Source organism: Neltuma alba, unplaced genomic scaffold (genome assembly GCF_004799145.2).
Source record: "Neltuma alba isolate B1F8T4 unplaced genomic scaffold, ASM479914v2 tig00000884_pilon, whole genome shotgun sequence".
In the NCBI taxonomy this organism is placed as follows: domain Eukaryota; kingdom Viridiplantae; phylum Streptophyta; class Magnoliopsida; order Fabales; family Fabaceae; genus Neltuma; species Neltuma alba.
The window spans coordinates 78,658-150,746 of NW_021632241.1; the positions used below are offsets into that span (position 1 = coordinate 78,658).

Consider the following 72,089-nt stretch of genomic DNA (forward strand, 5'->3'; position numbering starts at 1 on the left):
TTGTTCAGAGAGGAAGAGGCAGGAAGACCACAGTTTTCTAGTCCGGTAGACTGAATAATTTCCTTAACATGGGGCCTTCGGGTGGAGATCAGGTTTCTAACATTTCTGGTGACACGATTGGTACGGTGATAAAGACTATAAGGGCTGAGAAGAGATAGATCTGTTTCCTGAACTCTAGCATCTTCAGGAAGATTATCTATCTCAACAAGGTTCTCTATTTTTCTAGAAAAAGTTCTCCGAACAGAGGAGGGAAGTCTTTGTGGGATGAAAGGAAGAAGAAAGACGAACAAGTTCAAAAGGCTATTTGAGGTTTCACTCATGATAAGATGATATCTTCTTACTCACCTTCACAAATAATATCTCACTTCTGTGAAGATTGTGCTGACTCTGATACCACTCGAGGTGTTAGCTCAACCGGACCAAGCTAACATAGTCTGATATCCAAGGCTAAAGTTCAGGTAAGGCCACTCATTCTCAACTCATCAACGGGCCACATTAGGACTCTCAGCTTTGAATACCAGATCTAGGATAACTGGAAAGATTGTCACACTAAACACTCCTTCATGGATCGTGGTCAGATTCTATTTTCTAATGCACAGGATCCTCTTAAAGAGGCAAGTGTAGAGCAAATAAATAAACAAATCAATCAGTAGTTATAAAAATAATAAATAATTACTTTGATCATATAGATCAGCTATAATCTTTCGTAAGAATGCAACCACCTTTTTATAGTAAGTAAATCGGTCATAGATGTAGTGATTTTGTGCCGAGTGCCGAATTAACAACACTCGACGCAAACGACCGGTCAAACAACATGGCAACTGTTTCAAACATGAAGACCAATGAGTGTGAGTGCCTAACTTTTTATTAAAGTAAGTATAGGACTAGGGCTATTCAAAGGAGAGAGAAAGTTCTTCGGCTGTCAAAATAAATTATGCTAATAGAAAAAGACAAAAGAAAAAAATGTATATTAATGGACCAAGAAAAACAAAATGAAAAATAATAAATGAAAAAAGTCAATAAACCCGCATACTAGTTTGAATAGATGAAAAATAGCAATGCATTACATGGAATAGATGATAAGAAAACTAATGTTTGACAAATAAAAGGACATGAAAGAAGAAAGTGTGGAGGAACCCAAAAAACAAGGGATATCTTTTAAACTAATTCGAAAAAGAAATATGATCTTCCTCTTTCAAAGGATTTACAAAATTCCTACCTCACAAAACAGGAAGTTACCTCCCACAAGTGGTTTAAACTTACATATTTCACTAGTAGACATATGTTAACAACAGTTGCTTACCTCAAAACTCAAATTCTAATGATGCTACAATACAAAACATAATTTCCACAATGTGTCAACACATGACAAATTTGAGTTTCAAGGTTATTAAGTGACAAAATCTGCACACACCAATATCATTTGTTTCCAAAATAGCCTTACATAAGCAAATTTGAGTTTCAAGGTTATTGTAATGACAATATAAATAAAGGGTATTGTTATTAAAAAAAAAATTTGTAAGCAAAGGGTATAAATTAACCACTTAGGCCCCCACTACATTTTCACTTTATATCAACCCCTAATTCAACCAACATACACAAGCATAATTTTCCATCAGTAACAAACACATAAATTATTAGATCATAAATTCATCACAACTTCATAACAAAAATCAGAGAATAAAAATTATCACCTCCCATGGAGGCTTTTTCCCCTCCCCCCCCCTATGAATCTTTCATCCCATATTGACGAGCTAGTAGCCACCACGGAACAAAATTGAATAGCATACAACTCAAAACCATAAAATTATATATATTGAATAGCATACAACTCAAAACCATAAAATTATATATATATATATATATATATATATATGCGTGCGTGTGTGTGTGACAAAATAAACAAGTTAACAAGAAGTCAAGAACTAAGGCTGAATATGGACCAGTCTGGGTCAGACTTGTCATAAGCCCAAGGTCCAGTCCAATTTGATTGCTAAGCTTCTGTTTTTCACCCATTATTTTACCCAATTGGTCCAACCCCTAGTCCATCTCTGTTTTCCTTTGTACTCTTTTTTAATGGGCTGACACTAAAGTCTAAAGGTTGAACCTAATTATTTTACCCATTGTGTTTTTAGGCCTAATAACAGCAAAACCATACAATATTAACATGAGTACACACCCTACCTCTTGTCATTAATAAGAGACTTAGTTGATTAATTTGGAAAGATAAAAAAAAATTGAATAAATTACTTTATTGTTTTTCTTCAAACTAATTTGTCTGATATATAATACTACCTCAAGTCCTTAATATAAGAGCTTGTTTTACTTTTATTTTGGTCCTAAATATAAGACCCTAATCTATTTTGTCTCTAATATACATTTACTTTTTTCTAAGATAGTTCTAGTAGTAATGGTAGTTTTAACTAATACATTTGATCAGCAAGAGTATTGTAAGGAAAACAAAACCTATTTATTACAAATAACTATTTTAACAAACTTTCTTAATCTACTCAAATTAGTCAACTAGCTCTCATATTAAGAATCGAAAGTAGTATAATGATTCACATAAATATTTCAAACACATCATGTAACATGTTGTACAATTAAGTGATTTTTCAGCTCCTTAATTTTCTTTAGTTAATGGATTGGGTCTTGTATTGAAGATCGAGGGTATTATATATAAAACAAAATTAATAGAAAAGGGACCAAATGGCTTACCTGTAAAGTAACAGTCGGGCAAGCTTGAAATGCAGCCATGGGAATTGAACCAAGTCTTACACAAGTTCAACATTAGTATAGCAAACTAAGCTGTCAATTCTTCCTTCTTAATATGTTATAACGGGTGCAGTTGCAATAGAAAGTTCAAAACTGTTGACGCTCAGATTTCCTTCCTAACATGATAGGAGCTCCTGACCATTCTCAAGAAACCTGAAAATCTGTAAATGCTTAATACTGGGAGGTAAGAGATTCACTTTTTTCATTGGCATGAAGAATAGGCCGATCCCATCATGTACCTAAAAGGATCAGTTCCTGAGGGATAATATGAGATTATTTCAGAACACTTGAATTTCACTAGACACAATAAACAACAAACAAAGACTAATACAAATTGATGGTGAAACTTGTGCAATGGCTGTACCTGTGCAATGGCTATACTGGATCCAAAATGATATTTTAGAATATCCCAAACCATATCAAAACAAACAAGTTAGAGAAAATATTGGTTAGTTTCTTTTCGGTTAACATTGTTAAAATGCTAGTTGGGATGTCAAACCAAATCAAACAAGTTAAATGAACTAATTCTCAAGTTTAGACTTATTGTGACAACGAGTAGCAGCATCTATTAGTTGCTAAAAGTAGTGACTGCATCATTTTCTGAAAGCTTTCCCTGCTGAACCTAAACATCCAGAAACACGAAATATATAGACATATATCTGTATATATAATATATACATATATATATATATATAAACCATGAATACACCTAATCTTTATCAGAATCAGAAAGTCATCACTTCAATGTTACTAACTTAAAATGGTCAGACTTAGATTATAATCAAAGAAGAATCAACCTAGAATAATCTATGGCATAAGAAGTGAAAAAATAGTCTTACAATTTTATCATTTAGTTCTCCTCCCATGACAAACTCAAGAATTATGTATATCTTAGTTTGGCTAGCTAAAACCTGAAATTAAAAGACAATGTAAATGAATAAAATTAAGGTAATCCAAAAAATGAATAAAATTGAGGGAAAAAAAATGAAAACGGGGAAAAAAGGAAATAGCTTATGTATATGTCACAATGTGCCACCACATACCTCATGAGATTCATCAAAGCAACATTATCAAATAATATAATTCTCAACAAGCCTTACAGCATCAGTGCGTTAAATATAAAAGCTCAGACACTAAAGCATGTCTATTTGCATTAAGAGACTTTCATTTCCGAAATAAGCCACATATGCGATTCTAACAAATCACAAGGCATGCGGGAATAATTACAACAGCCTTGCATGCCTTTGAACCAATATCAAGTTTCTCACATTCGCAAATCATTCCTTATGGGCATTGCAGGCTTACAATTCTATTCACCACTTAAGAACTAAGATTTAGTTACATAAGGTGAGGCAGATCTAAAAAGGAAAGCCTACAACCATCTGATCTACCCTATTTCATTGCCAGCGTCTCTTTTTTTGCAATCCATACAAAGATCAAGCTCTATTTTAGTAGTATTTTTCTTGTCATATCAAATATAGATATAGATTTATTGCCTCATATAATAAAACCGCTAGACCTGGCAAAAGAACCTCTAGAACTTTTATATTAATTGAAGGATGTTTTTCCCTTGTCACAAAGATTATTAAAATAAAAAATAAAAAACAAAACAAAACAAATAAAATCGCTCCCAACCGACCAATGAAGCATAGGAGAAGAAATCTGTGGTTTTCCATTTTTTGAAAAAACAAAAAGTTTCCTCACACCGATCAATCTTAGCACACTGACAGGCTCATAGCACAGGAAAACAATCGATTCAATAACAAAACAGCAAAACAATCAAGAATAAATATCATAAGGTTGCAGGGATAAGTAATTTGCGACTTAGAAGTAGACAGCTTCCAAGCATCAATAAGATGGAGAGTATCATATCAAACTAACATATCAAGAAACATAACTAGAAAAGTACTAGAGATTAGCGAGGGTTGGGGGACGAATAGTAAATAAAAGAGGTCCTTTGATTTCAGAGAGAAGGGATGTGTCGGAAACATACATCCAATATACATATATATATCAGGAAAAGTCGAACAAAGAAAAAAGTGGCAAAAAAGAAACCAAATGCGAAATATGTTTACCGTTCAGTCTGGAGATTCGAATCCGTCAACTTTAGTGCCATCGTCGTCCACCAAGCCCAGTCCAGTCAACCACCCGCTGTTTCACCATCGTTGTTTGTTTCGAACAGCTCCTTCAAAGAACATCCCACAGGCAAACATCAAATAATTTGTAAAGTAAGTTCCGTCCAACAAAAGAAAAGGGAAAGGTGGGGCTTTCTGGTTCCTCTTTAGCAATTCGAAGAAGAAGAAGAAGAAGCATCACCTGTAACAGAGGAGAAGCATGAAGAAACGCAGAGTCATTAACGTTGGCCGTCAATCAAATGGCCGTCGCTGGCTCGAAGTTCATCGCCCCTTCATCGATTGCGACCCCCTACTTCACTCTAGCATTGATCTCTTTGTCGGTTAACCCATCTCTTTTGAAGTGAAGAGGTGCTCCGCAATCAAGTTAAATCCCCCAAATGCAACGGATACTTTTTTCCAACGGTGAAATTTCAATAAAAACCATCTTCAATTTAAATCTTTATAATTAATAGAGTACCAAAATAAATTTCATCTTTAAATTTGAAACTCAAGCTTTACGGCGGAAAATAAAATATTATACTCAAAGATTATTTTTTCAATTTTTTATCTGATTTTATTAATTTATTAATGATAACAGTTAATTACTCCATATTAAATGAATGACTAAATATTATATGTCTTAATTTGATAATTTGGATTATTAATTTATTTTTATTATATAAAACTTGTAAAATTAAGTTTTTTTTAAAATCAAATTCAGAGTTCAATTGGTAACTAAGAATATAATCGATTTTTGAGTTTTAAATTAAAAAATATGTTAAGAGCTTGGTTAATAATAGAGCAAGTAACTATATTTAGAAATTTTTTAAATAAAAAATTAATTGACAAAAAGGTCACAGTTCACTAATCCATTAAACTTTTATCTTAAAAGTTGGTGAGAGAGCGATTGAGGTCATATGGACAATTTTCTATTTGGATGAAATATAATATTGATGAAATTTTAGACAATTGAAATTGGGGGGTGTGATAATGGGACCATTTTAAGAATTTTTATCACACGTATTTATTATATTGTTTATTAAAATTATGTTTTCAATTTTTGTATTTAGAATACAATAATAATTTAACTTTTTGGGCGTTTTTTTAAAATAGGATGATGAATTTGTGATATTTTTAGCTAAAATATAATAGTAGAATTATAATTATAAACAATTGTAAGGCAGTGCTTTTGACCAACTATAAAGTAGATAAGATAATTAATATACACACATATCAAGTTTTATACTCTTCTTATTCTTAATATAAGAACTAATTAATATTTGTATCATGACCTTTCCAACCTTACGCATATATCACTACCTATGCAATTCAACCAACCAAAACTCCCACCTTGTTACTCTTTTTGAATTCTTTACTCCTCTATCTTGTTGGAGAAAAAAATTCTATAACATTCTCAATAAGTTCAATGTTTGGAGTATGCCATCCTCAAAACAAAAAAAGTTTTTCTGCTTATTCACTCTCTACAGGAATTATGAAAGAGATGCAGATGAAAGTCTCTATACAGATAACCATCTAGATTACTTCTCCTTTATGGCCAAAAAAGGGGAAAAAATAATAATAGAAAAACTTGAAAAAACATTGTCAACACATTCAAGCCACATACAAGAGAAGATTCTACAGATCTTCCCCTTGGACCTTTTCCTCCAAGTCCTCCCAGTTCACAACATGTAGCTAATTCCTCAACTCCTGAAGAATTCCAAAGAAAGTTTATCTTACATGCTGTTACACCTCCAGTTCCTACATAAGAATCACAATTATCTCCAGTTCTCGTAGGGGAATTCCAAAATCCCTATCAGGGTGGTTCACATATCCAGCTCAACCAGTCTAAAGGACTCCAATTTTCTCAGCCAAAACTTCCATCATCTTCTCATCTCCATTATACATCAAGAATCTATGATTCTAATTCAAAAGATTACATGAATTTAGCTCCAAGTCATGAACCTATCTTTAAGGATTAAGGACAAGGATAACCCATCAGGAATTTACTATAAGTGTGACTCATGTATTTTATGTCAGAGAGTGCTTGTCCTGTTTAATAGTTAAAGGAATCTTTGCCTTTATGTCATGCGTTTGTCTGAAATCTTTACTTTTGTATCTGTACAATTATTTAGTCTACTTCTTGTATTGTAATCCCAGAGTTTACATAAACTAATCTCTGCCAAGTGATAAGGGCATACGGAGTTATATGAACTCTCTTATGTAATATAAGTGTGTTTTCATGAATTCTCTCTAAACTTCTTTTTTCTTTTGAAAGCCTAACCTATAATACCTTTCTTTTTGTCTCTAGAAATTCCAAGTATGCTCTGTATTTATCTTTTTAAAAGGATCATGTGCATCAGAAATAGAATCTAACTACGATTTATTAAGAACTGGTTAGTAATAAGTCTCTGAATTTTCTTAGTTTTGATATTTCAAAAAAAAAAAAAAAAAAAAGTCCTCACATGACCCCTCTGAAGAATTGATATGTGTGGCCTTACCTGAATTAAGATTTTGAATATCAAGCTACATCACCTTAGTTTATTGAAAGCTGAACCTCCCACACAAGATAAAAAGATTACCATTAACGGAGCTCAAATCATAAATGAATTTGCACCAAACAATAATCATATTCTAACTTCCAACAAAGCCCAAAACAACCTCAAAGCTTACACTTTGATGTAAACAAGAGAAAGAATTTCGACATAAAACTGAAAATTGAATCAAATAAGCATAGACGCACACATATGACAAATTTTAGTTTCAAATAAAAAGTGACAAAATTTGCACATTCCAATTACATTTGTCTCTAAAACAGCCTTACATGATCAAGTTAAATTAACAACAACAAAAAGATTATATATAGTAATGATAATGTAAATTAAGGGTATTCTTACAAAAAAAAAAACATAAACGAAGGGTATATAAATTAACCACTTGGACCCCCACAGCAACATTTTGACTTCATATCAACCTTTATTTCAGTCAACATATACAAGCATAATTTTCAATCAACAACGTACAAACACATGTATTCAATCAACTACAAACACACAAGTCAGATCATAAATTCATGATAACTTCCTAACAAAATCCAAATTCAGACAATAAAAATTATCATCTCCAGTGGAAGCATTTTTTGTGAACCTGTCATCCTATACTGACTATCTAGCAGTCACCAAAGAACAAAATTGAATAGCATGTGGTTAAAAACTATAAAATTATATGTATGACCAAATATATATCTCAACAGAAATGGACAGGACAGACAGGTCATGAGCCCATGGTCTGGTCCCATGTGCCTCTCAGGATAGTGGTCCTTCCCGGCGGGAAATCTAGTTATCATTGGGCTAGACAAACTCAACTAGATAGAAGCAGGTAGCGTGTCTAGTTGCTCCAAGGGGTTTTATCCATTATCTTTTTAGGCCTAATAACAGCAAAACTAAACATCTTTCTGTTTTACTCAAAAAATTTACTCAAAAAAAAAAAAAAACAAAACAAACACCAACATGAATATATGTACACACAGAAAACAAAATTAGTAGAAAAAAGAATAAATGGCTTACCTGTAAAGAAACAGCACGTGAAGGCAAGTTTAAATGCAGCCATGGGAATTGAATCATGTCTTGCTGCCAATGAGGCTGCCCCACCCTTGCTAACAACAGCCTTACTATGTCCAACCATACACAAGTTCAACATTAGTATAGTAAACTAAGTTGTCAATTCATCTTTCTTATCATATCATAACAGTGCAATAGAAGAAAAATGAAGGCCATGAATACTAAAAGATTCAAAAAAGTACTCAGATTTCACTTATGACAAAAACCCACAACGAGATATGATCTCTTGACTACTTTTAAGAAGCATGAAAATCTGCAAATTCTTAATACTAGTAGATAAGAGATTCACTTTCTTCATTGGCATTAAGAGGTCACTCCTATGATGTACCTAAAAAAATTAGCGCAGAAGTTGAGGGACAATATGAGATTATTTGAGAACGCCTAAATTTCAAAAGATACAAACAAACAAATAAAATTTATATAAATTGATGGTAAAATTTGGAGGGATAGAACGTGTAATGGCTACACCTGAGTTTCAACTTACACCTAAATATAATTATTGGATCTAAAATGAGATTTGTAGCATATTCCAAAACTACATTAAAACCAAATAGGAACAAACCAAGTTAGAGAATGTATTGGCTAGTTTCTTTTTGCTTAACACTATTAAAATGCTAATTGGTGTGTCAAACCAAGTCAAACAAGTTAAATGAACTAATTCTTAAATTTAGACTTACTGTGACAATGAGTAGAAGCATCTATAAGTTGTTGAAAGTAAAGGCTGGATCCATTTTCCGAAGGCTTCCCTTGCTGAACCTAAACATCCAGTAAAGGTACAGAAACATGAAAAATGAATATGTGTGTGTGTGTGTGTGAGCGCATAACCCATGAATGCATCTAATCTTTGTCATAATCAGAAAGTCGTCACTTCATCGTTACTAACTTAAAATAGTCAGGTTTGATTATAGTGAAAGAAGAATCAACCTAGAATAATCTATGGCATGAGAAGTGAACAAAAACGTCTTCCAGTTTTATCATATAGTTCTCCTACCATGACAAACTCAAGAATTATGTACATCTTAGTCTGGCTAGCTAAAACCTAAAATTCAAAAACAATGTAAATGAATAAAATTAAGGCAATCCAAAGAATGAATAAAATTAAGAAGAATAATGAAAATGGAGAAAAGGAAATGGCTTGTGTATATAAAACCATATGGGGATGCTTGATGATTGTCATGATGGATAATAGCAACCAAGTTTTAATTTGTAATAGCAACCAAGTTTTACTAGCTAATATGAAGAGCAGAATCAAATTCAACACTGGCATGCATCAGTGTTCTGTGTTACATGTGTTGTTAAGCGCATACAGCAAGCCTTTGGTTGCAGATACCTCATGAATCCATTAAAGCAACATTATCACAGGGAAAGAATGTTTCTGAGTTAGCGGCACGGATGCAAGAAAATCAATACGCTCAGTCATATGCCACAAGGTGAGAACAGAGTGAATGGAATAAATGTGTATGTGTTAAGGGAGGTTTCCAAAATCAAATGAATGATAAATTCACACAGGTCCGCTCAAATGTACAAAAATATCTGAGTACACACACCATGATATATATATATATATATATATATATATATAACCCTGGAAAGTTTATTTCTCATGGGTTGAGTTCATTGGTGTATTTATTTGGTCTACTAAACCAGGGATGATTGGAGTTAAAAACGCACAACTAAGTTAAAGCTCCTTCGCTGCATATTAGAGTATATCAAGCCTAACTTATATCAAGCCTAACGTCTATTGTGAGTGATGGACCCAGCACATCGTGGGCCAAGCCAAACATATAAAAGGAGACAGCCCAAAGACATGAGGAAGACATAGAACAAGAGAGGGGACCACAAGATGAGAGGCAAACCTGAGAAAGGGCTCACTAGTGGCCTGGGTAGTGGTGAGACAGTTATCTAGGGCTGTGTGCCTTAGTGGAGAGGCAGGCAGAATCATGGAGGCTGCGGAGAGCTCCTGACCCCTCAAGTGTTAGGGAGAATTGTTTGCTGAACTTTGTTTTTTTGCTCTTTCTTTCATTGTGATCATTGGAACTGTTCTTAATAGCCATATTCTATCCATTTTCCTCTTCCATTCCCTATAGAAGAGGTTGTAGCTGACTAGTTTGACATTAACGAGCAATAAAACTATCAATTCCATCAGAGTAGTCCAGTTGCTTCTTAAGCGAAAAACGATGATTTAACATTCAATTAAAAAGTCAAGTAAAAATGTTGAACAAAGTATAAATATTCAATTAACAAATAGGTGACACGAGGTAGGCCCTAAGTTCTTGACTTAGAGGATACTCAGTCAGCAAAATGGGCGGCAAGAGTTGAGGACCTTTCTAAGGTATTAAAGAGAACGCTAACTTGGATGGTGTCTACAATCTAAGCGGGAAAAAAAGTCTCGCAAGATGGATATAACAATACTTTGACTCCTGATGAATCATGTATAAAGTCAAACTAACTGGGAAAAAACATCAAGTTCCGCCAGACAACATTAAGAAATCTATTAACAACAAGGAAATTTTGTAAAACGAAAACAAAAAAGATAAAGTCACACACTTTTCTTACCTCAACAGAAAATATCAGTGGCTTGCTTATGACAGCGAAATATTTATTAAATTAATGTCTTCTTGGTAATTAGACATCCATAAGTAATTTTAATAGATAAAAATTAAAACATAATCACAATTCTTAAAGTCACTTATAAAATAAACATATCCAAACAGAAATCACAATTAACCAACATCACTTATAGCCAGTACCACTTATAAAATTTACGACTATCTAAAATTATAGTTGTTCACTATTAATCCAAACCGGTACTAAGGATATTCAAACAAATCCTTATGTTAATTATTTGTCACTCTTGCGATATGAGAATTCTTAATATTGTCAAAAATTATATTTTGTCTGCTAAAAATCTTAGCCCTCTGTTCCACAATAATAAATCTGGTTTTGTTTTTTGCCATCCATAATAATAAATCTAGTTGACACATTTTTTTTGGCCAAATATATATTTTTTTAATGCACTGACACATCGACACATATTAATTAAATATGCATTTTCACATTTCTTCTACTCAAGTATAGGCTTTTATTTCCTGGTCAAAAAAAAAATTATGGGAGGCTCATCACATTTTTTCCAAGGTCTGAAAATCCAATGTGGATGAACCGACTTTTAGCAAATTCAAAAGACATTTCATTTGATCTCAAATCTCAAGTAACAGATTTAATGAAAGTATTTCAGCTTGAGAAAGACGCATCTCTACAACGGCTATATTGTGCAACTGCTTCACTGGGCCTTCTATTAACTCAATTCGCTTATTTCGGCTTCCTTGCCTCAATTCTCTGATCGTTTTCTTTTCAGTAAGAAGGAATTGCGTTCAGATCCAGTGACGATACCGTATGTCCTCTATGATTCAACCTCTACTTCAACCTCGGACGCAACCTCCTAAATTCTTGGTGGGCAACATTTCTCGCCTCTAATTCTTTCGGTATGTCATTTGATTTCCCCCTTTTCTCTTTCAATTTGTTTGAATAAAACCTATCATAGCTTCCACTTGTTTGATTGGATTCTGATAGGTAGTGATTCTTATGCTCGTACTGGAATTTGTCTTCTTTTAATCTATGATGTGCCGTATTGCATTTCGCTGTGCTTCATAAATTGGTGAATCGGTGGGTGTATATAAAATTTTCCATTTTAAAATCATTTTCTACTGGTCTTTCCTATCAGTTTATGAGGGAAAAGCCATACAGACTGTGCTGCTATCACGCCATTGTGATGTCGATTAAGATGGGGCAGATCTACGCACAGTTAACACTGATTGCAACATTTACTGGCGCATGAAGTTGAAATGGCTTCCTTGCTTTTCTATATTTTTTTTAATCAGGGAAACGAAGGAATGTTGACACCCAACCAAAAAAGGAAAAAAAGTTATGAAGGAATGTTTTATTAACAAGCATCAATTTGATCTGGGCTCGTGCTTAATTTCTTGATCTATTCCTACTGTACGTAAGATCTGTGCACGTGATAACAGTTAGTAGGTGCTTCCCTGGTTTTGTTTAAATCCCACCGATAGATATTGAAGCTAAAGATCCTAGTAGTTGCACACTAATTTAACCGGTGGAATGGCATGTACTTTGTCGGCTTAAATGTGCAATGGCAAGTTGTCCAACCTAAAAATATTGCATTACTGTCAAAAGTATCCTATTGCTTTCTATATTGAATTTGTAGACACATGCACACTGTTTGTACTGGTTTAATGTAGCCATTTGTTGCGTGGAAAAGATTGATCATAGAAATTCATGTGTTGATGATAGCACTCAATTTCATGATCCTTTTGTATCTGTACAAAAGATTCAACATTTGTAAGTTTCATAAACATAATTAAGGTTATTTACATTATCTCATTTGATGGTTATTATGGCTGCTTTAACAGAATGTTCTGTCAATGAGAGAGTACCAGATGCTGACAGAGTTAAGTGATAGCCATTGAGGTTGACCCAAAAAAAAAAAAAAAGGTAATACTACCCATCGAGACATAATTGGATTGTTATGGTATTATTTATGGCATTATCATATGCTAACCTCTAGAAAGGTTTGCAAAACATTAATTTGCTCCATATATGGGTAAATTTCTTTGTTCTTTCACTAGACTCCAATCACAGAAAATTAAAATTCCCTCTCTGGTGTGCTAATAGTACAAATTTTCATGTGTTGATAAGCAGAGATCTGGGCCACAATGATCTCATGAGATTGTAAGTAGATTTTTGGGTCCTAAACACTTTGAGATAAATATTAAATGATCTGAAACACACACTCCAGGAGGCAAAACTGACAGAAGTTCTTTATCTTACCAAACTATCATTCTTGCAAGAATTTGACGTATCAACTACTTGCCAGGTGCAACTTTCACTAACCCTTCTTTTTATAACATAATTGTTGTTTGATGCCAGGGGTTTTATATGGAATCCTGTCGAGAAGATCTTCTTGGCCACCTAATTTGAACTTTCCTAGGAAAAAATTTTTAGCTTAATTTGGATGTTTTATTATTAAAAAAATATTTTTTGGATGATTTTCAAGGCTCTATGTTTCAGGAGGTACCAAGTCTTGACAGGTTTAGGTTTTTGGAGTAAGTTGGGTAATCAACAATTTGATTTATTGTTTGTTTTTCAAATTCTCAGTTGGTATAGAGAAATTAGTCCACTATATAGGTCATTTTCTTCTACTATGTTTAGTAGATGAGTCCACTGGGAAGGCATACGATTGGCTCTCAAGTTTCCCTTAATAGAAAGGCTTGAGAATTTTCGGGTTTATGAACCCGTTGCTAGATAGACAACTTGGGTTCACGGTTATTAGAGTGGCTACATTATTTTTTTCGTCTTTGATATCCTTCTTTTAGGCGGCATTATTTTACCCAGCAAAAATTCTCTAATGAGGTAATCAAGAAGAGTTTGTGGAGAGCCTCATATGCATTCAATGCCAAAATTAAAAAACACTTATATGGTTTGTCATCTTACAACTTTTTTTTATGCAATACTTTTCACATCCTTCTATAAAACACTTAGTGGTATTTTGCCATTGATCTTATTTCTTTGCAATAGTACAATTTTACCTGTGATTTTTTTATGCAATTTAGTTCCTTAACCAAGAGACCAAACCTTAACCAAATCTTGTACCCAAAGGAACTAAGTCAGACCAATCCTTAACCGAAAGAGCCAACCTAGTTGGTTTGGTATTGGGTTAAGCTTGGGTCAGACCAGACAACAGGCTTGTTTGGCTCTAACTCGATCCGATTCAGATATATTCAGCCTTAGGTTGTTTCTTAATAGGCTCATCAAAAATTCCCACTCCTACTCAATTAGCAAAGTCATTCATCCTTCCATTAGCCTTGCTTTCTCCAAAATGTACTCAATTACTATATGAATGAGAGACATTGTTGTTCAGTAGTTAGTGGCTTCTTTTGCCAACTTTTATATGTCATGTGCTTACCATCTTTCCCCACTTAAGAGCAGAACTTAAGAAAAAGTAAATACATAACGAAACAAAGAAACAAGGGGGAAAAAAGGGAAAGTATATATATATATAATGCTTGTATATTGTCATGAACACTATATTCAATGGCATAATAGAAGCATAATAGGCTCATCAAGATTAAAACTTGACTTTAATACCAAGTTAAAAAGTCCTTTACTCACAACAATGAAACTTAACTATTTTATAACAACCTACATGATAGATAAGGAAAGAGATTAATTAAACACTATCATAGTAGAAAAGAAAGCAACCCGACTCATTAAATTAACCATAATAAAAAAGGTTAAAACTAGTACAAAAGAGTTTTTATTAAGCTTTTTTTCCCTTACCAAAACATAACCAGAAGGTACTATTGAAAAACTTAAGAGGGCAAATAATGATTGCTCACAATGCACCACTGATCAAAGTGACATAGTGGAAGCATGATGAACCCATAATCTATATAGGTTCCAAGATCGGAACCTGACTTTGATACCAAATTAAAAAGTCCTTTACTCACAACAATAAAAATTAACTATTTTATAATAACCTGCATGATAGAATAGGAAAGAGATAATTAAATATTACTATAATAGAAAAGAAATCAACCTTACTTAATATGTTAACCATGATATTAATGCAAAAAAGTTCTCATTAAACTTTTTTAGCCCCTTACATAACCATAAGGTACTATTAAAAAACTTGGGAGGGCAAACTCTTCCAATCTAAATACAAAATTGGTTCTAGGCATAATTTCTACCCACAAACCCATGAGTTTAGTGACACACTTAAGAGCTAAGCTTAGCTCCTTTGAATCTTGTACCCTAAGCCTTATTGTTGTGAATACGTGTAATGGAACAGCACACAATTTAAAATCATCTAAACAATAACAATGTAAATGACCCTCGGCAGCAATATACATAAATCATTAGAGCAAAAACATAAGAAGCCGTACAAGCTACAAGTTTAGCTTCTAGTTGATTCCTTTTGCCTCTCTTAAAAAGCAGTGAGAAATGAAAAGGTAAGATAATAAAGTCCTTGTAATCAATGATCAATTTAAGATATTATAAATAGGACAACAAGTTGGAAAAGTAGTACATTAGAACAAATAAAACCCATGAGTTTAGTAAGTGACTTACTTGAGGGTCAGGCTTAGTTCCTGGTAAGTACCCTCAGTGGAAAACTGGAAAAAGATATAGAAGGAAAAAGAGAGAGGAATGGGAGCACTCTAATCTCTCACTCACAACAAGTATCTCGCTCAAAATACGAGAATAGCCCAAGAGAATCTCTGAAACAATTCACTGAAATATTATTCTACTCACACTTGCTAAACAGGGGAGCAACATATATATAGTGGTTCTGCTAACAAGAAAATCAACAGACTCCCTACATTATCAGGATAACAATGAAATGGGAAATATGGAAATATACTTACTGACTCAGGACTAACTAACGTGTCCACTTATTCAGCTAACCAATAAACATAAAATCAGAATTTAAAATAATCAAATAAGACCAGGTCAACTTGTTAAATTGAACCCCTTCTATGTCGCCTTTGATAAGTCATGCCCCACTTATTAGGAGTCTTATCATTACTGCCCCCTTGAAAACTTGACTTGTCCTCAAAGTGAAAAGAAGGAAATTGCTATTGTAACAGATCATAATCTTCCCACAAGCAGTTCCAAATGGGGTCCCTTCCAACAATGATTTAGAATAGATTCTGGTTCTAACTACCACTTAAGATCCGCAGAAAGTGGTAATTCAGCAGGTGGATCTAAAGGTAGCTATCCATGAGCAGGACACAATAAAGATACATGGAAAACAGGATCAATTCTTGTTGTAGCCAGTAGCTCTAGCTCATATGCAACAGAGCGGGCTCTTCTGATGATTTTATAAGGGTCGAAGAAATGTGGTGATAATTTGGTGTATTTTTTATGATAGGGAATGCTGTCTGAAAGGCTGAATGCGCAAGAAGACTGCATCGCCTACTTTAAAGTTGAGTTCACGATGGTGCTGATCTGCATAGGACTTCATTCTATCTTGCGCCTTCCTCAAATTGTCATGGCAAATGAAGCATGTGATCTGTAGTTTCTAACTGTTCTGCAAGTTGCTCAACATGAGTCTCTCCTTTAATAAATGGATGAAGTGGAGGAGGGTCCCTACCATAGACCACTTTGAAGGGAGTGATATTGGCAGCAGTATGAAAACTAGTGTTGAAGGAGTATTTTGCCCAGCACAATAATTTATTCCAAGCACGAGGTTGATCATGTGCAAAACACCGCAAATACGCCTCAAGGCATCTATTAACCACTTCAGTTTGGCCGTCCGTTTGGAGGTGATAAGATGTGCTCATTTTTAAGCGAGTTTGGCTAAGTTTGAACAGTTCTTGCCAAAAAGCACTTAGAAAGAGAGGGTCTCTATCTGAGATAATAGAACAAGGCATTCTTGTAAGAATGGCTGATCACCCAAGAGGGGGTGAATTGGGTGTTAATTAAAATTAAAAACTTTTTCATGATGTAATAAAATTCATAAGAAATTTTCGGTATAAAAATAATGAATTTAGCTGGAAATTCATAAGCATAATCGCAGTAGTAAAATAATTTAGCTGGAAATATAAAGAGGTAAAAGAAGAGAAGATGCAAACTGTGATTTATTCTGGTTCGGTCCTTACTGACCTATGTTCAGTCCCAAGGCTCCCCCTGAGATTTTCAATCCACTATCTTCCTCAAGTTTAACACAGGTACTTGAGAACTACTACAACCACAAGTTTGATCCGGACACTTGTTACGCCACTTACAATCCTTAGACTAACCAATCTATTCAACAGCAACCTCTCACTGAGATAAATACTCCCCCTTATACACCGTAAGGATACAATCTAATAATAATAATGAAAATTGAATATTTCTTCTCTAAAAAAGAAGTGATATGTTTTAGTCTATGAAGTACCCGTGTTAAGCACATTTAGGAAACTCTCCTATCTATCTTACGAATACATATGTTTTAGTCTATGAAGTACAAAGACAGGGAGTTTTCTCTCGGAGCTCTAAATGAGAATATGTTGATTCGGTATTTTAGCATTTAATGTTGTAAGCTTAGACTCTTCTGCTTTTTCTTGTTTTGAATGCTCTTCTATTTATAGATGATGTTGGGTACTTGATCGTGGAGCATTTTCTTCCCGTTATGCTTGAAGGATATAACCGTTGAAACTAGCCATTGGAAGCTTCTGACAAAAGCCGATTCTTCACATCATAAATTCATTGTGGCTCTTTACCTAAAATAATCTTCCTCAAATCAAGTGATAAGTATCTAATAATCTTAGAAACAATAAGTTGGAAAACATGGAATCAATCATCAGATATTCAGATATTAAGAAAGTAAGATGAATTTACTTAATCGGCCTTGATCGATAATCCTTTGATCGATCATATTATCGACTAATTATATGAAGAAAAGACACATATATATTCAATTATCGAATAGATTATGGATCATATGATGATCGAACAAATAATCAATATCTGATGAAACATGAATGTAGTTAGCTTTAAATGGATTATGCAAGGATAATCTTTTTCAAGTTATGTTTGCCTTTGTATCCTTTCAATAGAGAGTTATATATGTAAAAAAAAGGAAGGCTGAGAAAAGCTTAAAGATAAAAATATAAAAGGTTTCGAAATCATCGTGAAATGCTGTTATGAAATAAACTGGTACAATGATCGAACAAGTGATCGAAAACTGTTTGATCAATCATATTATCTATAAACCTAAGTATAAGAGAAATATATTTTCAAAGTGTTTTAATCGAATACTTTATCGATAAACGGTTGATAGGAGAAATGATCGATAAAAAGTTTCAGATTTTCACAGTGAAGTCACCGAATATAAGATGATCGAGTAAATAATCGATTAATCATTAATCGATTAAGTGATCGATAAAATATCATTGAAAACTTATTTCAGAAATACTAGGAAAAATCTTGATAGATCACGTTATGTGAAAACAGAAGTTTCAGAAGATTGGATGATCGATCATTTTATCGATAAATGAATGATCGATCAAGTGATCTGAAAATGGCTTTTAAACAAGTAAGTACAGTGAGAGTGTTGATCGATCATTTGATCGATAAGCGGTTGATCGATTAATGACCCTGAATAAATATATTGACAAAATACATTATCTATTAACCATAAGTGAATTGACATACAATATTCAAACAAGTTATCGATAAAAATTTGATTGATTACCTGAGTCAATGAAGCTTACCAATTTATCTGAGTCATTATCGATTACCTCCTAATCGATCAGGTGATCGATAAACCTTTTGTTATGAGACAGAGGAAGTTAAACCTTTTTCTGACAGCTTATCGATCAACCAATTATCGATTAAATGATCAATAATTTCCTTTTCCTTTGTTGCTCGATCATCAACTCGAATCATTAGTTTACTCGATAACTAGCTCAAGTAATATCTGATAATGGCTTTTCATTTTCACATTTCTTCTAGTGCTTTTACTCAACAACATGTTTGAGTAGCATGTTGCTTGAGAGCTTAATCGATCAGTGTAAAACTTCTGGTCTTTACCTCAATAAATTCAAATTCTGATTCAAGCAAAACAAAGGTCAACTTTGAGTGATCATAAATCTTCTAATTCAACTCCAAATTTTGCAAATTTTCCAAATTTCCAATGCAAGAAGAATCATCCCGAAATTCATCGTAGTTGCAAAGTTATCTTCATCGCAGTGACTGAAGGTCAGAATAAAGGCTTTAATCCTTACTGCAATGTTTCGAACAACATATCTCCCTCATATGAAACTCTTTGGAGCTGATCTTGGTGTCCATGAACCGTGTTCTGAGTCTAGTTTCATATGAATTGTTTCACCTCAAACGGATTTGTGGTTTAAGAGATATTAGAGAAATATCGAACCTATGTCAGAGCTGAACAAAGAACAGAGCATAACAGAGTATGTGTTTTATCACTAAATTGATCGATAAGTAGATGATCGATCAATTGATCGATAAATGCCCATGAAAATCACCTCTGAAGCTTATTTTCAATGTTTATATGAAGGGTGACTCAATATATGATTATATAACTTCCGATTTGTGCATTTTAGCTTTCGATTGAGCCATTCAAACTTCTGATTGAGCATAGCAACCTTTAACATCAAATCTATGAACTTGAATCTTGATATTTCCATTTGGTCTTGCAAGTTCTTCTTTTCTCAATCTCTCTTCTTCTTCTTCCTCTTGATCATTCTCCATAACTCAAAGTTCAACATAATAACTCCTTTCTTTTCTTCAGAAAACTACACAAGATATTAAGTATGATGATAGTTAGTCAAAATATAAAATAAATAATTTATGCAAACTTTTTGCTCTATTATTTAACATCATCAAAACTAATCATATTTAACAATCCCATGTAGGCGAACAATATCTTCACAGAAATTGGTGGCCACAAATTTAGCAGTGTATGGATGACTTAAAGGAATTAAATGACAGTACTTGCTTAACCGATCCACCACCACTAGTATAGTATCATAGCTACCATATTTGGGCAGCCCAACAATGAAACCAATCGAAATATCTTCCCAAATTTGTGTAGGAGTCGATATTTGCTCTTTTGGCATGTGAAGTATTGCTGAATGAATGATTTAACATCAAATTTCATCTGAGGCCAATAAACAGTACTAGAGAGTTGCTTTGATGTCTTCAAAAATCCACCGTGACCTCCAGAAGGTGTAATGTGCGCTTCTTCAAGTAACTTGGCACGCAGTGGAGAACTTCTAGCTCCTATTGAAATAGCCTCTACTCCACTAAGGAATAGTTTTGCATGAGGGTTTTCTCTCAAGGCAACAATGATAGATGCTGAAATTTGATCTTCCAGCAGCGCTTCTTCCAAACCCAAAAAGTCCAAGGGCCTTGGCACAACCAGATGAAGAAAGTTAGCATGTTGGGGCCTCCTAGGTAATGCATCAGCTCCAATATTCTCCTTACCAACTTTATAGACAATGGAAAAATCAAAAGGAAGCAGCTTGAGAATGAGGCGTTGCTAGTTGTTGGTGAGAGTTCGTTGCTCTAGGAGACTCTTAAGACTGGTATGATTTGTTTGGACTGTAAAATGGCGACTCAGCAGGTAATGGCGCCACTTCTATAATGCTAGCACCATGGCTAACAGCTCGCGATCAAGGCAGATTTATATCTATTAGAAAAGGCAAAACCCTTGTTATAGAAGGCAACCGGATGATTCTGTTGCAAAAGAATAGCACCAACACCCTCCATAGAGGCGTCACACTCCACGATAAAATCAGAATTAAAATCAAGCAACTTTAAAACAGGTGCAGAAATCAAAGCTAGCTTAAGCCTCTCAAAGGCTTTCTGAGCCCTAGAAAGCCACGTAATTCTGTTACATTTGTAAGTATCGGCCATTCCCTCAGGGGGACCAACAAAAAGCATAGTCTTTACACAGTGACCGAAGAAAAAGACATATAATTGTCCCAAAAAACATATTTTGAAATTGGCAAAATAAGAGTGTTGCTGCAATGTTTGAAAAACCATTCTAAGACGTTTTTCATGCTGTTGCGGATCATAACTGTACACCAAAATGTCATCAAAGAATACAAGCACAAATTTACGAAGGAAAGGTCTAAAAATCATTCATGGCAGCTTGGAAAGTGGCAGGGGTGTTGGTGAGACCAAAAGGCATGACAAGATATTCACAATGCCCACTATGTGTTCGAAAAGCTATCTTAGGAATATCAGCTACCAAGACTTTAATTTGGTGATACTCGGAATGCAAGTCAATTTTATAGAAATAAGCAGCACCATGCAATTCATTAAAAAGCCCTATAGTCTACACACATGCGCCAAGAATCATCCTTCTTCTTAACAAGAAACACTGGGCTTGCAAAGGGACTTGAGCTGGGCCGAATAAACCCCTTCTCAAGAAGTTCATCTACCTATCACTCAATCTCATTCTTTTGATAGTACGGATACCGATATGGCCGCAAGTTGGGGGATTGTGAATTTGGAAGGAGGGGTATGGAGTGGAAGTGCTCTCCAAATGGAGGTAAGACCTTCGGTTCCTGAAAAACAGCATCAAACTCAACATACAAATGATCTAAGTCCAACACACCAGCACTGTTTGACCCCAATCTGAGTTCAATAGAGACCATAGAGTGTAAGCCTACGTCAGAATTTTCAGCACATGGGACCCCCTGCAACTTATATTTCTTTCCATTAACCTAGTAGATTAAAAGCATGTCATTCCAGTTTGCTTAAATGGTGTTCAAAGATGCAAGCCATTTAATACCTAGGACCATAACGGATAAAAATCTTGTTTAATGGTCAAACCGGGTAATTTGATTTTAAGATCTTTGCAGATGTAGTTGCAGCGAACTACTCTCCCATCATCGATTTGAACCCCGAGAGTAGGAATAGTACTGGTAGTCAGCTGTAGTTCATTGACCAACGTAGCAGAAATAAAATTGTGGGTAGACCCACTATTAAATAAGGAGCTGCACCTCTTTGTTATGAATTTTCCCACTAAGTTTCATAGTGGCAAAGGTCCGTCGACCCAGTATAGCGTTGAATGAAATTTCAGTAGTGGTAGTTTCATCGTCTTCGACCTCTTCTATAGGTTTTAAGGAGTCGGCCACGGGGTTCCCGTCTTCATCAACCTCCATTAGGGAGAGTGACCCGGAACAGCAATGCCTGGACAGAAGGGAGCTCCACACCTGAAACACAATCCCTTATCTCCTTCGTTGCCTCTCATCGTCCAATGCAGTCGATCAGGACGACGTGGTTTGATTTGGCCGAGAAGAGGAGTTCATTATAGCCGCACGAAAGGTTAAGGAAGAAGCAGCGTTCTGGTCACGTGGGGAATTTAGGTAGTAACCGGACTGGGTTGAGTGACTTTGGGTTAAGAGATTAGTGGGCTTGGGCCCACGAGTGGCCCCTAACTTCTTCTCAAATTCCACCGCTAGACTGGCTGCTCGGTAGACTATTCATGGCTTCTACACCCGCACATCTGCTCATAGTTCTTCTTTGAATCTATTAAGGAACACACTGAGAAGGCAATGCTCTGGCCAGTCCTTCACATGAGTAGCACGGCGAGCAAACTCCTAGTAGTAGTCATGCACAGATTCGGTTTGCTTGATGGCGCATAGATATTCATCGGGGTTCTGAAATTCTGGTGGACCATAGTGTTCTTGTAATGCCTTGACCAGTTCGTCCCAGTACAGGAAGGTCCTTTCTGAATTGATCCACGAAAATAGATCTAAAGCTTCACCCTCTAGGTACATTGATGCTATATCAACTTCGAGTCTTCAGGAGTGTCATAGTACCTGAAATATTTCTCTACTTGGAGCACCCAACCCCTATGATCACCCCTACTTAATTTTGGGAATTCAATTTTCGTATGGGGCAGTCTGTGTCCTTGTCTATATGATTCAGACTCATCGTCATTGTCATCAACCCATCTCCTCCTTCCTGTACCTCGGTCTCAGTTGTTCCTAGCTGAAACTGCTTCAAGAGTTGCAACTCTTTTTGCAATCATATCCAAAGAACGAGTTTCAACCATGGCTCTGATGCCAAAATGGTAAGTACCCTCACTGGAAAACTGGAAAAAGATATAGAAGGAAAAAAAGAGAGGAACGAGAGCACTCTAATCTCTCACTCACAGCAAGTATCTCGCTCAAAATAAGAGAATAGCCCAAGAGAATCTCTGAAACAATTCACTGAAATATTATTCTACGGACTCTCCCTACATTCTTAAGATAACAATAAAATGGGAAATATGGAAATATACTTACTGACTCAGGACTAACTAACTTGTCCACTTATTCAGCTAACCGATAAACATAAAAATACAATTTAAAATAATCAAATAAGACCAGGTCAACTTGTTAAATTGAACCCCTTCTATGTCGCCTCTGATAAGTCATGCCCCATTTATTCGGGGTCTTATCAGTTCCTTTGAATCTTGTACCTTAAGCGTTTTTGTGAATATGTGTAATGAAATAACACATAATTTAAAAGCATCGACATATAAATTTCCTAAACAATAATAACATTGTGGATCCACGTATAAGTCATATGCTAAATGTCCTATGACCTCTGCCCAAACTAACAACACTCTACCATACACTTATCCAAAAAATCCAAAAACTGATAAATATAACATTAGTTTCATGATAAAAGATGTAATGATCTTAGATGACAATATACATAAATCATTATAACAAATACATAAGAAGTCTTTCAAGCAACAAGTATTCTACTTGCTTCCTTTTGCCTCTTTTGAAAAAGAGTGAGAAATGATGGGCAAGATAATAAAGTTCTTGTAATCAAAGATGAATTTAAAACATGTACAAATAGGATAACAAGCTAGAAAAATAGTACATTATAACAAATAAAATGATAACATAACCTGTAATTCTCTATACTGAGTCTCAGAGATTTGAGAAGACTCCTCCTCATGGTATCAGAGCCATAACTCTCAACAATATAAATCAAGTGAGTAAGAAAGAACTCTAAATCATGAGTGAATCCACCTCCACTGAACCTATCCGTCTCTCGTCATATACATCACATGACATATTATGCCTTCCATCCATCCCACTCCTCTTTATGGCTCCTTGATGTTGACCATGATTATTCATGTTATAACTCGACCAAAAATCACTCTGCTTTCTTCAAATCAACTCCTATATTTGCATTGCCCAAGATTAGGTTATGGTTCAAGAAATGTCTACCCAAAAGTTCCAATGCTATAACTAGTAACGTGGCGTGCCACGTAGGCTTTTAAACAAGTTACACTTCCCTTAAAAGATTCCTAATTTCTTTCATGACTCTAATGCAAAAATGTAATATAAATTCGAAAGCAAACACTTAATTTCCATAATCACAACTCATCCCAACTCCACTTTATAACGCAATATAATGATTAATCAATTACAGGCCCACACATGCATACCAAAATATATTATGCTTCACTAAATTTTATTATATAAGATCATTCAAAAAAAAAAATTTTTATATTTGAAAATAAGTATTTGATTCCCAAGTTAGGAAAAAGAGTTATCTCAAATCCAAACTGGGAAAAGAGAGAACTATAAGAACCTAATAAGGTGCCAACACTATAATTCGTAGTGTGGCACCACATAAGATTCCTAATCTCCTTCTTGATTCCAATGCATAAATTTAATATAAATTCAAACGCAGTGTGAGAAGACATAATTTCAAATATCAACACAACTTCACTTCATAACTTAGTACAATAATTATTTGAACTATATTACATGCACTAGGTTGAACCATAAGATTCCGCTTCATAAGAACACCAGTCACTCGATCTAATATAGCTCCTCAATTCAAAGCTATAATTATTTTTTTTTTCAACTCCAAAATTCCAAAGAATACATCAATCAACCTCAAAGCATCCATTAATTGCCAAAAAAAAAAATCATATGCATCAATATGAAAAATTTTTATATGTAAATTCATGATTTGATTGTTTTTGTTTAGTTTTATATAGATATATCATATCTTATAGAAATAATATACCCTATCTAAATAATATTCTATAAATAATAAAGTAAATTGATCTTTTCTTGTGTTCTGAAAGATATTGACAATGCAAAATTATTTGTATGGTGGGGATTAGAATAAACATTTCTCTGTGGAGGAAGGGAATACCTAATTTTTCCTATAGAACTTCTAGCCAAGAAGATTTAATCAAAAATATTGACATATTCTTGCGGAGTCCAAATCAAAAAAATATAAAAAATGAAATAAAAATTCCAACAATATACCATGGAGAAAATTTAATCAGCAACAATCTAAACCAATTAAAACTCTTACCTAACTCAAATAAATATAATCCAATCATTAAACTACCATTTAAATCATCACCCATATATAAAGTAAATATCTTATCTACGTATAAGCTGAAAAGATTAGGTTAAAACACTACCCATTTCAAGAACCCTAGATCACACTCCCAAACCCTCAAATCAGAAAATTCTCAAGGAAAAGAAGCAAATTAAGTCAGAAGGGCTTACCCGAGAATTTTTAAACTCCAAAACGCTATTATAGTCTCCCAAGGCTAGATTTAATCAAAGCTACTTCCACTCCCTCCCCCCTTCTCTTGGTTTTCTAATTGCTAGAATCCAAATTCTAACATGTTCACTTTGACAACTAACATAACGGCTCAAAACCCATTTTTATGTTGTTTGCGGTGCAATTCGCCACATTGAAAGACAGAATCAGAAAACACTTTTTCAAAACAAAATTCTAACAAAATCGTAACATCCACAAAAACTCCATAAGATCAAATTCCAACATGTTTGCTTCGATGAACAACAAAGGCTCGACGCCCATTTTTGTATCGTTTGCTATACAATTCACTGTGGCGAAAGACACAGAATCAACAAACACTTTCCAAAACAAAATCTAACTCAACCTTAACATCCACAAAAACAGCATAAGATATTACTCCTTCGATCCTAAATATAAAACCCTTTTTATAGTGTATATAAGGGTCTTAAGTTTAGGACCAGAAGAGTAATTTAATTTTCAATACCTCTAAATCCTTTTATTAAAATTAGGATGTTATAAAAAGGTATAGTTTTATAAATATATATACACATATTAATTATCAATTAATTATATAAATAATAAATTAGTTTTACATATGTATATATATTATTTATTTGTTGCTTATAAGATAAAAAACAGATGAACTTTCAACAAAACCCAAGAACCTCAAAGCTTCGACACAAAACTGAAAATTGAATCAAATAACTAATAATACATTGAATAAAAACAAATAAGCATAGATGCACAGTTGAAGGAAAATGACCATTGAACCACAATTAAAAAAAAAAAAAAAGTTGCCAACACATGACAAATTTTAGTTTCAAGGTTGTTAAGTGACAAAATCTGCACACACCAATATCATTTCTTTTCCAAAATAACCTTACATAAGAAAAAGATTATATATATATATATATATATATATATAGTAATGACAATATAAATAAAGGGTATTGTTATAAAAAAAATTGTAAGCAAAGGGTATAAATTAAGCACTTAGGACCCCACTACATTATTTTCACTTCATATGAGCCCCTAATTCAACCAACATACACAAGCATAATTTCCCATCAATAACAAACACATAAATTAGATCACAAATTCATCACAACTTCATAACAAAATCAGAGAATAAAAATTATCACCTCCATTGGAGGCATTTTTTTCCCCTTATGAATCTTTCATCCCACACCGATGAGCTAGTAGCCACCACGGAACAAAATTGAATAGCATATAATTCAAAACTATAAAATTATATATATATATATATATATTTATATAAATATCTGTGTGTGTGTGACAAAAGAAACAAGTTAACAAGAACTAAGGCTGAATATGGACCAGTCTGGGTCAGATTTGTCATAAGCCCATGATCCAGTCCAATTTGACTGTTAAGCTTCTGTGTTTTACCCATCATTTTACCCAATTGGTTCAACGCTTAGGTCCATCTCTGTTTTCTTTGTACTCTTTGTTAATGGGCTGACACTAAAGTCCAAAAGGTGAACCTAATTATTTTACCCATTATGTTTTTAGGCCTAATAACGGCAAAACTAAACAATGTCAACATGAATACACACGCTACCTCTTGTCATTAATATGAGACTCAGTTGATTAATTTAGAAAGATCAAAAAAATTGAATAAATTGCTTTAAAATGTTATATTTATCATTTTTTTCCAAACTAATTTGTCTCATATATAATACTACTTCCGGTCCTTAACATAAGACCTCGTTTGATTTTTATTTTGGTCCTAAATACAAAACCCCAATCCATTTTGTCTCTAACATTTATCTACTTTTTTTCAAGATAGTCCTTGTAGTAATAGCAGTTTTAGCTGATATATGTAATTAGCTAATAGTAGTTTTAGCTAATATACGTGATTAGCAAGGGTATTCTAGGAAAAACAATATCTATTTATTACAAATAACTAACTTAACAAACTTTCTTAATCTACTCAATTTAGTCAGCTAGCTCTTATATTAAGGATCAAAGGTAGTATAATGATCCACATAAATATTTCAAATACATCATGTAACATGTTTTATAATTAAGTGATTTTTCAGCTTCCTTAATTTTCTCTAGTTAATCGATTGGGTCTTGTATTGAGAACCAAGGGTATTATATATATAACAAAATTAATAGAAAAAGGACCAAATGGCTTACCTGTAAAGCAACAGCAGGGCAAGCTTGAAATGCAGCCATGGGAATTGAACCAAGTCTTGTACCAGTGACGCTGCCAAAATGACACAGAATGTTACTGCCACCACTTTTGCTAACAATAGCCCTCCTATCTCCATACACAAGTTCAACATCAGTATAGCAAACTAAGTTGTTAATTCTTCCTCCTTAATATGTTGTAACAGTGAAGGTTCAAAACAGTTGACACTCAAGATTTCATTTATGACAAAAACCTCTAACATGATACGAGCTCCTGACCATTCTTAAGAAACCTGGAAATCTGCAAATTCTTAATACTGGGAGGCAAGAGATTCACTTTTTTCATGGGCATTAAGAATAGGCCAATCCCATCATGTACCTAAAAGGATCAGTTACTGAGGGATAATATGAGATTATTTCAGAACACTTGAATTTCACTGGACAAAATAAACAAATAAAAACTAATATAAATTGATGGTGAGACATACAGCGATAGAACATGTGCAATGGCCGTACCTGAGCCCCAACTTACACCTAAATATAAGTACTGAATCCAAAATGATATTTTAGAATATCCCAAAACCATATCAAAACAAACAAGTTAGAGAAAATATTGTTTAGTTTCTTTTCGCTTAACAATGTTAAGATGCTAGTTGGGATGTCAAACCAAATCAAACAAGTTAAATGAACTAATTCTCAAGTTTAGACTTATTGTGACAATGAGTAGCAGCATCTATTAGTTGCTAAAAGTAGTGACTGCATCATTTTCTGAAAGCTTCCACTGCTGAACCTAAACATCCAGAAACACGAAATATACATACATATATATATATATAACACACAGACACACAGACACACACATATATATAAAACCATGAATACACCTAATATTTATCAGAATCAGAAAGTCATCACTTCAATGTCACTCACTTAAAATGGTCAGACGCAGATTATAATCAAAGAAGAATCAACCTAGAATAATCTATGGCATAAGAAGTGAAAAAATAGTCTTCCAATTTTATCATTTAGTTCTCCTCCCATGACAAACTCAAGAATTATGTATATCTTAGTCTGGCTAGCTAAAGTCTGAAATTAAAAAACAACGTAAATGAATAAAATTAAGGGAAAAAAATGAAAACGGGGAAAAGGAAATAGCTTATGTATATAGCACAATGTGCCACCACATACCTCATGCAACCTTATACCTCATGAGATTCATTAAAGCAACATTATCAAATGATCTAATTCTCAATGAGCCTTATAGCATCATTGCGTTAAATATAAAAGCTCAGGTACTAAAGCATGTCTATTTGCATTAAAAAACTTTCATTTCCGAAATAAGCCAGGCGGGAATAATTACAACAGCTTTGCATGGCTTTGAACCAATATCAACTTTCCCACATTCGCAAATCATTCCTTATGGGCATCGCGGGCTTACAATTCTATTTACCACTTGAGAAATAAGAGTTAGTTACATACGGTGAGGCAGATCTAAAATGAAGGCCTACAGCCATCTGATCTACCCCATTTCATTGCCAGCGTCTCTTCTTTTACAACCCATACAAAGATCAGGCTCTATTTTAGTAGTATTTTTCTTGCCATATCAAATACAGATGTAGATTTACTGCCTCATATAATAAAACCGCTAGACCTGGCCAAAAAAAAAAAACTCTAGAACATTTAAATTAATTGAAAGGATGTTTTGCCCTTGTTACAAAGATTATTAAAAAAATAAAATAAGAAAAAAAGTAAGAACCCTCCCAACCAACCAATGAACCGCAGGAGAAGAAATCTGTTGTTTTCTCTTCCTTTTTTTTCTTTTTTTTTTTTGGAAAAAAAAAAAGTTTCCTCAGATCGATCAATCTTGGTACGCTGACAGGCTCATAGCACAGGAAAACAATCCATTCAATCACAAAACAGCAAAACAATCAAGAACAAATATAATAAGATGGAGAGTATCATATCAAACTAACATATCAAGAAACATACCTAGAAAAGTAATAGAGATTAGCGAGGGTTGGGAGATGAATAGTAAATAAAAATGGTTCCTTTGATTTCAGAGAGAAGGGATGTGTCGGAAACATATATCCAAGATATATATATATATATATATATATCGGGAAAAGTCGAACATGGAGAAAAGTGGCAAAAAAGAAACCAAAAGCGAAATATGTTTACTGTTCAGTTCGGAGACTCCAATCCGTCAAAGAACATCCCGCAGGAAAACATCAAATAATTTGTAAAGTAACTTTCGTTCAACAAAAGAAAAAGGAAAGGTGGGGTTTTCCGGTTCCTCTTTTGCAATTCGAAGAAGAAGAAGCATCACCTGCAGCAGAGAAGCACGAAGAAACGCAGAGGCATTAACGCTGGCCACCAATCAAATCGCCGTCGCTGGCTCGGAGTTCATCGCCTCGTCATCGATTGCGGCTCCCTACTTCACTCTATCACTGATCTCTTTGTCGGTTAACCCATCTGTTTTGGAGTGAAGAGTTGCTTCGCGATCAAGTTAAATCCCCCAAATGCAACGGATACTTTTTTCCAACGGTGAAGTTTCAATAAAAATCATCTTCAGTTTGAATCTTTATAATTAATACCAAAATAAATTTCATCTTTAAATATGAAACTCAAGATTTACGGCCGAAAAGAAAATATTATTCTCAAAGTCTTAAAGGTTATATTTTCGATTTTTTACGTGATTTATTAATTTATTAATGATAACAGTTAATTACTCCACATTAAATTGATGACTAAATATTATATATCTTAATTTGATAATTTAAATTATTAATTTAATTTTATTATATAAAACTTATAAATCTCAGTTATTTAATTTTTTTTAAATGAAATTCAGAGTTCCATTGGTAACTAAGAATACAATCGATTTTTGAGTTTTAAATTAAAAAACATGTTAAGAGTTTGGTTAATAACAGTGTAGGTAGCTATATGTAGAAATTTTTTTAAATAATTAATTAATTGAGAAAAAAGTCTCTCCTTACTAATCCATTAAACTTTTATCTTAAAGGTTGATGAGAGAGCGATTGAGGTCACATGTGTAATTAAACTTTTCCTAAGAGTAGTAATACAAGCCATCCCACAGATTGTTAGTTAGCTCGTAATGGGTTAAAATTTAAACAGTGTGGGTTAACAGGGCCCTGTAAAGGAAACCCCTAACTATTATTTTTTAAAAATATTTTTTATATAATATAAACAAATTATAATGAAATTTTTGTTTTTCTCTCGTACTTGATTGAAAATACCAAATAAATGATGATATAGGAATTTTTTTAATCTTTTAAATATAATACAAAATATAATAATATAATTATAATAATGTTATTTTTATAGGTGTTTTTTCCTCAAATACTTCATTCAATTCATGCTGATGTTATTTTATACAGTTCATTTTCTTGGGGTCTATGTTTCATGTTAAGCCAATATTTTTCGGTTGGGAATATGTTACCTAATTTATACTTCTCTTCCACTACCAAAAAAATAGGAAATTAGCTAATCCGTCACACATTTCATCACTAAAATTAGTGATGGAATTTAGTGACGGAAAATTTCTGTCGCTAGATTAGTGAAGGAATAAAATTCCATCACTAAATTGGCAACGGATTAGTAATGAAATTTATTCTGTCACTAAATTTCATCATAAATCTGTTGTTGATTCTGTTGAAAAGGATTATAATGAAAATTAATGATGAAAAAATTCTGTCTCTAAATTATCGACGAATTAATAATAAAATTTTATTCCGTCACTGAACTAGCAACGGATTTCCGTCACAAATCCATTGTTAATTCTATTGTAAAGGATTAGTAACAAAAAAATTCTGTCACTAATTTCTGTCACTAACTCCAATCACAAAACATTCTGTGATGAAACTAGTGATAAAATTTTTCAGTCACCAATTTCCATTGCAATTCCATCAATGAGCTGTCACAAAAAATATAATATAAATATATAATAATTATTTTTAATATGTACTAATAAAATAAAAATATAATATATCATAATTTTTGAATAATATATTATATGAAAATAAAAAATAAAAATATTATAAAAGAAAATAAAAATAAAAATATATAATATACTTATTATTTCATTAAATATTTAAATAACAATATAAATTATAGGAAATTTTTTACTAAATACAAAAATTAAATTAAAATAAATAATAATATATTAAATTATATAATATATATTAAGTTATATATAATATTTATCATATATATTTGTATTTGTTATTAGAAATATTATATATATTTATTTTTGCATAAAACTTTCATCAGTGTTTCTCAGTTCAACTGGCAAAGACTTCAGCACGCATAGTAATGATGTGGATAATGTGATGACATGGCTGTACAGGAGAGATAAGGAGTTGAGGTGGCGGTCGATGATGACATGGTGGCTCACAATGATGGACACGTGGCAATGACATGGATGAAGGGATGACGTGGCAATATGGAAGAGAGACGAGGTTGTGAGGTGGCGTTCATTAATGATGTAGTAGCTTACAATGATGGACATGTGGCGATAGTGTAAATGAAGGGATGATGTGATGGCATGGGAAAAAGAGGAGAATGTGAGGTGGCGATCACAAACATGACACGACAATCAATGGTTGCCACATGATATTTTAAATTTACAAGATAAAAAAATTGAGCGACAGATTAGTGACGAAATTTCTGTCACCTATTTGTAACAAAATTTTCTGTTACAAATCTGTCACTGTTTTATGACAAAATTTATGTGGGATATCCGTCACTAATTAGCGATGGATTAGTGACCAAAAATTTTTGTCACTAATTTTCATAGCTAATCTGCCAGTAGTTAGCAACCGAATTTTGAATTTCATCACTAAATAATTAGTTACAGAAAAAAATTTTATTGGTAGTATCTTTGCTAATTAAATTTGGTTACTAATCTATCGCTGATTTTGATTAGTGACAAAAATTTTGTTACTAAATTCCTTCGTTAATTTAATATTTTTTGTAGTGTTTCTATTTATGCATTTTTATTTATATGTAAAAAATTTTCTCGGGCATCAAATGGAGCATTGGAAACGGATGCCAAACTCGATTCTGGACAAATAACTGGATTGGTAATCATGGTCTGCTAAAGCGCCTTGCCTTTGTACCTCTTGAAGAATATGAATTACAGGAAACAATATCCTAGTTTATAACCCCAAATGGCCAGTGGGACCGGAACAAGTTCAAGAATAAACTCCCCCAGGAGACTACAAAAGAGATCATTGCAACGCCAGTGCCCCTATGCACTGATCCGCCAGCAAGGTGCTATTGGCACCTAGAGAGAAGTGGTGAAGTTTCAGTTAAATCGGCCTACAATCTACTCACTCAGAATGATTTAAATGAAGAAGAAAGCAAATGGATGCTAGCATGGAGATGGCCAAGACCGAATAGAATCAAAACTTTCCTCTGGCTAGCCATATGAGGGAGGCTGCTAACTAACAGTGAGAGAACCAGACGGCACATGACGAGTAACGCCTTCTGCGGGATTTGCAACTCAGGCATAGAAGATGTGGATCATGTACTAAGACGATGCAGGCTAGCGGTCGAGTGCTAGAAACTAATCACACCATCCTCACACCTGACACGCTTCAGCTTGATTAGCCTTTCAGATTGGTTTCAGGAAAACCTCAGCTGTAGGAAGACCAATCCTCAATGGTGTGTCTTATTTGGAGTTATATGTTGGAGGTTATGGCACGCTCGCAACACTCTTATTTTCAGCAATGAGAGGACTTACAGTTTCCGCCTGGTCAATGAGGCCATTTCTTTCACTGATCACATTATTACAGCCAAGGACTTCTATAGCCAACTGAACTGACTCTGAAGTCTAGTGCTCTGTCTTTCTTTTATTTTGTTTGTTGTTTCTCTTGCCTTTCGAGTTGTAGGCACCCTGTACATATCTTTGTTTAATGAATTCCTTTTCTACTCAAAAAAAAAAAAAGAAGAGCAAGCAACATTTTCTTGTTAATTATGCGTCACTAGGGCAAATCAATTGCCTCTCTTAGACATACCAATCTAACATGCTGCATTTGCTTCACCAAGGAACAAGTATTGCCGCAACACACCAACCTAATCGTTGCATGTGAAATGATGCCTCTATATTGGAAGTTGTGGGAGTGAAGTGATTCAAGTGCTTCCACATACTAGACATGATAAAAGTGGCCTGTGGCTCTTGTGGACACTCAAGCTGGTTTGATTATTTTTTCCCCTCATAGGGGTTCATGCTTAGTAGATTGAATCCTTATTAAGCTTGCTAACCTAACATGTTGCATTCACCAAGAAAGAAGTATTGTCGCAACTTCCTAAACTCATGTCACAACTTTCTCACCTAATCATTGCAAGTGACATGATGCCTCTATAGGTTCCAAACTACCATTGAAAGTTAGGGGATTGAAGCGATTCAAATGGTACTAATTCATCAACATGATAGAAGTGGCCTATGACTCTTGTGGTCACTCAGACTGATTTGACCCTTCTCGCTTAGAAATGATGGGTTGATACTTCACAGGTTTATCAAAAATCCCTATGCTTCCACTTTCGTAAGAGCAATGTTTTAAAAGTCAGATCGGATATCGAGCCGAATAGACTAGCAATCCACTGTTCTTATGGTCAGACCAGTTGGACCGATAGTCGAACAGGTAATATAGTAATTAAATAAAAAATAATATTATGTATATAATAATATAAATATTGAAATAAATATCAAAATATTACATGACTTAAGAATGAATATAGCCAAATTGACACGTAATAATATCAGTCCCAACTCTCAACACTTAAAACAATGAAATTATTAAAATAAATTTTAATACCATAACTGTAACCAAAGCGAAAAGAAATATGGTAATTAAAGAATTTCCTTTTTTTGGAAAGTTATTAGTACTGTTAAAAATAATAGTATAACACGTATATATACACATGTCATTAACTAGGACATCTAAGCTTAACTAAATACTAACAAGGTCTAACAGAATGTTAACAAAATAAATTAATTTACAGCTGTCAATACCCTTTAAATATATTATTATAATAGTATAAAATTTTTATTTTCGCACATTTTAGCATAAAATAGTTAATTTTTTTAAAAAAACATTTTACTACAATCGATGCGTGTCAAGGGTTTTTAACCCTCACAAGCAAGGAGCTGGTTCTTTTCAAGTTCCACTTCCCAAGGGTGCATTGGATGCTACTCAAAAATCAGAACAGAGACAACTCTTCTTGAAAACCCTATCTTTCTTCTGCTTTTCTTTGTGTCAACGAGCATGTCTTTCCAGAGTTAAGTTCTAATTTTGATGAAATTTTTTCTCTCATTCTCTTTGATAATATAAGTTTTGTTCCTGTTGTTAGATTTTCTTTTGTTTTTTTTCCTTCTAATAAGTTCTTCATCATCTTCTTTTCTCTTCTCTGGTGTTCTTCTCTTCCGCATCTCAAACACAAATCTTGAGTGGGCGTGATGAGTTAGATATTATGAATGATTATTGTTTTTCAAACATCAGTGTGAGACAGTTGGCCTGTGTGTCTATGTTATATGCTTGGACCGGCCGGTTATTGAAAAGCCACTCTAGTTTTTGGTTAAACTCCGGCTCGTGGTCCAATGGCTGGAAGCAGCCCAACCCGGTCCAACTAGCCAAATGGTTAGACCACACAAAACGAGCCGTGTATAGCTCCAGTCACCGGTCTAACCGGTCCTATCGTCTGGTTCGGTCCGGTTTTTAAACCATTGATTCTAAGGCATCTGCAAGTAGGCATCTTACCCAATGATCTTAGGTGGGGAAAATGGAAGAAGACAAAGTAAATAAGGCAACTGCAATCATGATAGGGAATGACCTTCCTAATGGAGTAGAGGACTCTTAGGCAATGGTTTAAAAACCGGACCGAACCGGACGATCGGACCGGTTAGACCGGTGACTGGAGATATACACGGCTCGTTTTGTGTGGTCTAACCGTTTGGCTAGTTGGACCGAGTTGGGTCGCTTCTAGCCGGCCATTGGACCGCAAACTGGAGTTCAACCGGAAATCGAAGCGGCTTTTCAATAATCAGTCAGTCCAAGCATATAACGTAGACACACGGGCCAATTGTCTCACATTGATGTTTGAAAAACAATAATCATCCATAATATCTAACTCATCATGCCCACTCAAGATTTGTGTCTGAGATGCAGAAGAGAAGAACACCGGAGAAGAGAAAAGAAGACAACAAAGAACTTATCAGAAGGGGGAAAAAAAAAGAAAATCTAACAATAGGAACAAAACTTACATTATCAAAGAGAATGAGAGAAAAAATTTCATCAAAATTAGAACTTAACTCTGGAAAGACATGCTCATCGACGCAAAGAAAAGCAGAAGAAAGATTGGGTTTTCAAGAAGAGTTGTCGAAACCATCGTTCTACAGAAGCCATCTCTGTTCTGATTTTTGAGTAGCACCCAATGCACCCTTGGGAAGTGGAACTTGAAAAGAACCAGCTCCTTGCTTGTGAGGGTTAAAAACCCCTGACACGCATCGATTGCAGTAAAATGTTTTTTAAAAAATTAACTATTTTATGCTAAATTGTACGAAAATGAAAATTTTACACTATTATAATAATATATTTAAAGGGTATTGAAAGCTGTAAATTAATTTATTTTGTTAACATTCTGTTAGACCTTGTTAGTATTTAGTTAAGCTTAGATGTCCTAGTTAATGACACGTGTATATACACGTGTCATTAACTAGGACATCTAAGCTTAACTAAATACTAATATACGTGTCATACTATTATTTTTAATAGTAATAGTAACTTTCTGAAAAAAGGAGATTCTTTAATTACCTTTTTTTTTTTGGTTTTGGTTACAGTTATGGTATTAAAATTTATTTTAATAATTTCATTATTTTAAGTGTTGAGAGTTGGGACTGATATTGTTACGTGTCAGTTTGGCTATATTCATTCTTAAGTCATGTAATATTTTGATATTTATTTCAATATTTATATTATTATATACATAATATTATTTTTTATTTAATTACTATATTATCGGTTCAACTATTAGTCCAACCGGTCCAGCCATAAGAATCGTGGACCGCTAGTCTCTTCGGCTCGATATCCAATTCGGCTTTTAAAACATTGCTTAGAATGTCCTCATCAGTATGGGGGCAAGGAACACTATTGTTTGGTGGCTGGCAGCTTCCTTCACCAACTTTTATATGTTACCACTCCCGAGGTTTTAAGAGCCAAGTCGGACATCAAACTGAAAAGGCAAGCAATTCACAATTCTCATAGTTGAATCAGTTGTAACATAATAATTAAATAAAAATAATATTATACTCCCTCAAATATTATATATAAGAAATTTTTTAAGGATAACTTATGTGTATTTGTTAAGTTAGAGATACTAATACCCTATTTAAAACTTTTAGTAAAATTTTTAGTATAATTTTTCATTTTTTCTGGTTAGTTGCTTATTTAGGAGCAGGCTCCTCTTTAGTACCTTTCTCGTTTTGGGTGTAAAATTGGGGGAGCTGATTGCCTTTTTTTTAAAAAAAAAAAGTATCATCAATATCTTGAAGTATTTTTTTCAGTAGTATCTAGTATCTTAAAATAATATTTGGTACACTTACCAAACTAAAATATTTTTTCAGGAATACCCACTATCCTAAAATAATTTTTGGGACACTCAACACCCTAAAAATTATTGTCAAGAGTACCAATCCTACAATAATTTACCTATCCTACAATAATTTTTGCTACACTAGCACCATAAAATATTTTTTAGTAACATCCAACATCCTAAAATAGCACCCTAAATTTAGGACAGTAAGTGCTACTCTAAAAATACTTTTAAGGTAAAAGTTATTTTAGAATATTAAGTGCTATTGAAAAATATTTTATAGTACTAAATGTATCAAAAATTATTTTATGATATTGGCACTGTTGGAAAATATATTCTAGTATGGCGAGTGTACCAAAAATTATTTTAGAATACCCAATGCTGCTTAACAAAATATTTCAAAATACTAAATATCACTTAAAAAAATTGCATCCCCTCTAAATACAATGTGATGAGCAAAGGAGGGTAGCGGATGGGAGTAGGTAGCGGAGAAAAGCCTGCTTCGCTTATTTTGGATGTACCCATCTTCTATATATACATTAATAATAATACAAGGATTTTTTAGAGGATGAATTATATATTTTAGGATACTACGCACTCATGAAAAATATATTATAGTATGATGAGCGTATCAAAAATTATTTTAGAACACTAAGTGCTACTAGAAAAAAATACTTCAAAATGCTAGATGTTACTTAAAAAAAAAAAACAATCACAAACTCTCAAAATACGATGCTATTTTGGGTAAAGGAGGGCAGTGAATGGGAGTAGGTGGCAGAGAGAAACCTACTTCGCTTATTTTTGGGTGTACTGATTCTCTATGTGTATTAATAATATAATGATGTTTTTAGAAGATGAATTACATATTTTATATATTATAAACATATAATAATCATTAATTCCAGTGCTATGCCATACATATTTTTATAGCCTTTTTAATATATAATATATTAAGGGGGTGTTTGGATGATGATCCAAACCATGGTTTGGGGACTCAAACCATGGTTTGGGGAAAAATCACCCAAATACCATAAGAAAAACCAAAACCATGGTTTTGGCAGAAGCAAAAATTTTCTGGTTTTGGGGAAAAAAGAGAGAGTATAAGAGTCTATGGGATATGTGCCTTATTGTTTTTTTTGGCCTAAACGGATATACCCTTTCCAATTATTCATCTCTTTCTCATTGTTTTAGATGTAGTACGAGGGATAGCCTGAGAGTATATCTCAATAATAATATGACTTTAACACCCATCAATTATTTTTTTATAAACATATTTAATCTTATATCTTATAAATATTTATACACATATTAATTAGTTATTAATTATATTATCTTATGTATTATTAATTATGTTGATAAAAAATATATTATTAACAATTTTATTCTTTCAAATTAAAATATATCATAAAATCTATTTTTTATATAATTATCATATTAACTTATGCCTTTTTTAGTAATTTGTATATATAAAAAGTATTTCTGATAACAACTATCTAAACACTTTCATTTCTCAGAATCACTTTTTCACAAAATCTATTCTTCACAAAATCTATTTTCCCCAGAATCTATTCTTCAGAAGGTATTCTCTAAACCATGGTTTGGTGTTATCAAAACACCCTCTAAATCTTTTTGGTATATCACAAATTCTAATTATATATCATTGATCCAGACTTTCATATTGTTTAGTCTAATTACATATATGTTATTATTTACATAAACAAACTCCCATGTATGGTAGTCACAAACAAATTCTTACATATAAATTAACATTATAGAATTTGCACATTAAGGAAGGTGATTTGCACATTGTGGGAAGGTATTTACATATTAAGGAAGGAGATTTGCACATTATGGGAAGGTATTTACATACTAAGGAAGGAGATTTGCATATTGTGATATAGATCCCATATACAATAATATAAAATAATTGGTAAGTAGAGCATCAAGTATGAATTTTATTCCTATTTCCTATGTTTAACTTGAGTTTTATGATGAATTATTTTGGGGTGTTTTTCCTTTTTATTTTTGAAAGCGCTTCTTTGTTTTTTAAATCTCTATCGTGTAAGGTTTTCAGAACCTTTGTAGGTATCTAGATTTATTAGTAAACTGTGTGAGATTATGAGAGTCTTTACAGGAATACTAATATGGTTGCATAAATTTTCTTTTTGAAATAAAAAGAGAAAATAATTTTGACCCCATGTTTGTAAATAAATAATAAAATAGAAAGTCTTTTTTAAATATGTATATATAATCTCAAAATGTTTTTAGGATTGTATGAGATTTTTAGAACCTCCATAGGCTAAAACAATTATTTTTCCATGTGAGGTTGTGGGAATCTCTACAGGGAGGGTAATCCAAAATTTATTTGAAAAAATATTTTCTAAATAAAAACACACAATTGTTTTCATATATTAAAAAATACCAACCTAGAAAAAAAATCTTTATTTCATTCAGTAAATATTTTCTACAAAAAAAATATATCAAGCAAACGACACGTATTTTGACCCCAAACTATGTCGGCTTTGATCCCTCTAAAGGGTACATAGGCATTAGGTATTTATTCTAGATCAAGTCTAACTTTGTAAATAATTTTTTTTCTTGTTGTAAATAAAAAAGTTTTCTTTGTTTCTTTTTTTTTTTTTAGGATAATTGAAACATAATAAAAAGGTCTAAAACTCATTTTGAATTAAATCAAATAATTTATTTAAAAAATTAACCATACTAGAAAAGAAGAGATCTTACAATTGTAAAACCACAATCATGGTTAAAATAAATAAATTTATATCACTACATTATCAATCATTAATTTGAGCCTCAGACTTCTAAAGTCCAGAAACTCCATTCAAACATTAGTCTAAACAAAATTCATACTTTCCAAATATATGAATTGATAAATCATTTTAAAATAAGTTATGAAATCCATTAATCAAAAGTCAATAATTTTGAAAGAGTGTTACATGCAAAGTCTTAGAGGCCTCTTGCCTTCTACTGGTACTCCTACCAAATAGCAGTAATCAAAAGTATTAGTTTACAATATTAGAGTAGATGAGTCATATGTGGCAATATATAATAAATCAACATATAAAACAAACAAAAAAAGAAGCTATACAAGCTATAACAGCATACTAAGCCTCCAGAGCCTTTCCCAATGGACCACTACCTGAACTATCACATGAAAATAGTAGAAACCACAGGACGAGACAAAAGCTTCGGTAACTATCTTTCCAACTCATCATACATGCTAACATGTGTTCGTGAAGTATCAAGTAAGACAATTATTAAATCTCAAAAAATATAGATATATCAATAAAAATATAAAATACATATATTCAGATAATCTTAATCATCCAAACCCTCACTATGAGGTTAACACACAAACCACGTAAGTCTGTCCCTCACTATGGGGATCAATCAGATATATATATATGCCTATCCCTCACTTTAAGAGATGAATAAGAAGTCACAAAGGCTTATCCCTTACTCTAGATGACGAATAAGAAGCCAACCAATGTGCATTAATGACGGCCTTACCATGTGGTAGAGCATGACTCAACTCAATTTTTTCTTAACATATATCTATAAGATATAGATTATATATATGTGTGTGTGTGTGTGTGTGTTTTTTTTTTTTTTTTTTCCCCAAACAGCTCAATCATAACTTCAAAAGTCCCACAAGACAAATTTTTATAGCCCAAAAAAATAACATATCTCCTAGACTTTCAAATAGCACATCATTATTCCAAAATAGCAAAATATTCATAAACAACATATTAGCATATATAACAAGTGGAAAGTGGTTATCTCTCGTCAAAATAATAAAAAGATTACCACAAGGTAATCATTTGCTCAACCAATAATTAATCTACAAAATTAATATAACTACATATTAATATAAACTAATTAATTAATTAATTAATTAAGCTTCTACATTAGTCAAAATTTTAATTTAATTTAATTTTTATTCTAAATTTCTGTAACTCTCATAACTCAAAATTAAATATTTTGGAACTAAGAATTATTTACTTTAATAAAAAGGAATTTTCAAAATTTCTAAATATGGAATTATTATGTTCTAAATTCTAAAAATCTCATTTGAAATTTAAACCTCAAAATCAAACCATCAAAAATTTCATAGTACCCCAAATATTTATAAATAAATAATCCAATCAAAATTTTAATGGTATAACTATCATATACATATATATATATATATATTCCATAAATAATAAAATTTTTAGCTAAAATAATTATTTTAAAACCTTCAGTCATCCAATAAATAAAACTAAACTGATTAAAATCTCAATAATATGTCAAATAACCCAAATAAATTATTTAACTTAATTTTAATTGGTAAAAATATGAGATATATCATAAATAATAGATTTTTTGAATAAAAAAAGTTAATTTAAATATTAAACCCACAAATAGGAAAATCTAAACTGATTAAAAATTAACTACTCATTTACCTCTAAATTTCTATGATAATCAATTATTAAAACTCAGTACTTACTCTATACATAAAACTCAAAATTTTCTCTAATCACTATAATAATACTGCCATTAGAAAGTTTAAAATATATAAGAAATATTTACGAAGAAAGTTTAAAATATATAGGAAATATTTATGAAGAAAGTTTAATGAAAAGAAGTAATTTTATGTACCTAAATTATCTCTAAAACTTGTATTACTCTTCAAAATGCCAAAACTTTTCTGCTTCTCTCTCGTTCTCTCTTTCTGCACCTTCGCTACTTCTACCTTCTGCTTTCTCTTGCTCTTTTGTGCTCTTTTATATTTTTTTCTCCCTCCGTCTTCTAACTAATCTTTCTTCTTCTTCTTCTTTTTTCCCCTTCCTTCATTAAATACTATTCTTCCTTCTTAATTCAGTGCCTCAGCTTTCCATGGAATTCAATGGAAAGCTGTTTCCTTTTTTTTATAATATTAATATATTATTATTTTATTATAATAATAAAATATTATCATTTTATTTTTTTTAATTTTTTTACTAAATCCTAAAATAAAATTTAGGGTATTACAAGTTGACTTAGAATAATCATTCCCCTAAACAGGTGTTATGGGATGTCTAACACCTTTTCTACATACCATCGACTCTTGAACCCTATCTACTTTTTGTAAACCATATTTTTTTTAGATTTTCAAAATTAACCTTTTAAAATTTTGGTGATTATTCCTCTTTTTTTTTCTTTTTATGGGATGATTAGAATTTGGGCGCAACACTTATTATTTCAAGACAAAATAAATAAAAATTTCATTTACAAATAAATAATGAACAAAATTAATAGTATGGAAGTTATTCATATATATTTAAAAGTTTGGGAAATTTTGTTGTAAAATTGCCAAGATTGAAAAAATTATTCACAATTTTAAAGAGAAATTTTGTACAGTTTAGCTTTTTTTTTTAAATAAAAATGGATGACTATTATGCAAAGAAAGGCAATTACATCAATATGGCCTTTGTAAGTACCATCCAATCATTACATACAAGCGTAATTCACAGAGGAGGATAATGATTTTAACCCAAGAGAAGATCCATGCCTAGATCAGGTTATGATGCAACGAAGTTCTGAATTTTAATTCTCTCTCTATTCAACTATTTTTTTTCTTTTAATTTAATTTTTTTACCACTAATTTAAAAATAAACTTTATATTTAAATTTTAAATGCAAGATTTATGATGCAAAAAGAAAATATCGAACTTACAGCTAGATTAGTGTATGAATTTGTCTCACATTTAGTATCTGGCAATGTTTTGAATAAGATTATTTCCAATAAGAGGATATTTGTACATATAAAAAAAGACTATGAATTTTTCATTAATTTTATCAAGTTATTAATATTAATTGTTAATTATTAATTATTAATATTAAGTTATTAAACAGTGTGATATAACTTAATTATTTAGTTATTTCATCAGGTTAGAAAAAGTGGGCTTTATGCTTTAGAGCCTGTTTGGTTAAGTAGTGAGATTTCATATAAGCCCGTTTAAATACAAATAAGTAATTATGAAACATGTTTGTCTTGTTTGGATAATTTTTATAAAATCCCGATAAATCGTGACTGTATCCTTCTATCACACTTTTAGGATAAGCGACAAGAAGTAGCTTATGGGTTTGAAAAATCCTGATCAATCTTCAGCAACTAAATTTTCTTCAATTTACCCTCCTACACTCTTCCAAAAATCTTTTTCCAAATATTAACTTTATGCCCTTTTTAGTAATTATACATCTATAAGCGATTTTAATAAATGAAAACTAAACGTAATCACAATTCTTAAAATCACTTATAAGGAAAAAAAAATATTCAAACAAAAATCATCATTAACTAATATCATTTATAAAATTCATGATTATCTAAAATTATAGTTGTTCACTGCTAATCCAAATGGGCACTTAAATTGAAAAATAAGCCATCAAGAGTTCTATTAAGCATATTTAGGATAAATGTTAAGAAAAATGTTGATAAAGGGTAATTTTTAATGCAACAAAAACCTTATAAATATGACCAAAAATAATAAATGAAATGCTATAACATGGTTAAGTTAACATTTATATCTTAAGCTTAACAATCATTATTATATATTATTTTTAAAAAAGTACATACCCCTCCATTAGCCTCAAGTCATAGTACAAGGGGAGCGGTCAAAACATGGAAACAATGTCAAGTGAGTTAAAATAGTCAACTCTTTATAAGTTGCAAGTTAAACAAGTTAGCTCATTGGACTGAAAGAGTCAAACTTAAAGTAGACAAATAGCCATATTTCTTGTGAAAAAAAAAAGAAAAAAAAATTCCCTCCATTATTCGTCGCTAGAGTTTTGGCCACTAACTATGGGTGTGTTTGGATTATCAGTGACAAAAATGATTTTAATTTCATCTGATTTTTTCAAATGTAAATTAGAGTAAAAGTAAGTTAGAGTATTGCAATTCATATTTGGATTGACTTTTACAAAAAACTAATTTGATAAGTTGAAATTTATTTAGATGATTAATAAAAAACGTAATTTAGATGTAAAGTAACTACAAATGAAATGGTTTGGATGATTAAAAGAATTAATGTATTATTAAAAAATTATAAATAGAAAAGCATATATATAATAAATAAAATATAATTATATATAAATATAAAATGTATAAAATAATACAAAAAACACATTTAAAAAGTTATTCTGCCTTTTTTTAATGAATTAAAAATATAAATATATGTCAATATGTAATGTAGAAAATAATAGTAAAAATTATAAACATTATTAAAAAAATTAAAAAGTTGTTTTTACGTTTTTACAATATGTGATTCAAACATACCATGCGGCTAAAAGCACCCAAGAGTTGCATTGGAGAAAAAAAATTAGTTTTGGGTAAAAACTCATTCATGCAAAACACCAATCCAAATACATGTTTCTCCTCAAAGACCACTTCACTTTAAAAAATAAGAATTTTAGTTACATAAAATAACAATAAAACGATCATTATAAGCACTTAAAGCCTGGACCTAACTTTCCAAAATAGTAATTGTTAATGCTGAAATTTTTATTGTTATTTCCTATAATTAATGTTGTTATTTCCTAAAGGGGATAATTAATCTCCAGGTCCTTATAGTTTCATCTGATTTTTAATTAGCTCTTTATAAAATTTTTTCTTTTTATCAGATCCTTTTACTTTCGTGTGTTTTTAATTAGGTCTTTCTATTTTTTTTCTTTTTATCAGGTCCTTATAGTTTCGCTTATTTTTTAATTAGGTGCTTTGTAGTTTTTGAAAAATTATTTATTAACTTTATTCTTTAAAATTAATTTCATTTTTAAATTAATAATTATATAATTGGACAAAATAATTAATATAATAATTTAATAATTAATAAATAATCAGAATAATAATTATACCTAAATATAAATTATTTATAATCATATTTTAATTTTAGATAAATTTATTATTATAATTTGAATTTTATAATTATAAAAATTCGAATTGAAAATAAATAATATATTTGTTTAACTAAAAATTTAAAAGAATATTAACATAAGATTGTTACAATAATTTATTATTTTTAAAATGTTATTATTTGTAAAATAAAGAATAAAAATTACAAGGACCTAATTAAAAACAAAATAAAACAATAAGGACTTGATAAAAAGAAAAAAAATTATAAGGACTTGATTAAAAATATCTAAAAATATAAGGATCTGATAAAAAGAAAAAAAATTATAAAGATCTGATTAAAAACCAGTTGAAACTATAAGGATTTGTATATTAATTATCCCTTTCCTAAAGTGAGGCAGTCATTGATCTCCAAGTCACCATCAACATTTAAAACCCAAACTTATCTTTTCAAAATATTACTTGCCATTAGCTAAGTATTTGTTGACACTTGACTTGATATCAATATTGATGGAGCTTGTTCTCCTAAGGACGACACGGTGGGATGTGGAGATGCTGTCAAAGACCATAAAAAAAAAAAAATCCGATTAAAGTTTTCGTGTTTAATATTCAAAATGGAAGTTCTTTAGCAATGTAAATTAATGGACGTTTGTCTTATTGGTCTTAAAAGGGTATGGGAAGAGAATCATAGGTGTGTATATTTGAGAGATTCTTTTGATGCAATTAAGCTTATCAAGAATGGAACTAGAATTTAATCCTAAACAAATAAACAATCATACAATGTTCCAACACGATTATTTTGTTGATATTCAACGCATTCAAAGAGACAATAATTCTAAAGTCGATATGTTGGCCAAGCATACTTTAACAACGCCACGTAGATTTCATTTACTTCCTTTAGACCATTTTTATTTTTATTTTTATTTTTAATAACTTACAGTAATATTTACAGTCTTTTTCTTTATTCAAAAGAAAAAAATGTCTTCCAGCCTCATCTTGTCCGATTATCACTACAATACTAAAGTCAGGTTGGATCGGAAAAAATACCTCTCCCTATTTTCTTATGTTAAATTTATCAGAATGAGTTTAGCTTTATTCTTTTCTGAGAAGAAAACAGTCCAGTTTCCTTTCCTGCTACAAACTTATGATTTCTATTATCATTTTTTTATCGGAAAAAAATTAAATCTAAATTTTCAAAATACTAATTTGGCCAAAAAAAAACTCTTCAAAGTGCTGTTGTTATCTAAGTTTTTTTATCAGAAGTTCCAACCCCAGCACTGGCGGCCAAAGCTCCTACCCTATGTTTAGATGGGAAGAAAATTAGGAAAAGAGAATACTTATTAAAAAAAAAAGCCCTTCAAAAATACTCCTCCAGTAGGATCTAATTAATGAGTTGGTATTAGTCTATAAGATCTATTTTATATATTTATAAATTTTTTTCAAATGAATTTCATTGATCTTCCTTCAACAATAATCAAATAGGAGAGGGAAGAAAAAAAATTAAGGAAAATACTTGGAGTGTTTTAGAAGAAATATATCATATTGACCAATTTAATTAACATCTTTAATCTACTCAAAGTAGTTAATTGGGTCTTATACTAAGAATTTGAATATTAATAACTTTTAGAAGTTTCTTTTTTTTTTTTTATGAAATTTAGAAGTTTCTTTTTCCCTAATAATTTTTCCCTCCATCTAAACACACGCATATATGTATACCACTTCGGTCCTAAGTGTAAATTATTTGTTGCATATTTAATGTTAGTTTTTTAATTCTTCCTTATTTAATTCTCACTGAAAAGATAGATAGAAAAAAAAAGGTGAATAATTTGTAAATGTAAAAAGAGAATAAGGATAAAATTAACAACTTTTATTAATTTAATGTACTCTTTAATATGCGTAAATAACAAATGACTTATATATATATTTGTTATGAAATTAACCAACAATAAACTTTTCAATATAATATATGATTGATGATATCCATTTATAAAAAATATATCTAATATCAACTCATACTTATATTCTAACAGTTTTCTCCTTCAAGATTGAGTCATTCAAACATGATTCCTTTATTTATATATTTCATAAACAGCTACTAGAATATAATAGGTTGAAGCTAATAACCTATATTTTGCTTGGACGCCCAAGTACTTCCTAGTTCATATATAGTTATGGACTTTGATCCACTTATACTATAACATTTACACTCTTTGGAGAACCAAAGCTGTGATATAGATCTATGAGTCATATTTTTCACTATCAACACTTTGTCTGCTCATAAAGAAAAATCAGTATTAGTTCTTCTGGAACTATGTTAATACTAATTACATCTAGTTCTTCAGGAACTATATAATTTAAGAGGAATATGAAAGACAACTTTATTTCAATATATCATTAACATAATAACAAATAATTATGAGTATCACAGATTTAACTTGCAATACATATAGAGAATACACAAAAATGATGAAGAACATTTAAAAATGAACTTTCAAAAATAAAAAATAAAGTACAAATAATACCTAACGTTCAAAATTTCTCAATATTGATCAAGGTACTATAGACATTTAAAATGTTCAAAACTAATATTAAATCAGATCACATAAATAAGATATAAATAAATAAAATATAACTAGTAACTCTTGAGTCTATTTAATCTATTTAGTTTTATATCACACACTTATCAATATCACAATATCAAATTCTTATAACAATTGTTTCTCACAAATCACAATAAATTTAAAGACTGATAAAAATTAAATACTCTACATATGGCTAGGGATATACTTATATGTTTTTTATTTTTATATATACTTTGGGCATCTATCTTTTTTCACAACTTATTGTCTTCAAGCATCAGAATTAGCCTCTATTTTTTACATAATATCACATGGTCTTTTTGATTCCACGACCATTTTTTCTTAACATTTGCTTTTCAATGAATTGATACATATTTGTCTATATGACTTCTGGTCATATTATAACAGTTGTTCATAATTTTGTCATACCAAATATATATTGTTGGTAATGAAACATGGTACGGTAAACCAGAAGTTTACTGATATAATTAGATTTATTGTTGGCATGACTTGTTTGATCATCTTAAACTATATGATGCAACAAATTATTGAAGATTATGTATTGATATCCATTGAAGAACCAGAAGATTCTTCTGAATAGCTAACATTTTTAAGAATTCGTATGTGCTGCTTGTTCTCAAAGAAAATTGATTATAAAATATCACTAGTTATGTTTTGTTTTCGAATGGATCAATATATTTCTGGAAATATATATGGGCCCATTTAGAAGCACATAAGCCATACAAGTATTCAATTTGAGAGATACATCTATATAAAATGGTAAGATGTGTGATTGATATCAATTTGCAACCTGAAGTTTGCAGGATTATTTAGATAAATATTTCCGGACTATGTGATTCCCAAAACTTGACTTTAAAGATGCTAGTGAATTTATATATCAGGCTTTTAATGTTGATCAGCCTGCTTAACAGATTGATCTAGCAAAATCATTTGTTAATGCCTCCGTGAATAGCTTGATCAATATTTATGAGAACAAATTTTTCCATTTTAGTGTTGGCATATTTGACTTAATATATTGCAGCACTTATAGACATCAAGGCAACAAAATTCTCTCAATAAAATTGGCTTTTGGTCAAGAGCAGATATTTTTCATTTTAAAAAATTGAAATATGCAATATTTATTCCTACCATTCCACTACAATACACATAGATGAATATCAAAAGAAAGTTGAGACATATGTTGGGTAAGAACCTCCTTCTTCTTATTTGTCTCTAAATGGAACAAAACAATGTTCCTAAAAGAAACAAATGATTTAGGAGACTTGTATTGCATAATTAGTTGACTGCTATTCAACAAAATTTTCCTAACATGAGGGGGAGAAATTGAGTAGCTGGAAAAGAGAATGCATGAAATGCATCATTACTATCAAATACAGATCCTCATATATATCAGTATGAACCAGAAGTTCATCAGAATTGCATTCATGAAATACTACAACATATTTTATTGACTTGAGTGAAAATTTTTAAATCTCTTATTCCAGCTGAAAATGCTCCAATTATTTTAAATATTAAGACATGCCAGAAGCATGAGAGGTTAATCGGTTCCAATATAAATATCTTAAATAAAGAGGAGCATACAACTCAGAAGTTGTATTGAGGAGGCATGTGCTCTAGAAGAGTGTCAAGACATAACTAATTATAAAACCCCAGAAGAGGTTCAGGTACCTGAAAATGAAGAAAGAGATCTCAACAAGTTATGTCACAAAAGAAAAAAATGGAACTAAAAAGGTAAAGTTGTCGACAATGATTTTCATAAGAATATCACGTGATAAAAGGAGGATCTTACACATAGATCTATCATACAAAGTACATATAAATTTGGTCAAGAAGAAAAAGAAAAGGGAAAAGACGTGATGAAAATATTATTTCGATATGTGAAAATGGGCCTGTAGTCCCAACACATATAAAGTTTCTATAGAATATATAGACGTTTATATGAAAATATAGATTTTCACAAATAATGAGACATATTACTTTGTGGTGGATATACTTTTACATATTTGAATAGTTTGACATTATGAAATGTGCCAATTAGATAACCCATGGATAAGGATCATTAAATAGTGAAAATTACATGATAATCCTTGAATGATCCTAAATATGCCAGGAGCATATATAAGAAAAATCTTTCAGTATATGAAATATTATGAAGATTAAAATAATTTCAATATGTATCATCATTTTATAGTTCTAGATCAAAATATATGAAATTCCCTGAAGGATTTCACTTGCCAGAAGCATAAAATTCAAGTCCTTGAGAACAATAATTAATTAAGCTAAATGAGTTCTATATGAATTGAAGCGATCAGGACGTATGTGGTATAACCGACTAAGTAAATATCGGTTTAGAAGTGATATAAAAATGATCCAATTTGCCCATGTATTTTTATGAAAAGATCTGAAAGTGAGTTTGCTATAATTATTTATGTTGATGACATAAATATTATTAGAACTCCTGAAGAGCTTACAAAAGTTATGGATTGCTTAAAGAAAGAATTTGACATGAAGGAACTTGGGAAGAACAAAGTTTTGCCTTGAATTGCAAATTGAATACTTGATAAATGAAGATTTTTGCGTATCAAATAATTGATACAAGAAAGGCCTTAAAGTGTTTTTATATGGATAAATCACATCTATTATATACTTTGATGGTTGTGAGATTTGTGGAGGTGAATAAAGAACCTTATATATTTTGAGAAGGTGATGAAGAACTACTTGGTCCAGAAGTACCAAATCATAGGTCCAGAAGTACCATATCATATCTTATCAGTTATGCATGACGTCACATATCATTTGCTGTTAACTTACTGGTAAGATATAGTTCTTCACCAAAAACATTGGAATAGAATTATAGATTCTTTTCTAATTCACATGCTGGTAATTTCAAATAGAGTATTTATCTCACAATAGACAGTAAAATATATATCTAGCAAATTTGTTCAAATAAAAATCTAGCAGATTTGTTCACCAAGTCACTTCCTATTACAATATTTGAAAAGTTTGTTCATGATATCAAATGTCACAGACTCAAGGATATCAATTGATATTATCAAGAGGGGGAGTTAATACACGCTGTACTCTTTTTCCCTTGTCTATGGTTTTTTCCCACTGGGTTTTCCTAGCAAGGTTTTTAATAAGGCAGCATCGAATAGTGTATTAGTGAATGTGTACTCTTTTTCTTCTACTAGGTTTTTATCCCACAGGGTTTTTCCTAATTGAAGTTTTTTTAATGAGGCACATATCTTATATAATGGACATTTAAGGGGGAGTGTTATGAATATTATAACATGTGGATGTCCATCTCCTCTTCTTCCTCTTCCTCTTCCTCTCAACTTCATCATCAACTCCTACTATTTCCACTAGGCATTAATCTTCCACTACTCCATTACCTTTCCACTATGCCTTTAATCTTGTAACTCCCCCCACTCATATTCATGTAGTTGATTGTCTACTATCTATCATTTAAGTATCAATGTAACTTATGTGTAAGACTATGCCTATAAATAAGGCATGCTATTGTATTATGATGCAAGTGAAGCAAGTGAAGGAATACAATATCATTCTCTCATTTTCTTGTCTACTTCTCTTCTCCAATCTACTTTCATTGTTGGTTAATTTCATAACAATATTCAGTATTAGAGTGGTATATAAAAAAGAGTTTTTATTTTTATACAAGAGCAATATAGTTATTTCGCAACAAAAGTTAATGCTAAAGATGTTCTCTAGAAGGCTGCAAGAATTTTTTCATTTTATGCTCCTATTGTAACCTGTACATACTATTTGTTAATCATCATCAACTGTCATCAATTAATCATTACTAATCAATTATCAATTATCAATCAGTCATTAACTATCATTATCAACTATCAACTATCAATCAGTCATTAACTATCATTATCAACTATCAACTATACTCTTAAAGTTTTATATATACTCGATTCGTTTAAAAATGATCTGACTATAATATTACGAGATTCGAATATATTCAATTTACGATATTTGAATGATATTTTGATTGAGATTTGAATATACTGAATTAAATAGGAAGCATTATACTTAAAAGGGATTTTATTTGGAGGCTTAAATGAAAAAATTAATAATTAATTTCAGATTTGAATATATTGAATTAAACGAGGAACATTATTGGGAAAATGACCTAAAAATACTTTTTGAAATTTAAAAAGACAAATAGTTATGCAAATAAGTGAAAAGACAAAATGGGCATGAGGTAGAAATCTGGGATTTGCAAAGTTTGGTAGAAAGATTAAAATGCCACTAAAGTGAGATGAAAAGGATCAAAAGGTTTTTCCTTTAGGTGTTATTATAATCAAGCAAGCTTCTGACAACAGGGGATAATACAAATTTTGGTCTTTTAAGTTAACCCTCATTTTGGTGTTAATCCCTCAAGTTTCGAACCACAGGTTTTGGTCCCTCAAGTTTCTTTTTATTTAAAGTATTGGTCCTTATAACCCAATAAAAACTTGGACCATTTTGCTCCTTCAGGGACCAAGATTTATGGTTTGAAACTTAAGGGACTAAAACTAAAATGAGAGCAAACTTGAAAGACTAAAGATTATATTAGCCCTAACAACATTTATAAAGTGACTGACAACTTTTGAATTGAATTTGATCATTTTCATAATGCGTTTTACAGCCTGTTGCCATTTACAGACATGGTGAAACTCGGAGGATAGAGTCAAAAGTTACTAAACAAGTAATATGGTTAACAACTTGCAAAATAAAATTAACCATTTTTATAATATATTTTGCCACATGTCATTAGTCATTTTCAAACTATTTTATTAAACACGTAATGTGATTGACAACTTGCAAAATGGATCTGATTATTTCGATAACGCATTTTACAACTTGTTATTAACTATTTTTAAACAATTTTACTAAACATATAACGTAATTGATAGCTTACGAAATGAATTTGATCATTACCATAACCCACTTTGCTACATATTATTAGCCATTTCCAAACAATTTTATTAAACACGTAATGTGATTCATAACTTGCGAAATGAAATTGACTATCTTCATAATGCATTTTATAACTTGTTATTAACCATTTCTAAACAATTTTACTAAATATGTAATGTGATTGATAACTTCGAAATGCGTGTTATCATTTTCATAACGCGTTTTACAATATCTTATTAGTCATTTCTAGATTTGGTGCAATATGGGAGGAAATTGAGTTAAACAAATTAACTACATGTAGTGTGATTGAGAACCTAAAGAATGCTGATGCAGTGATTGACAACCTCTTAGGGAAATTAAAGAAGAGGGTAAATATTTTGAGAAATTATTAGATACTAGACTAGTATAACTAAAGCACATCATAATAAACATGTTTATTGTAACTTTCATGATTTATTACACTTATAATAGAATTGACCACTAAGGTAATGGAATTGACTAAAAACCAATTATCGTATGATAGTAACTACATTACATATATTCAAATAATAAGTCAATATTAAGATTAATCTAAGATCAAATGTCTTCTTGTTATTGAAGCCACAAAACATATCTCATAACATTAAGAGAGGGATTTAACGAGGGTAGGAAACGTGGTATTTGTTCTAGTTTTAAATTTACTAGGAAAACTTGTAGTTAATGATATTACTTAAGTTATTAATAATGTTACTGAACTTGTCAATCTCATTAAAAATGTAGAAAATCTCCCATGAAATTAAAAAAGCCACCAAATATCATTGAATCAGTATAAAACACACATTCAATTGACATACAAAAATTGATGTTTGATGATGAATAATTAAATCTTCATTTGTGTCACTCGAAAGTTACTTCCAAAGCCATTATAAGGCCTGCTTGGGAGAACTTAAGAAATCCCCTATAAGCACGTTTCATGTAAGTTGAGACAAAACTTCTTTCACATACTTGTCTTGTATTCTGTAAATCACTATAGAAAAACTAGTTATAAGCTACTTATAAGTTGTTTCAAACGGGCCAATAATCCACTTGATTTAGTGACTTAAAACCTCTAATAGCTTATAGATTTAATGATTACATCCAAAATATTAACCAATAATAAGGAGGATCGAAATAGTAGCATCTTGTAATGTCCGAAAACCGGCACATTCTTCCAACTTGGACACTGTTTGAGTGACAGATCCATGGAGTCGTGTTGCTTGGACATAAAACATTGACCGCAACACAAAGCAGAGAATGATGATGATGTGTTTTACACTAAGACCATGAGGCGGATTCTGCAATTGTAGCTAAAGACGAGCAAGATAATGTGGGATTCCTCAGAGAAACCAAACAGGATCTGAGGCGATAGAGAAGGAGATGGAGTGACAAGCGAGCGAGTAAAAAAGACGAGACAATCTTCCTGCCTTGTAGAAGGGAACTTAAAGATGAAGGAGAAGTCTAATGGTGTGATTATACTGTGACAGTGAGCTGATCGGAGAAGGAAAGTAGCGCCGGAGAAAGGGACCTAAAAGGAGAGAAAAGAATGCTCGCTTATTCCGCAACTTGAAGAGAGAGAAGACAAAAAGAAAATAAGAGAAAATATATGGAGATAATTTGTTAAAATTTGTAAATCCCAATTTAATACATAGAAACTTTTTGTCCTTTGTAAAATTTGACATGCTAATTTAAATTTGGGAGAATTGTAATAAAAGACCTTGAAATATATAAAATTGTAATTTGAGTTCTTCAATTTATAAAATTGCTACTAAAGACCAGGTTTTAAATATGAATTATGAAATGTTGAGGAAAAGATAAAAATGCCTTCTCATTCTCTTTCTTTCGTCTCATCCTCTCCTTACGTTTCCTTCTTCCCTTCCTCTCTCCCTCTCATCCTTCTCTTTCAACTAGGCATTTGAGGCTATATATCGAATGCATTTTATTTGTGTCAGTGCTGCATTGTGGGTGGGTATGAATTTTTTTTTTTAGCTCTCTTTCAACTGAGCAAGCAGAACACCCGCCTGGCTACCAACGTTTTGTTATCTTTGAAGTTAGAAAGGGATGAACAAATAATCAATCAGCCCAACGAGACGCGCAAAAGCTGAAATCCAAGCCTTTCGAGTATAAGCTAACAATTCATCCTTGTTGCAGGGTTTGAAGAGTGAAGGATTTCGGGCATACCTGGAGTCTGCAATAAAATCAGGTTGCCACGCGGAGGTCCGATCACGGTGACGGAGTCGGATCTGGGAGACACAGTAAATGCACCGGAGGGAGAGTTTGGAGAGACGGAGAGGAGAGTCTAATGGTGGAGGAAAAAACACAATCCACAACTACACAAACTAATACCTTTTTGATCAATTATGTAACTCCCTGTTTTTTCAAATAAAAAACCGTCTCCTCTTACCCAACCGTTCCCGCCTTTGGAAAATTATGAAAGGGTGAAAATTACAGTTAAAGACCCATGAGTTTTGCTATTTACACTAGAGTCCCAAATGACATTGGGCTTGGGTCCAATCCACCAAGGGTGGACTGGCCCATTTTCCTACATCTCCCACTCACACTTGGTGGATTAGATGTCGCGGGTCTAGTCTCTTCACCTTCCCTCAATTTCATACTTAGTGCTTTGCCGTGACCGCGTGGGCATGACGTCTTCGCTTGGGTCCCTGTACTAGAAATCCCTTTTATAGGATCAGCACAAGTCACCCTCTCCTTTGTGTAGCTTGAATTTTAAAATTATGCCTCAGATGTCCTAGATTTACTTATATACACTTTTTCATGGTAAATCTAATCCCTCTCGAGTCAATGGTTGACTCAGATTACCTTTCTCTTATGTCTAGTATCCACACTTACGACCACAAAATGTCATAAGGGACATGTCACAGACACTAGCATAGGTGTGTATATCACAGTCAATCTTCCTTTCGCCCAAATATCACTTTGAAATGAATCAGTCGCTTTCTTAGCATACTACCTTAGATCGCATCAATCATGACCATAGGACATATGCCAAAGTAGCAGTCACTGAAACATATCTTCATGATATTGTCAAAGTCAAAGGACACCAACAGGAGGATAATTCCTCCCTGGGACTCACACAGCAATGAAGCAGGGATCTTTCACTTGCTTCCCTTTTGCGGTTCTCCCAGCACATGTGGTATGAAACACATGCTATGGTGTTACTCTTTTACTATAAGAGCGTATGTCGATTTGGATTTATTATTAACACCGTACAGACTTAGGTCCAGACACACTCAGTATCTAAACCCAAATTCTTCAACTCTGCTCATTGTTATGACGTCGCGTTGAAGAGTTTGTTGTCTGGCTACAGGTATTATGGAAGTGGGATTCCAAACTTCGATCCAGCTTTATCAACGTGGATCTCATCTTGACTTGCTACACTTTAGTCAAGGCGACATAAAGTTTGTGTTTCTTCTCTACCATATCAGCATTCATTGCTGCTTTACTGGTGAACACAAATGTCTCATCTTTGTTCACTCCACCTGAGTGTCAAAGGCGGTTGCCCGTGTGAGAGAGCCAACCTTTTTAACCTGTACGACATACTAGACATTGTATACTTTCGGACAGACACATAAAGTGATAACGAAATATAATTTCATTAATGAAGCATTCATATTACACTTTATGTATGCCAAGGGCTTGTACATGTTCTTTAAAAACTTTTTCGCCTATTGGCTTTGTCAGAGGATCTGCTACCATACATTTGGTTGAAATGTATTGTACAGTAACAATCTTTTGTGCTATGTAATCTCTAACAAAATTATACTTGATGTCAATGTGCTTGGTTTTGCTGTGATACTTAGGATCTTTAGTATAGGCTATGGCTGCAGTATTGTCACAGTATACCATCACCGGATTGGTACTCTTGTTTCCAAATCCAAGGTGTTCTATAAATCTCTTCAGCCATAAAGCCTCTTGCACTGCTGCAGTGCAAGCCACAAACTCAGCTTCCATTGAATGTAAGGCAATGCACGTTTGCTTCTTGCTACTCCAACATATGGCGCCATTGTTGAGCAAGAAGGTATAACCTGAAGTTGACCTTCGTTCTTCTTCATCTCCGCCTACATCAGCATCGGAGTACCCAACAAGACGCAGGTCACTTCCTTCGTAGCACAGTGCATAATTGGAAGTGCCCTTTAAGTATCTCAAGATCCTCTTCACTGCTTTCCAATGCTTTTCACCGGGGTTAGACTGGAATCTGCTCACCAGTCCCACTGCATAACAGATGTCTGGTCTTGTACACATCATTGCGTACATCAGACTACCAACAGCACTGGCATATGGAACTCTTTCCATCTTCTTTTTGTCAGATCGGTTTTGGGACACATGTCAGAACTCAAAGCCACTCCAGTAGCAACAGGTGTACTCATGGGATTGCAGTCTTTCATGTTAAATCGCTCAAGAATCTTGTTGATATAATTCTCTTGTGAAAGAGAGAGGATTCGTTTTGAACGATTTCTTTGGATCTTAACTCCAAGTATATACTCTGCTTCACCCATATCTTTCATTTCAAAATTCGACGAAAGCCATTCTTTAATAGCCACCACCGAATCTAGACTATTTCCGGCTAATAGTATATCGTCTACATATAAGGATAATATGACAAAATTACCCTCAAACCGCTTAATGTAGACGCAGTGGTCTTCCTCTATCATTTGGAAGTCATATGAGGTTATTGCTTTGTGAAACCTCAAATACCACTGTCTGGATGACTGTTTCAATCCATAAATGGACCTTTTGAGTTTACAAACTTTATTTTCCTTTCCTTTTTCAATGAAACCTAATGGTTGTTCCATATAGATTTCTTCATCCAGATCACCATTCAGAAATGCGGTTTTTACATCCATCTGATGTAATTCTAAATCTAAACTGTTTACTATTGCCAGAATAAGTCTAATAGAATTGAAACGCACAACAGGTGAGAATGTATCTTCATAATCTATTCCTTCCTGTTGTGTGTACCCCTTTGCCACTAATCGAGCCTTGTATTTGTCAATTGATCCATCCACTTTTCTTTTAATTTTGAGAACCCACTTGTTCCCAATGGCTTTACGCCCTTTTGGAAGATCAACTAACACCCAAACTTGGTTCTTTTTCATTGAGTCCATTTCTTCTTCCATAGCTTTCATCCATTCATCTTTTGCAGGACCTGACAAGGCCTCTCGTACAGAACGGGGCTCATCATCCCCTTCTGGAGTAACTAAGAGAGATTCGCCTTCTATTTGAAAGCGTCTTTTGGGAACACTTTCCCTGTTACTCCTTCTGACGGGAGCTATTTGCTTATCTTTCTTTTTTGTTCAGGTCTTGGTGTTGACCTTTCTTGGCTCCCACTCAGATTGACACACCTAGACGATTCTGGTCTGTCAATTTGTTCTGCACTGACTTGTTCCTGTGTCTCATAAAGAGATACAGTGCGGTCAACATCTCCTCTATTAGGAAATTCAGTCTCAATGAATGTGGCATCTCTTGATTCCATTTCAGTCACTGTTCCATCTTCGTTTTCACCTATGAAAACGTATCCTTTAGATTGTTCAGAGTACCTTATAAAGATACACTTCTTTCCTCTAGGACCCAATTTCCCATGCTTGTGGGAATCATCATGAACATATGCCGCTGACCCCCAGGGTCTTAGGACACTTAGATCCGGTTTGCGTTTTGTCCATAATTCATAGGGTGTGGAAGCGACTGATTTTGAGGGCACACGGTTAAGTATGAAGGTTGCCGTTAATAAAGCATCACCCCAATATGAAATTGGTAGGTTTGCTTGAGCCATCATAGACCTAACCATGTCTAGAAGAGTTCTATTCCTCCTCTCAGCCACTCCATTCTGTTGTGGAGTGCCAAGGATAGTCAGTTGTCTAATTATCCCTTTTTCCTCACAGAGCTGTTTGAATTGATCAGATAAATATTCACGACCTCGATCAGTACGTAATGCTTTAATTTTACTGTCCATTTGATTCTCTACCTCATTTATGTATCGTCTAAAGCACTCAAGAGCTTCAGACTTATGCGAGATCAAATAGACATGACCATATCGTGAAAAATCGTCAATAAAGGTAATAAAATACCAAGCTCCGTGTCTCGCCCTCACACTCATTGGACCACAGATATCAGAATGGATTAATTGCAATGGATTTTCAGCTCTTGTTCCCTTACCGAAAGGTTTTCTAGTTGCCTTACCAGCTAGACAATTTTCACATAAGGACATTTCCATGTTAGGGATTGCGCCCAACATTCCTTCTTTTGCCAGTTTAATCATTCTATTTTGATTAATATGTCCTAGTCTAGTATGCCAGATATTCATATCAGGATTGCTTGAAGAAATAGCAAAACAATCATGAGCGTTAAAACCAAAAGCAAGATCCATAACAAAAAATTTCTGGAATCTGAATGCTGAACCATAAAGTTCTAAGTTGAAGAAAATGTCTACAACTTTGCTATGAAAATTAACATTAAACCCAAAGTCTACTAAGCAAATAACAGAAATTAAATTCCGTCAGATGTCGGGAGCATGAAGCACATCATGGAGTATCAAGGTCTTTCCACCACGCAAAGCAAGTTTGCAGGTGCCAATGCCTCGAACCTCGATTCTCGCAAACGTAAAGCCACTTGCTTTGATACGGCAACCGACGGTATTCCACGAAGGATCCCCGATCCCTGCTTACGTGGTCTGTGGAGCCTGAGTCTATAATCCAAGAAGAAGAAACAGGTTCTGTTAGAAAAACAGTACTAGAAACATATGAAACATGTGAATTCACATAATTCACTAATACCTTTTCGCTTTCAGCCTGTTTGGAACAGTCACGTGCGAAATGGCCCATTTGTTGGCAGGCGAAGCATTTGACCTTCTTCAGGTCTAGCTTCTTCTTCCTGCCTTTCTTTCCCTTCTTCTTGAATTGTTTCTTGCCCTTTTTAAATTGAGGACCGCCCTTCTTCCCTTTCTTTTGGGGCTTCTTGCCCTTTTTGAAATTGGGCTTAGATTGGGAAGTACCAGCATCCTCAGTCAAATAGGTCTGTCCAGAGCTCTTGTAAGCCTCTAGACGTTCATCTTCCAGCTCCAGATGCTTAGCTACATCATTAAAAGTGATGATGTTTTCATTGTGGGTTAGGTTGACTTTCATGTGCTCCCAACTTGCAGGGAGTGACCTGATGACAGCCTGCACTTGCTGCTCATCAACAGGTTATGTCCAGCTTCCTTCAGTTCCCGGATCATATTGGCCATCTCTCTCAGATGTTGCTTCATAGGATTGTTTGGCTTGAGCTTATAGGTATCGAACTTAATCGTCAACCTTCTAAGCTTGGTCGTAGAGACTCCGCCAAACTTATCCTTCAATGCTATCCACATGGCTTGTGCAGTTTTGTGCGACTCAAATTTGCACATCAGGTCGTTAGCCATGGAGCTCAAAAGCGTGATTCTTGCTATGCTATTCTTCTTTTTCCAGGTTAGATATGCCTCTTGGTCTCTCCTGTGCTGGACCGTGTTGCCAGCTTCAGGTTCAACCATAGCAGTGGTGAGAGGCTCTATCGCATCCTGTTCTTCTAGGATATACTGGACCTTTCGGTGCCAGATGTCCCAGTTGTCCCCGTTAAGCTTTTCCCCTTTGTTCAATTCAGCAATTATGTTCTTGGTTGCCATTCTTAGTTCTGTGACAAATCTATCCCACATTAATCTATGTTCTCTTTAAAGAGGACCGAACCAAAGAACATTTCAGTTATATAGCACAATGAAGTATACAATGTAATGTGCCTATATTATCCTCGATCAGTAAATAATGAAATTACAAGATCTATGATCAAGAGAATACGTTTGCACCTCCCATCACACAGATACTAGTAATTATCATTATATTCTATCAAGAATACTATATAAACACTTCAAAAATGTAACCTTTAGAAGTCTTATCTTCTAAAAGCTCCTACTTATAAAAGGCATACACATGATATTCACAAATAATCATACAACAATAATTCAAGTAATTTCATTAAATGAAATAACATACTTAGTCTGTTTACAATGCATGAAACCACAAACTTAAGGCGAATACAAATATTACATCATTTGATATGAACATAAAGGTAATCAAGCATTGCTTTTCTTAGGCTTCTAAGTTTGCGCGTTTTGTTCATAAAGGAGGACACTAGCTCTATGGCCCAAATCCAGTAAGACTTTCTTATGGGTTGCCTTTAGGTCCGCCTCTAACCCTTATTGCTCTTATGTACTCCATTATGACTCTAAGGTAGAATTCGGTATTCTTCTTATCGGTCATGTAATGGACGTAGCTAGCGAGCACGCCATTGATGCCTTTTATGTTTGTTAATTTAGCTGCATCTCTTTCGCTATTCTCATAGCTAAAGCAGGGGTACAGGGTTGATCCACTCTTCGCCTTCCTCTACTTCGGTTTTATTGGGAAGATCTAGTGAATCATTACAAACCAAATGAGGTTCGGTACGGAGGGGTTCAGTGGGGAATAAAGATTCTGACTCAGGTCCAGAATCTATTAACTCCTCTGGGACTTCTTGAGGAACCTCTTCAGGGTCCTTTCAGGATCCTCATCCTTTGGTTCATGTTCTGGAACTGTATTATCCATGTAAAAGTATTCCAATGAACCATCTTTGATATTTTCAGTGCTACTAAAAGCCTCTTGCTTCATTCTCACCTAGAACAAAATAATTTAAATTATTTTGAATATTCTGGAATTTATTTCAGCATGAAAATACTAGAAAATACACTGAAAATACTCACAAATAGATCCTTAATTGTCTCTAAAATTAGCAAATTATACATCAAAATGAAGATCTCGATTTTAGGGATTTTTAGAGACAAACCGCACCTTAAACGGACTTTACACGCACCTACATGCGCCCCTAGAAGGAAGAATTAGCGAAAAATTAAAAAAATCTTCGCCCACTCTCGCTGTCGGCTCGTGCACGTCACATGCCGCCATGAAGCCGGTGGCCGGCGACACGCGCTGTACAGATGGCCTCCACGCGCCACCACCTGTCAGGTGGTGGGCCCACGTGTCCAGATGGCATGCCACATGGCGGCACGCGCCACGTGGCGGTTCTATACCAATTTTTTTTTTAATTTTAATTTTTTTTACTAAATTGTTTTTTTTAATATATATATTGGGCTGGACCCTTCTCCCGGCCCAGTCACCTTTTAAACCCTTTTTTTTTTTTTTACATCTGGGCTGGATCCTGCGTCCAGCCCAGTTCCTTTCCCTCTTTTTTTTTTTTTTTTAACGGGGGGCCAAAACGACGCCGTTTTGGCCCCTGGAGGTCTTCTTCAACCTCCAGTTAGGTCGCCTTGACCCGGCTTCTGCAACCGGGTCGGGTTCGACGGACCCGTCGGACCCGAAATCTTCTCTCCTCCGTATCTTCACCGTCCGATGTCCGTTTTTCACATACTTTATACCATTTCTTCGTTTTTTCGAGCTCTACACAATGGGATAATTTTTGAATCTAGAAAACTTCATTTTCGAGACACCCAAAAACGAAAACGTACGGCCGAAAAAGGATACTGTATAAAACGATTTTCACGGAGGCAGAGAAGCAACCCAATATGTCTAAACATAAATATAAGACACAAAAACTATCATACTGAAAGTAAAATGGAGGATTTGCATAATATATTGAAGCAAATCACAAGTTACTCAGACCGAACAATAAAAAAAAATACTAATATGAAAACGTAGGCCACAAAATCAACAGTAAATATTATTGCTCTGATACCAATGAAGGATTTCGGGCATACCTGGAGTCTGCAATAAAATCAGGTTGCCACACAGAGGTCCGATCACGGTGACGGAGTCGAATCTGGGAAACACAACAAATGCACTGGAGGGAGAGTTTGGAGAGACGGAGAGGAGAGTCTAATGGTGGAGGAAAAAACGCAATCCACAACTACACAAACTGATACCTTTTTGATCAGTTATGTAACTCCCTGTTTTTTCAAATAAAAAATCGTCTCCTCTTACCCAACTGTTCTCGCCTTTGAAAAAATTTATGAAAGGGCACAAATTACAGTTAAAGACCCATGAGTTTTGCTATTTACACTGGAGTCCCAAATAATATTGGGCTCGGGTCCAATCCACCAAGGGTGGACTGGTCCATTTTCCTACAAAGAGAATGCAGTTTTAAGAAATAGGTGAGTGAAGCTAAGCCGACCAACAACACCGCCCATTCGGACGGCTTATGGTGTTCACTGATAATTGAGAAATTGTACTTCTGGAGCAGGCGGCTATCTGCCAACTCATGCATCTCTTCGGCTAATGTATATAATTCTCAGATATAATATGGATTTCTTAGATATATAATTCCCTGGGTGTTGATGAGTACATTTGTCTCATGTTGGTCTCAAAAGCCTGGCGACTTTGTTTGAGGGTACGCCTAGTAGTGATGCCCAAAGGTATATTACATCCAATCTATTGATGCCTCTATTTATGATTCAAGCATACGAATAATATTATAATTTAGTGCTATTTCAATTTTGAGATTGCCTTAATTTTTTCCACAAATAAACGCCGTTGCCCACTAGCTATACAGTTCGCTTTGAGCATAATCGAAGGAAAATGTCCTTTTCTTCTCTTAAACTCCAGACAGGTGTGCGTTTTTTAAATTAATTTTAGGAACTCGTTTATCTTCTCTCTTGAAAGTTCTTGCCTGGTTGCCTATTTGAAGCATCTTCAATTATCATTCATGATAATTATATATTACTTTATCCAAGAATGTAGTTATCAGATGGTTGCCTGGACTTGATCCTTGTCAAGAAATGTCCAAAACTAGCTTTGATGTTAGATGGTTGTATGGATTTATTATTTCTTATCACAGACTTATAATTTTCTATTACAGACTTGTAATTTCCTATTTTAGAGTTATAATTTTCTATTTTAGACTTGTTATTTCTTATTATAGACTTGTAATTTCCCATTATGGACTTGTTAATTATTTCCTATTGCAAATTCATAATTCCCTATTATGATTTGTTCTTTGAGTTTATGTTCTCTTTATTCATAAATAATTGGTAATATGCGAGTTTGATGATAAACTTTATTTCGTGGGGAGGTTTTTGGAATGTGGACACACTAAACTTTTATATTCCTTCTATTTTTTGTTTTTAAAAAAATATATAAACAATTGAAATCAAGGGCAATGCAAAAAAGATAACGTAGTGAACTGGAAAGCATGAGTTATGCATTTTTCATCTTGATTTTTGACTTGGTTTAAATATAATTTGATTGTTTGAATTTTATCAAGCTTAAATTATTATGATTAACTTTTTAACACTTATTATTTTTCATATTAGACTTGTCATTGATTACAAGTTTATAACTAGAAATAACAAGTTTTGTGTAAAAAATAATAAGTTTATAATTGAAAATAATAAGTTTATTAAACAATTGGGAATAGCAAATTGAGAATGATAAATTAATAAGTTTTGTATAAGAAATAACAGTTTTATAAACGGAAATAATAAGTTTGGTAAGTTGTTGAGAATAAAAAGTTGAGTATGATGAATTGACAAGTTTTGTATAGAAAATAACAAGTTTATAATTGAAAATAACAAATTTGTTAAATAGCTATGAATAACAAGTTGAGTAAGATAAATTGATAAGTTTTGTATAGAAAATAATAAGTTTATAAATAAAAATAACAAGCTTGGTAAATTGTTAGGAATAACAAGTTGAGAATGACGAATTGAGAAGTTTTATATAGAAAATAACAAGTTTATAATTAGAAATAACAAGTTTGTTAAGTAGTTGGAAATAACAAGTTGAGTATGATGAATTGATAAGTTTTATATAGAAAATAACAAGTTTAATAAGTTGTTAGAAATAACAATTTTATACTTGAAAATAACAAGTTTGGTAAATTGTGAGGAATTGATAAGTTTTGTATAAAAAATAACAATTTTATAATTGGAAATAATAAATTTATGTTTGAAAATAACAAGTTAATGTTAGTGAAGTAATAACTTTTTGCAATACAAACTAAATATTCTTCATCACTAGTATACTAATAACAATATTCATATTGAAAATAACAATATTCTTATGGTCAGTAACAAAAAAACCAATATAACCATGACAGCTATATTATTTTTCCAATACAAAAAAAGATATTTCACAATAATACTCTTCACCATCATCTGCAAAATAAAACTTCTTGCCATAATTATTATAACAACACTCTTCATCCTCCTCCTTATTAGTTTCCACTTTGTTACATAAGTGAACAAAACATGGATAGCCACCATGAACACTTGAAACAAAATGCCCTTAAGAGCTGCATAATTTGATGCTGATACGGGACAACCACCATGTGAACACTTGAAACATGATTTGTGATGGGCTTGACCCTTCACTGGTACCTACACGGCGCCACCCAAAATAAATTGGTAGTCACCCGATTGTAGAGGAAGGTAGAAGCAAGAGTTATGCTTAACTGATTCAAACTCGGCGGAATCAGCAAAAGAGCTGGAAAAGAGAGTGATGTTCGGGTAATCGTGATAAAATTTGAAACATGAAAAAAAATTTAAAACATGATAAAATTACATGTTTTTGTTTGATTGTTAACAAGAATTAAAGAAGAAAGTTTACAAAAAGAGGGAAATTTTTTTTTCTGGAGTTGCGGAAGGAAAGAGAGAGAGAGAGGATTAGAAGGAAGAAAGAGAAGAAGCAGTAGGAGGCATTTCGGTCTTTTTCTCAACATTTCATAATTCATATTTAAAACTCGGTTCCTTATGACGATTATGTTAATTGAAAAACCTGAATCATAATTTTCTATATTTCAAAATCTTTTTTTGTAATTTTTCCTTTAAAAATTTAGAATCCAAATAATATTTATATAGAATTTTCTCACTATCATTATGCAGCCTATTAAAATTTTAAATCTAATTGAATATTCCAGTTGGAAAATGTCATGGGGAGAAATTTCTAGCTGTTAAAAATCTATTTTGCATCATTCTCCTAAGTTGAATTATTATTTTTTAATATTTTTGTGATTGCATTTGCTGCTACGGAGGCGCGCAAAACACGCGGCTCAATCCGGAAGTTGCACTTGGTAGTTGGAACTCACTCATCCCATGATCACTGTGACCTTGAGCGCTGACATCCCCCTCACGGCACTAGCAATGTTCTTTCTCAAGGTAAACCCTTCAGATTCCAATGCATTCCTTTATCCCCAAATCGGTCATCAGTTCCTACAATTTGCTTACTTTTCGCTTTCTTCTTCTTCGTCTTCTTCTTCTCATAACTTGTTTCGATAGGCATGGAGATCAACGGCTTTCGCTGTTTATGGGTACCTGAATTTCACCAAAGCTGGATTTCTGTGAGTCCCTGTGTTAATTCCTTTTCCCACTTGGTTTGTTTGATGAGATCAGATACATTGCACTTCCTATTTTTTGGGATTCAGCGACGGGTTTTGATTTGTTTGTTTGATGCATCTTTTATAAATCGAAATTTTGCTGCAAGAAACAACTTTGTACTTGCTTATCTTCTATAATTTGTTTTGTTTTTCCTTTTGGAGAGTTTGCGTCGATGTTAAATTGTCCCATTCTTGCCTTGGTTAATTTGTGAAGTTCTTTGTAGGGAGCATTCGAAGAGATTCAAACCAGAGGATATGGAAGCAAAAATACCCAGTAAAAATTGCATTGTTACTGGAGCAAACTCTGGAATTGGCTATGCGACAGCGGAGGGTCTTGCCCAACGGTGATGATCTTTCTCTGACATTTTGTCTCTTCAATTCCGTGTCTTCAGTACATACTTATATGACATAATTATTCACGTTTTTTTGGGTACACATTGCACGAAATTTGATGAATGAGTTAAATTCGTGATTTGTGAACAGTGCTGTTTGCTATAGATTGTATGTTGATATTTCTTTTATGGGTTAAAAGGTTTTATATTGATATTGATACCGATTAATGATTCCACCAGTGGTGCAACTGTGTATCTTGTATGTCGAAATAAGGAGAGGGGAGAGGATGCTCTTTCTAAAATTCAATCCACAACAGGAAACCCGAATGTTCATTTGGAGGTATCACAATCACCTTGCTGCATATGCTGTGTGTTTTGACGTAATTAAAGAGAACAGCTATTCTAAATATCATGAATCACACAGGAGTTTGAAGACTCTTTCTGCAAGTTATATGCTTTTATACAACTTGCTAATTTGACTTGCAGGTTTGTGATCTTTCTTCTGTCAGTGAGATCAAGTCATTGGCATCCAGATTTTCTAAAAAGGATGTGCCAGTTCATGTGTTGGTAAATTCTCAATTGCCCTTATGCTTTTATATAAATTTTAATTCATGCGGAAAATCTAACTTGTATACAATGTTCTTTGTCAAGATAAACAATGCCGGCTTGCTCGAGAATAATCGAGTCACCACATCAGAAGGGTGTGTCTCTATTGTTTTATATAAAAATTTGAGTTATTGGAAAATTCTATTAACATCCTATATTAATAGGTCAGCTTTTAATGTACTCTGCTGTAATCCAGGTTTGAGTTGAACTTTGCTGTAAATGTATTAGGAACTTATACCCTGACAGAATCAATGTTGCCATTACTGGAAAAAGCTGCCCCTGATGCTCGTGTTATTACAGTTTCCTCTGGTGGAATGTATACTGCTCCCTTGACCAATGATCTGATGGTAATTGTTTTATGAACATGCCATCTTCTTCAGTCATTAACATGATATCAGTATTAATTATATATTGGCTTGTTGCTATTCAGTACTCTGAGAGCAACTTCAATGGGGTTGAGCAGTATGCTCGAAATAAGCGTGTCCAGGTCAGTTGAACTATCAACTGTACAAATTTATAGTGATTCTTTTTTTATTATCATTTTAGTGTCGCCTTAAATATTGTTTTCTCTTTAGAGGTAGCAGGAACAGAAATCAGGCTTTAATTTGACAATTGAGTCACTAATGATAAAATGTGGGGGGAAATAGAATCAAATTTTAGATGGTCACTTATTTGGCATTCATTTAAGAAAATGAGAAGGCCTTGTTTGTTTGATTCTATATAAACAAATTACAGGCATTATTGTAAAATAAAAAAAAAATTCCTTACCTCGTTGTTTGATGGGCTATATAACAATTAAACCAGAAAATTTCGTTTGTCATACAGCATCTCAGTGGGAAGACCTTTTTTTTTGTTTTAAAAAAAACGATGTAGTCTCATTTTCTGTTTCCCCCTTGTCTGTGTTATGCTCTATTTACATTTTGCACTCTCCTTCAGTGTTTGCTTTTGGTCTGTTAAGTTTTGATTGCTGAGTGAATTTTGGGGAAAATGGAAGAACTTTGATTACTAGGCTGTTGCTACTTATAGGCTCTGTAAATTTTACCCAATTAATCATTACTTTTTAATATCAAAGCTTTAGGTGCCTGTCTCTTCTCATGGGGTGAGTTTCACAATGTTCCTGAAGGATGGGCCTCCTTCATGTAGAATTATGGAAGGGCCGCTTTATAATAGGCTGGTCAATGTTAGTAATTTCTAGGAATGGCGTGAGCAGGATGATGTCTTCATTTAGTGAAGGAGAAACTGTCTCTTCTCATTGATACAGCTACTCATGCCCGATTCATGAGATGCCTAATGGATGACATAATATATTACAAAACATAATAGTTAGAAGGCAGTGTCCAATTGGATTGGTACCCAGTGGATTGAGGGCAGTTTGGAGTCAGGAAAGATTTGGAGAATTCACACATGGAAGTTGAGAAACATGGGACCGGTTCATTCTGTTGAAACTTGGGACAATCTTTAGCAGACCTCTACAGCACGAATGAATTGCTGGGGACAGAAGGAAATGAAGTAAAATGGGACATGCAGTGAAGAAAGTACTAGAGATAATTGTCTGAATATTTTCTTGATTATTCCAATGCAGATTAGTACATAAATAGGCTTGGATTCCCTTGTAGTATATTAGGAAATCCGATCACATTGAATAGGAATTAATATGAGTGATTACATATAATCAGGTGCAGTGATTCTAGCACCCGAGTAAGGAAACTCCAAATAATAAGTGATTTGCTTCTAACAGCTAGACCTAGGAAATCTGAGGGATTCAATTCTAGCACCTCCTCTCAAGCTGGAGAATAGATGTCTAGCATTCCCAGCTTGCTTCGAAGCCTTTTGAATTGTACCTTTGCCAATGGTCTAGTCATCATATCTGCAATTTGATTTGAGGACCGTATATAGGACAGATCTATGATGGCCCCATCTAACTTTTCCTTGATGAAGTGTTTGTCTATTTCCACATGTTTTTTTCTGTCATGGTAAACTGGATTTCTTGTCATCTCGATACTAGCTTTGTTGTCACACCAAAGGTGAAGAGGTCCTTCATAGGGGATTTTGAGCTCCTTAAGGAGTCTTGTAATCCATATTCCTTCACATACTCCTAATGCCACAGCCCTTAGTTCTGATTCAGCATTGCTTCTGGACACTACAGATTGCTTTTTGGTTCTCCATGTCACTAAGTTACCCCACACATAAGTGCAGCATCCTGTGGTGGATCTCCTGTGTTCCAGTGATCTACCATGATCTGTGTCTGTATAGATTTCTATGCCTCTTTGTCTGTTTTTCTCAAAAAAGATTCCTTTTCCTTGATTGAGTTTTAAGTAGCTTAGAATTCTATACTCGGCCTCCATATGTTCCTCTTGGGGTTGGTGCATGAATTGACTAACCAATCCCACTGCGTAACTTATGTCAAGGCGTGTATGAGTTAGATAAATTAGCTTTACCATGAGCCTTCTGTACCTTTCTGAGTCCACTAGAGTGCCATTCGGTTTGATTTCCAAGTTGCATGCAGTATCCATGGCTGTTTTGCTTGGTTTAGCTCCAAGCATCCCTGTTTCATGTAGGAGGTCAAGTGTGTATTTTCTTTGGGACATATTGATCCCTTTTCTTGTCCTGGCTACCTCCATGCCTAGGAAATATCTAATCTGTCCGAGATCTTTCACCTGGAACTTAGCTGACAATGCCTTCTTGAGTGAGTTAATTGATTCTTCATCATTTCCTGTGATAACAATATTGTCGACTGGTAGTGACCGAATCAGAGGATTTAAATAATAAAGATACAGAACAGAAAAAGAAACAGAATGTAATACTCTCTGAAATATTCGATGATCTTATTCCAAAGGCATGATGCCAATTTATAATGGTTACAGAGAGAAGAATGAGGAAACGAATTCAAGTACTGCTCCTAAATTTGAGTGAGCGTATCCCACTTATCTAGCAACTAACTAACTAACCGAGAAAATAGGAATAGTGAATTAAAAATCACAAATAAAATCACAAATAATCAGCAACATTAAATCATGAATCCCTTAATTTTCGCTGCCATGTTTCTGCCTCCTAGAATAAGTCAGCTTGAATTTTCCAGGAGTCCTATCATTACTTCCCTCCCGGAAAAACGACTTGTCCTCAAGTCGAAACTGAGGAAATTGTGCAGCAAGCAAATCATAATCTTCCCAAGTGGCTTCTTCGACCGGTTTATCTGTCCATTGTACTAATAATTCCAGGCTCCTGTGTGTTGTCTAGCGATGCTGCAGCACTTGTGAAGGAGTGAGCAGTAATTCCATATCTGATGATAAAGGCAGCGGTGCTGGAACTGATGGCAAGTCTTGCCCCAAAGCAGGTCGTAAAAGAGATACATGGAATATGGGGTGAATTTTTGCCTCAGGTGGGAGCTCTAATTCATAGGCTACATTCCCAATGCGACGAAGGACCTTGTAGGGACCGAAAAATCTGGGTGACAGCTTGTCAAACCGCCTCTTGGATAATGATTTTTGGCGATAAGGCTGAAGTCTTAACCATACTGCATCCCCTGGTGCAAATTGCAAGTCGTGGCGATGGCGATCAGCTTGTATCTTCATGTGATTCTGTGCTTTCAGTAGGTTTTCACGCAAAACCTTCAGCATGTCATCCCGAAGTTCTAGTTGTTCTTCTAAGTCCGCTACTGCAGTCTCACCTTTGACGTAGGGAACTAGTGGGGGTGGTTCCCTTCCATATACAAGCTTGAATAGGGTGTTGTCCGCAGCAACATGGTAACTTGTGTTGAAGGAGTACTCAGCCCAACATAGAAATTCACTCCATTTTTTTGGCTGTTCATGAGTAAAACACCTTAAGTAAGTTTCAAGACAACGGTTTACCACCTCTGTTTGACCATCGGATTGGGGATGGTATGCGGTGCTCATATTTAAATGAGTTTTGCTCAAACGAAATAACTCTTGCCAGAACATGCTTAGGAAAAGAGAATCTCGATCAGAGACAATGGAGCGGGGCATTCCGTGGAGGCGGACTACTTCTTTGCAGAACAACTGAGCCACTGTTTTAGCAGTATAAGGGTGTGACAAGGCCATGAAGTGAGCATATTTGCTTAATCTGTCCACCACTACGAATATCACATCAAAGCCTTTAGACTTGGGGAGACCAGTAATGAAATCAAGTGATATGTCTTCCCAAATCTGTTCTGGGATAGGGAGAGGCTGGAGGAGTCCTGCAGGTGCCAGAGTTTGGTATTTGTTCTGCTGGCAGCTAGAACACCTCTGTATAAAATGTTTGACATCCTGTTTCATGCCCCTCCAGTGTAGATGAGCACTCAGCCTCTTTAATGTTTTGAGATAGCCCCCATGGCCTCCGGTAGGGGTGGCATGTGCTTCCTTTACCAGTTTGTCACGTAGATCAGCTTGGTTGGGTATGACCAACCTTAATTTATAATATAATCTGCCACTCACCATATTATAATTAGAAGTTGAATTAGGTGCTTGCTGCAGGTCGTCTATTATGGCCTTGGTGTCCAGATCATCTAATAAGGCCTGAGGAAGACGTGCCAAATCATCCACCATAGGGACTACTAATTGGAAGAATTCAGTTGGTTGGGGTCTTCTAGAAAGAGAGTCAGCAGCTGCATTATGCTTCCCAGATTTATACACAATGGAAAAATTGAATGGTAGTAATTTAATGAGCAACCTCTGTTGGGTATTGGTCACAATCTTCTGTTCTAACAGGTGTTTGAGGCTGCAGTGATCCGTCTGTATAGTAAAATGGCATCCCAGAAGGTAGTGCTTCCATTTTTGAATGGCCAGTACCAATGCCAACAACTCCCTATCATAGGCTGACTTAAATCTGTTCGAGATGGAGAAACCCTTGTTGAAATAGGCTATCGGATGCCCTTCTTGAATAAGGACTGCCCTATCCCATCCATGGAAGCATCACATTCAATCATAAAAGGTAGATTGAAGTCAGGCAATCTTAAGA

At 33.4% G+C, this 72,089-nt stretch overlaps 1 protein-coding gene and 2 long non-coding RNA genes across 3 annotated transcripts in view; 1 reads left to right on the forward strand and 2 right to left on the reverse strand.

Moving 5' to 3' along the window:
• Positions 1 to 3,623: 3,623 nt before the first annotated feature.
• LOC114747579 (uncharacterized) lies at positions 3,624 to 5,145 on the reverse strand. The gene is made up of 3 exons (XR_003740391.1): positions 5,092 to 5,145; positions 4,851 to 4,960; positions 3,624 to 3,686 (listed from the first exon to the last, which is right to left on the reverse strand). It is a non-coding gene; the product is annotated as an uncharacterized LOC114747579 (long non-coding RNA).
• Positions 5,146 to 24,110: 18,965 nt separating this feature from the next.
• On the reverse strand, positions 24,111 to 30,215 carry LOC114747571 (uncharacterized). Its single transcript, XR_003740390.1, has 3 exons — positions 30,096 to 30,215; positions 27,776 to 27,899; positions 24,111 to 24,222 (listed from the first exon to the last, which is right to left on the reverse strand). It is a non-coding gene; the product is annotated as an uncharacterized LOC114747571 (long non-coding RNA).
• A 35,666-nt stretch (positions 30,216 to 65,881) lies between these two features.
• Positions 65,882 to 72,089, forward strand: part of LOC114747600 (dehydrogenase/reductase SDR family member 12) — a 15,714-nt gene continuing 9,506 nt past the window's right edge. Inside the window, exons 1-8 of the mRNA XM_028935956.1 lie at positions 65,882 to 65,977; positions 66,098 to 66,159; positions 66,420 to 66,539; positions 66,768 to 66,867; positions 67,014 to 67,094; positions 67,179 to 67,228; positions 67,330 to 67,480; positions 67,564 to 67,620. Coding sequence (XP_028791789.1) covers positions 65,915 to 65,977; positions 66,098 to 66,159; positions 66,420 to 66,539; positions 66,768 to 66,867; positions 67,014 to 67,094; positions 67,179 to 67,228; positions 67,330 to 67,480; positions 67,564 to 67,620 — 684 coding nt within the window. The 5' untranslated portion in view covers positions 65,882 to 65,914. The remainder of the gene's footprint in view (positions 65,978 to 66,097; positions 66,160 to 66,419; positions 66,540 to 66,767; positions 66,868 to 67,013; positions 67,095 to 67,178; positions 67,229 to 67,329; positions 67,481 to 67,563; positions 67,621 to 72,089) is intronic.